The 69,967-nt window shown below is 36.3% G+C and overlaps 8 protein-coding genes and 1 long non-coding RNA gene across 12 annotated transcripts in view; 4 read left to right on the top strand and 5 right to left on the bottom strand.

Moving 5' to 3' along the window:
- LOC131026027 (uncharacterized) overlaps positions 1–931 on the bottom strand; it is a 1,212-nt gene extending 281 nt beyond the window's left edge. The window contains exon 1 of the mRNA XM_057955805.1: positions 19–931. Within this exon, the coding sequence (XP_057811788.1) occupies positions 19–931 (913 nt within the window). The remainder of the gene's footprint in view (positions 1–18) is intronic.
- Positions 932–7,454: 6,523 nt separating this feature from the next.
- LOC131026026 (uncharacterized) lies at positions 7,455–9,009 on the bottom strand. The gene is made up of 3 exons (XM_057955804.1): positions 8,497–9,009; positions 7,524–8,359; positions 7,455–7,482 (listed from the first exon to the last, which is right to left on the bottom strand). The coding sequence occupies exons 1-3, from the start codon at positions 9,007–9,009 to the stop codon at positions 7,455–7,457; spliced, it is 1,377 nt and encodes a 458-aa protein (XP_057811787.1).
- An 11,406-nt stretch (positions 9,010–20,415) lies between these two features.
- LOC131024605 (uncharacterized) lies at positions 20,416–21,228 on the bottom strand. Its single transcript, XM_057954115.1, has 2 exons — positions 21,122–21,228; positions 20,416–20,803 (listed from the first exon to the last, which is right to left on the bottom strand). Exons 1-2 carry the CDS (start codon positions 21,206–21,208, stop codon positions 20,480–20,482), a joined length of 411 nt encoding a protein of 136 aa, XP_057810098.1. The 5' UTR covers positions 21,209–21,228; the 3' UTR covers positions 20,416–20,479.
- Positions 21,229–24,165: 2,937 nt separating this feature from the next.
- Positions 24,166–30,963, top strand: LOC131024604 (DEAD-box ATP-dependent RNA helicase 5). The gene is made up of 13 exons (XM_057954114.1): positions 24,166–24,807; positions 24,898–25,022; positions 26,004–26,111; positions 26,535–26,615; positions 27,047–27,125; positions 27,398–27,483; positions 27,568–27,624; positions 27,744–27,811; positions 28,701–28,769; positions 28,879–28,972; positions 29,269–29,433; positions 29,533–29,625; positions 30,636–30,963. Exons 1-13 carry the CDS (start codon positions 24,321–24,323, stop codon positions 30,726–30,728), a joined length of 1,605 nt encoding a protein of 534 aa, XP_057810097.1. The 5' UTR covers positions 24,166–24,320; the 3' UTR covers positions 30,729–30,963.
- Positions 30,964–33,529: 2,566 nt separating this feature from the next.
- On the top strand, positions 33,530–36,554 carry LOC131024603 (uncharacterized). Of its 2 annotated transcripts, none has more exons than XM_057954111.1 (4): positions 33,530–33,811; positions 33,902–34,180; positions 34,826–35,011; positions 36,115–36,554. In XM_057954111.1, exons 2-4 carry the CDS (start codon positions 34,118–34,120, stop codon positions 36,331–36,333), a joined length of 468 nt encoding a protein of 155 aa, XP_057810094.1. In that variant the 5' UTR covers positions 33,530–33,811; positions 33,902–34,117; the 3' UTR covers positions 36,334–36,554. The 2 variants fall into 2 exon arrangements, with proteins under 2 accessions (XP_057810094.1, XP_057810095.1); XM_057954112.1 differs by having other exon boundaries at positions 33,537–33,712.
- Positions 36,555–43,094: 6,540 nt separating this feature from the next.
- LOC131024602 (26S proteasome non-ATPase regulatory subunit 13 homolog B) lies at positions 43,095–49,212 on the top strand. Its single transcript, XM_057954110.1, has 6 exons — positions 43,095–43,418; positions 45,572–46,018; positions 47,118–47,198; positions 48,069–48,265; positions 48,376–48,475; positions 48,770–49,212. Exons 1-6 carry the CDS (start codon positions 43,269–43,271, stop codon positions 48,953–48,955), a joined length of 1,161 nt encoding a protein of 386 aa, XP_057810093.1. The 5' UTR covers positions 43,095–43,268; the 3' UTR covers positions 48,956–49,212.
- A 792-nt stretch (positions 49,213–50,004) lies between these two features.
- Positions 50,005–56,103, bottom strand: LOC131024600 (uncharacterized). Of its 2 annotated transcripts, none has more exons than XM_057954109.1 (7): positions 55,923–56,103; positions 54,171–54,789; positions 53,415–53,587; positions 52,618–52,713; positions 51,480–51,736; positions 50,751–50,971; positions 50,005–50,610 (listed from the first exon to the last, which is right to left on the bottom strand). In XM_057954109.1, the coding sequence occupies exons 2-7, from the start codon at positions 54,474–54,476 to the stop codon at positions 50,233–50,235; spliced, it is 1,431 nt and encodes a 476-aa protein (XP_057810092.1). In that variant the 5' UTR covers positions 54,477–54,789; positions 55,923–56,103; the 3' UTR covers positions 50,005–50,232. The 2 variants fall into 2 exon arrangements, with proteins under 2 accessions (XP_057810092.1, XP_057810091.1); XM_057954108.1 differs by having other exon boundaries at positions 55,866–56,042.
- Positions 56,104–56,242: 139 nt separating this feature from the next.
- Positions 56,243–58,278, top strand: LOC131024599 (uncharacterized). Its single transcript, XR_009101947.1, has 2 exons — positions 56,243–56,966; positions 57,660–58,278. It is a non-coding gene; the product is annotated as an uncharacterized LOC131024599 (long non-coding RNA).
- Positions 58,279–65,384: 7,106 nt separating this feature from the next.
- Positions 65,385–68,980, bottom strand: LOC131024598 (protein FAR1-RELATED SEQUENCE 5-like). 2 transcript variants are annotated; one of them, XR_009101946.1, is made up of 2 exons: positions 68,468–68,980; positions 65,385–65,842 (listed from the first exon to the last, which is right to left on the bottom strand). XR_009101946.1 is itself a non-coding variant. In XM_057954107.1 (2 exons), exons 1-2 carry the CDS (start codon positions 68,489–68,491, stop codon positions 67,008–67,010), a joined length of 1,359 nt encoding a protein of 452 aa, XP_057810090.1. In that variant the 5' UTR covers positions 68,492–68,980; the 3' UTR covers positions 66,522–67,007. The 2 variants fall into 2 exon arrangements, 1 of the variants encoding a protein (XP_057810090.1); XM_057954107.1 differs by lacking the exon at positions 65,385–65,842 and adding an exon at positions 66,522–68,342.
- Positions 68,981–69,967: the final 987 nt, after the last annotated feature.

Genomic DNA, 69,967 nt, shown 5'->3' with positions numbered 1-69,967 from the left:
ACGGTCCCTTAATTATACCCCACCGAGCCTGAAGAACACCGAAAGCTCGTTCCACATCCTTCCTTGCAGCTTCTTGCATCACCTTGAACCCCCGCTTCTTCTCATCGTTAAGAAACTGGAAGCTCTTCACGAACACCGGCCAGTCCGGATAGATGCCGTCTGTTAAGTAGTATCCTCGAGTGTGGTGAGAATTGTTGGCGAGGAAGTGCACAGCCGCTGCATGCCCCGCTAAAACATCGTTGAATAGCGTGGACTGGTGGAGCACGTTGATGTCGTTGTTGGACCCAGCGACTCCAAAGAATGCATGCCAGATCCATAAATCTTGTGAAGCAACGGCCTCTAATATAATTGTTGGCTCGCCTTGATCCCCTCGAGTGTAGGCGCCGTGCCAAGCAACGGGGCAATTCTTCCATCCCCAATGCATGTAGTCTAGGCTCCCCAACATTCCCGGGAACCCATGGCGGGCTTCGTGCATTGCAGTGATGCGTTGCACATCGGCAGTTGTTGGCCGCCTCAAATACGTGCCGCCAAAGATACGAACGACGGCCTTGCAGAATTTCTTCAAGCATTCCAACGCCGTCGTCTCTCCTATACGGAGATATTCATCACAACAATCAGCAGAATTTCCGTATGCCAATTGTCGAATAGCGGCAGTGCACTTCTGGATCGGGGAGAAGCCCACCCGGCCAACAGCATCCGGACGTTGTTGGAAGTAAGGATCGACTTCTAGCGCATTGACAATGCGTAGAAACAACTCCCGGCTCATGCGAAATCGACGGCGAAAGAATTGTGGCCCATAAACAGGCTCGACGGCGAAATAATCGCGATGGAGGCGCTCGGCTCCACCTTCACGGTCACGACGAACCACTGCCCGCTTTTTCGCCGGGCGTTGTGGAGGTGGATCGAACCGATATGAACTTGCTACTTGCATAAAATTCACAGCACATCTCATAAAAAATAAATCGGGGGCTTGAGTAGGATCGGGAAGAGGAGGAAGTTGTGCGGGATCAACATGAACTTCTTCTTCGGATGAAGAATTTGAGGAAGAATTATTGTTGGAAGAATTGGTGGATGAAGACATTTTTTAGGAGTTGAAGAGAATTGTTGGATGAATTGTGTTTGTGATTGAAGGGGATATATATAGGTGAAAAAGAAAAAAAAACAAAAAAAAAAACAAAAAAAATCGGCCGAAGACCGTTGAAGGCAACGGTCATTTGACCGTTAAAATTAATTTTTTTTTTTTTTTAATTTCGGAAAGGGGCGCGTGTTTACACGCCCCCTCCTTCGCTCCCACATTCGTCGAGTGCGAACGCACGCCTCCCCTCCATCGCACCCGGGAGCGGCAATGGTGGTGGGTGCGATAGGCCGGGTTCGATCCGGCCATCGCACCCACCATTGTGGATGCTCTTATAAACTAATCTCGACTGTGATATGATCACATAATCTGGGTAAAGGCCTTAATTGGCTCCTTTTCTCACCAATCTTGGATTTTCCCACAGCCTTTGTCTTGCCTTTTAGGAGTTATGGCTTTCCTTTTGTATGGTGGTGGAAGACTAGTTGCTTTTTGAGATTCATGCTATAAGCTTTCAATGTAGTTGGATGACTTGGGATTCACTAGATGACTATAACAGCTTAATTTCTGCTCATCAGATTTTCATCCTGGAACACGTAGAACAAGTTGTCATTTACTGATGGTTAATTTCCATATTAGAATGACACATTTTTGAAATCTATCAGATGAAAATGTCTCCCCAAGTTTCCTTCAACGGACCACGCCTATTGAACGTCGTTGCTGAAGCCCAGCAGGAGAAAGCAATTGATCAGAGAACTACTTCGAGTTCGATGTGATAAAAGGAATAGTTGGAGCTCAACAAAGCAAATGTTAAGATACATACTTCTCATCTGAATGTGTCCAAAAGATTCTTTACAAAATCCGAGCGTGAGCATGTAGCTGTCCGAATGCCAAAAGATAGTCGGGATCGTTCGTTACAAGATTATTATGACAAAAGATATTGCCTTGCCTTTCCAAAAATATTCAATTACTACTCCCTCCGTTCCCAAAATAAGTTCCTCTTTGGGGACGGCACGTGTTTTAAGGAAAAGTGGTAAAGTATATTGATAGTGGAAAAAAAATATGTTATACTCCCTCCGTCCCATTAAAGTTGGCCACATTTCCTTTTTGGGCGTCCCACTAAAGTTGGCTACTTTCCTTTTTTGGTAAAAATTACACCAAATTAAACTCTATAATTAATCAACTAATCTACACCAAATTAAACCTATCTTCTAATTAAATCTAAATCATCTTTATTTAAAAACACACACAAAACACACACGCACACAGCCCCCCAGCGCCCCACTCCCTTCTCTCTTCTTCTCCGGCGGGTGCCACCCCCATGGTCGCCGCCGCCTCCTCTCGCCCCTCCGGCCGCCGTCGTCGTGGTCTTCGCCGCGACCACCGCCGACCCTTTCCCTCTCCCTGGCCTCTGCTCTCTCCCTCTCGCCCCACCTCTGACCTCCATGTCCCTCGTCTCAACTATCTCCCTCTCGCCACCCCCATGGCCGCCGGCGCCTAGATCTGAGGTGGTGTGGTTGACCGGCGGCGAGGCAGCCGTCGACCGGCCTCCATCTCCCAGACACTTCCGCCGCTTAACAACACAAACCAGATCTCACTCTCTCTCAGCCAAGTTCAGATCGGAAATCGCCCCCCCTCTTCTCATCCGGCCGCCGCGAACCGCCACCGGGTGCCGCCACCCTCGTCTCCCTCGAATTCCTCTGTTTCTGCTCTACCACCTGCACACAGCGGCGGCACTGCTCCCTCCATAGACAAGGGCCGCGAATGGAGGATCTAGGGCTCGGCGGCGGCGGTCTTCCGAGCGATTCTGGCTCGTTTCTTTGAAAATCTCTCAGATCTTCTTCTACCTAAGAAAGTCTCTCAGATCTTTCTTTGAATCTATGGTTCAGATCTGGTGTTAAGGTTGTTGGCAGAGATGGTGGTTTGTTGGAGACGGTGGTGGTGGTGGTGATTTCTGGTTTTTGAGTGGATTTATGGTTCAGACGGTGGATTGGGAGGGAGACGAGGGGGACAGAGGGAGACGAGGGTGGCGGCGACTTCGCTGGAGGAGGGGGTGGCTGACGCTGGCGACTTCGCCGGAGGAGGGGGTGACTGATGCCGGCGACTTCGCCGGAGGTGGGTGGATGAAGAAGAAAGTGAAAGGAGGAAAAAATTATTTTAATTAACTCAATAATTTTAATGGGCCCCACTCAATTAAAACATAACACTCCATTTCTTAATCTCCGTGCCGAAAAGAATGTAGACGACTTTAATGGGACGGAGGGAGTAATTAGTATTGAGATTGGTGAAAATGTGAAAAAGTGTTATAATTAGTATTGAGAGTGGTGAAAAAGTGAAAAGTAAGAATAAATAAAGTATTATTAGTGGTGGGGTAGTTGTCCAAAAATGGAATGAAAGAAAGATGAACTTATTTGAGGGACGTCCCAAAAAGGAAAAAGAAGAACTTATTTCAGGGACGGAGGGAGTATTATTTTTGAAACATTATCCCACAATAAAAGATTTTCTGAATTTTGGGATGTGTGATAGGCTACAAATTATTTAGGAATTATTGCCGGGAAATACTCATAGTTTGTCAATTTTTTGATTAATAATTTGACCGAAAATACACCAATTTTCAATTTAATCGCAATTATAATGTGACCTTATAATTTAGTATAATACAATATCAAAATTTAACATTAAATATTTTTTTCTTTTCTTTTCATCTCACAATATACTATATATATATATATATATATATATATATATATAGGAATGGGATCATATAGATCCCAATGCTTATAATAGATCCGTAGATCCAAATCTAGACCACACATTTATGACATGTGGCGCATCAAGATGCATAAAGGCATTTCAATGCAAAATATGGAGAGTAGTAAAATTGGAATGTAATTTTCGGATTTAATAATTAAAAAAAATATATATATTTTTTTAGATTTTCTCAAAATAGATATATTTTAGATGCATATAGTTTCCCACGAAGATGCATAAAGTTTTCACATGAAATGCATGACTTTGAACAGAAGAATGCATTTGATTTTTACAGTTTTGGTATTTTCACCACCCCACCCCACACCACCCCCCAACCCTCCCCATTAGTCATGTTTCACATGCATATAAAATCAAACAAAAGTGCATAAAGATTTTACATAAAAATGCATTAAATTAATCAAAAAATGCATTTAATTTTAATAAATCTGGTATTTTCGCCACCCCACCCCTGCCCCACCCCCACCCAATTTTTTTTTAAATGATTTTCTGACCACTGACCCCCCCCCCCCCCCCCCCCCCCCCAAAATTTTTTTTTTTTCAAAACTAATTTTCTGATTGTTGAGTCGATGACCCACCCACCCCCCCCCGGCACCCCCCACCCACCCACCCCCTCTCCAATTTTTTTTTTTAAAAAACTGATTTTCTGACCGCTAACCCCCCACCCACCCTCCAGCCCAAAAAAAATTATATTTTTTCAAAAAATGTAATGCATTTTTGTGTGAAAGTATATGCATTTCTGTGCGAAAGTATATGCATGTAAAACATGTAATTTTTTTATGCATGTAAAAATCAGTTTTTAAAAAAAAAAAACAATTTTGGGGGGTGGGGTGGGTGGGTGGGGGGTCAGTGGTCAGAAAATCAGTTTTTGAGAAAATAAAAAAAAAATTGGTGGGGGGTGGGTGGGTGGGTGGGGGTAGGGGTGGGTCAGTGGTCAGAAAATCAGTTTTTAAAAATAAAAAAAAAATTTGGGGGGGTGGGTGGATGGGTAGAGGTGGGTCCGTGGTCAGAAAATCAGTTTTTAAAAAAATAATTTTTTTTTTTGGGGGGTGGGGAGTAGGGGGTGGGTGGGGGTGGGGTTCAGGGGTGTGGGGGGTGGGGTTGGGGTGGGGTGAAATCTTATGCATTTTTATATGAAACTTTATGCATTTTTATATGAAAGTTCATGCATTCTCGTATGAAACTTTATGCATCTAAAATATACCTATTTTGAGAAAATCTAATTTTTTTTTTAATTTCGAAAATTACATTCCAATTTTACCCCTCTCCAGATTTTGCCTTGAAATGCCTTGCTACGTGTCACCATCTTGATGCGCCTAATGTCATAAATGTGTGGTCTAGATTTGGATCTACGGATCTATTATAAGCATAGGGATCCACATGAACCCAACCCTATATATATATATATATATATATATATATATATACATATACATATATTTGATGACATATATAGTTCAAAAAATCTAAGTTTCATATATATTTCATATATGTAAATAATATATAATGTTATTTACTTTTTAACATAGTTTCTATTACACGTGTACCTAAATAATATATTGGTCCTAATATTTTATAATTTCATAATTTAAATAGATAAATACTTATTATATATAATATATTAATAGAATATTAAAATCAAATTTATATATATGCATTTGTGTGCTAAAAACGTAGAAATATATGTATATAACTCAAGATACAAAGTACTCAAGTTAATATATAACTCTCACCCATAGTAAATCAAAGTGATACACGAATCAACATATATACCTGAAATCTTATTAGTATTAAGATTCTATTAAGTCACCGAAATCTTGATTCTTCACTAGATAGAAGAATACATCTCACTGTGATCCTATCAATACGTTATGACGTACCAGTATAGACAAATAGTCAAGACAAACTATTTCCATCTATACTGCAGCCTAGACCAACGACTCGTCCTAGAGTCATCTCGGCTTTGATCTATTTATATCTCTTAAGTTTATTCCAATTATATGACCTTCTGTGATCTGTTAATCACCATATAACCTACTTATATAGAGATAAAGGACATACATGCAATCATGAACACAATCAGATAGGAGATTAAATAGTGAACTTAGGAAACATTGTATACAAGCATAAAACGTTCTTTTTTTCAGTATACAAATCCAACATGGTAGTCCCCATAACAAGTGTCGGGTCCCAGAATTAAGACGATTGACTCTGACATGGTAAGTGCACTAGTAAAAAATTTAGGTAGAGCTGGGAAGACAGGGTTCCGATTACCTGACCCGAAAAAATCGGGTATAGGATACCCGATACCCGAAAAATTAGGGTTCGGGTTCGGGTATTTAGGGTATCAAAAAATCGGGTATCGGGTATACCCGAAATACCCGATTTTTAAATTGAATATATTTTAAATTATTTAATTAAATTTAATTAAATAAAACTATGAAACTAAAACTATTATTTTAAAATATTTTCATGTTTTGTTATTTGAAGTTTTTCATAAAGCTTGGCAGATTTATTAGGGTTAATTGCACCAAATATCACCAACTTTGCCCGAATTTCATTTTTCCCATAATTTTAAAAAATTCCATTTTTTATCACAGATTGAATTAGTTGTTCATTTGTCCCACGATTTTTTGCTCCTCTCAAATCGGAGATGACGTGGCGCTGATGTGGTTCGCCGGCACACGCCACACACGTTCCACTCCGGCGATTGAAAAAATTATATTTTTTTATTACACCAAATATCACGAACTTTGTCCGAATTCCATTTTTCCCTTACTTTTTTTTTTTTTTTTTTAATTCTTCCCAGAATTCCTCTCTGCTACCTTATTAAGTGTCTTTTTTCATTCTTCACCCACCCACGCACCCAAAATCCCATAACTCCATTCTTCAAAGTAAAATTATAAAAGAGCAATCATTTAAAAGCAATAAAATATCATCAAAACCTTGATATTAGAGTTTACAAAGTAGCTCAATCAAAAAGAGTATTATCAGTAGCTCAATCAAAAAATTTCATCCAAGCCTTAATTACATTAGTTTCTCCAATAACATTACTTCCACAACTACTTCGCTTGGCTTTCTTGAGTTGGTAACTCTTTTGTGGTTGATGCTTGATCACTTGTATTTCCAGACCTTCCAGCACCTCTACGCCCTCCACCTCTTGGTCTACCCCTTTGTTTAGGAGGCACAAAGTTCACCCTATTTGCATTACCTACATGAAATCCCTAAAACAAAACAAACAATTAAGGAATATGTTCAAAGTAGTTCAAAATCTTATTCAACCAAAGCATTGTATAGTACTCACATGCAAATATATGTTTCCAGTCACTTCACTTTGTAGTACACCAACTCCACTCCTAGCTAGTGATTTCTCCTTCCTTAACTGAGCTGTGGATGATAAAGATCCACCAACTGTTGCAACTGACCTTGTTGCTTCTGTTCTTTCAGATGAAGAAGTGATTGGATTTTTTCTCGGTCTCCCTCTCTTTCCCTATATAAATTCATATGAATAAGTGAGTGGATATCATTAGTTAAGAAATAAAGGCGTGGATGTGTTTGTAACATTATAAAAATTAGATCACTTACAGGAACCTTGTGTGGCTTCTCTACCGCTTCATTCTTGCAACTCCTTGCATTGTGGCCTACTTGGAAGCACTTACGACATGTCATTCTCACACCTAACTTCATCCCTTCAATCTCATCTCTATCCCTTTTCCTCTTTTTCTTTGGCCTTCCCGGCATAACTCGAACCTCAGGTGGCTTGACTGGCAATCCCACAGCTTTAGGCCACATCTTCTCACCATTTATGGGTTCCATCCCATAATTATATGCTCTCAAATACTTATCAATGCTATAACATTCATGAACATAAGCATCTGAATCTTCTTTCATGAAATTAATAGCTGACAAAGCATGAACACAAGGAATCCCAGTGATATCCCAGAGTCTACAACTGCATGACTTATCCCCCAATGTCACTATGAATCTATCATCAAAATGTTGGACCTCAAATTTACCACCTAGTCCAGGATGAGCACGACATAATCTAGAGTCATATTTGGCTTTCTCTAGTTTCTTCTTGATGTTCGGACACAATTTGTCCCCCACTTTCACATTCTTAACAGACTCTAAATTCTTGTATTGTCTCTCTCTCAATGCAACTCGTATGTCTTCTAACATATTAATAATGTGCTTTCCCCTTGCCTTTACAATATAACCATTAAATGTCTCACTCACATTATTATCCACCATATCACTATTGCAATGAGTAGATACAAATACCTTGCAGAATCTGTGGTGATCTTTCTCCATGAAGTCATCATATGCTGATTGATTTTCTTGCCTCATCTCCTCAACTGCTGCATCAAACTCATCTCTATAAGTACTTCTAACTGCCCTCCAAAAGATATTCTTTAATGTCGCACCCTTGAATTGCTTCTTCCAGTTGCAATACACATGCCGAGCACAATTTCTGTGCTCAGCAAATGGTGCCAACTCCTTTACTGCATTCTGCAACCCCTATACAAATACATAACACAAATCAAGGACAACAATCAATATTACAAAGTTAGGCAACATCTCAACTAAAAGAATAAAGAAACAATATTAGGCAACAAGAAGTAAACCTAAAATAAGTTCAAAAATTACAAAGTTACCTTTTGTTGATCAGAAATAAAAGTAACTCCTAGACCATCCTCAATTCCCAACTCTTCAAGCAATATCTTTAGAAACCATCTCCAACAGCTTTCATTTTCAACTTCTACCACAGCCCAAGCAATTGGAAACATTTGATTGTTCCCATCCTTGGCAATTGCACACAAAAGCTGCCCTCCTAGATGTGTCTTCAAGAAACAACCATCTAACCCAATTATTCTTCTACAACCCTCCATAAACCCCTTCTTTAAAGCACTAAATCCTATATATAATGCCTTAAAGATTCTGTCCTCAGTTAGTAGCTCATATCTTCCCTCTCTATCCACTCTCATCAATTCACTGATGTAAGATCTCAACATTCCATAATGATGAGTTACAGTCCCCCTCAACATGCGAAGTGCCTCCTCCTTGGCTCTATACAATCTCCCTTTAGATGGTTGAATTGCATACTTCAAATTAATGTCATCCTGCAGCTCAATCACATTCATTTGAGGCTTGAACCTGAACACGTTCATGTACTCTTTAGAAATCCACTTATAGTTGGCAAGTTTGTTCTTAATTGCAAAAGAACAACTATGTGGCTCAACTATCCTTTTGATTGCAAAAGTGAGGCGTTCTTTCACAATGCTCCCATAACACCTCCATTTACATGGAGGTTGACAAGATGCCTCAATTTGGTTTTTGCTACACCTCTTAAAGTGAATAGGATACCCTTTATAGATTGATCACTAATTTATTAGCAACAAAATACCGCAACTAACACGGTGCAATTGTAGCAAAAATTGGTAACCGAGTATCGTATCCACATGGACTGATAAACGAAATTACTCTAACTATTCCCTAAACAGACACTGACAGTAGACAGGCAAAGCAAATAAGACGATGAATCAAATACTCAACTTAATAAGATAAAATCTAAACAGCAGAAAAACAATGATAAATAAATCAAATATTAAAAGATTCTGACCCTAGGGATGTACATTTACTAATTAATTACATGCATTTAATCTATTGATTCAATTACCAATTTAATCCAACCCTGATGAGAGATCACCGAACTATTCACAAGCTTCTCTAACGAACACCTATGAAAGTAGATTAATTTACCCCCTTCACATTCAAGACTCCAAGGAATAAATTAACTCCCAAGCGTACACAAAGAATAGCTCCCTATAGTTTCACCTATCCCATTCAAGTGTCAAGGCTACTACTATAACATGCATTCCTGAATCGGCTGAACAATTATCGCATTCAAGTCTTCAAATCGAACAACTAGACATGTAAATTATTGGCCAAATAATTCACAAGAAATTAAGCACCAGGAATCATGAATCACAAGTTGGAGGGCAAATTGATATCAATAAATCATACACACATAACTAATCAGCTATATACAAACCCTAGGTTCAGATGAAAGAACTAGCTGGACATCATAAAATAAAATAAAAGCATAAATAAAAGAAATCAAGTGAAATAAATAAAATAGATAAAACCCGGAAGAAATTTTGGATGAACAGCTTGAATCTTGAATCTTGCAGGAAAAGAAATCTAATCTATGAAAGCATTAAAATCCTAAGTCTAAAACTGAAAAATATGAAAAGAGGTAAAGAGATGTGAAAATATGTGTCTATTAGGTCAGGAAAAGGACCTATATATAGGCACAGGAGATAAATACAGTGTAGAGCTCGAAAATACTGATAAAATCCGAAAATCCCGAAAAATCCCGAAAATTCGGAAATTCCCGTCGGGCACTATTCACTGTTGTGCGCAACTTTCTTGTTTCGGCCATATCTTCCTCGTCCGAACTCGGATTTGCGAACCGTTTGCGCCTACGAACTCGTATCGAGACGAACTACAACTTTCATTAAGATCAACAGTCCAAATTCGAACTCCATATTTCTGTAAAATTCATCAAAGTACGAGAAAGTAACATATTTCACAAGATAAAACAATTTAAGCACAAAACAATCATCCAACACTCAATTTCCTATAAAATTAACATCATAAGAACACTAAAAACCATGAAAACATGAGTGTTATCAACTCCCCCAAACTTAAGCCATTGTTCGTCCTCGAATAATGAGAAGAACACAATCAATATCACGAATGGGTAAGAAATCTAGCTCATCGATGCCTCCGTAAGAATAAGAATGATAGAATTCTCAAATCCTCAATAATTAAGCACAAAAATCACCAATAAACACAACTTATAGCAAAATCAACCTTGACATTCCAAACAATTGAATCTCACAAGGTATGTGTATCACTCAACTCTCAATTTGATGGAATATATAGGACGTGTATGCTCTCATCGAATTCAATGCAATGCAGATCTCTTACCATAGGCTTGCCAATCGTCTACAATCTCCATCGCTAAAAGTGTTCCAGGACTAAGATCAGAAAGGTCTTTTTCTTTGGGTTATAATGTAGGGACATTGGTTAAGGTAGGGAAATATAGGCTAAGTGACTCAAATAAATTAAGAACACCAACCTTATAACTTCACAAAGCAAGTATGGAATAAATTCCATCTTCCACCCAACTATATCACCATAATCAACACAACTCAAGGGATTTAATCATCACAAAACAGAACTAAACACTCTTTTATGCTCTCCATTTATTTCCAACAAGCAAAAAATCGATTTTCTAACAAATATCTCAAAGTACACTCGACTTCACACTTTTTTTTTTCTTTTTTTTTTCTTTTTTCTTTTTTTTTTCTTCCTCGACAATTTTTTTTCTCTTTTCTTTTCACAACTTTTCTAGAGCTCATAAGAGTAAATAGTATCATAATATCATCCCTTCTTTTTCATGAACCACTATGATATTCACCACACAAAGATCCTCATATACTTCATCACCCCCTATCATCCGGCTAAAGAATAAAAGCTAAATAGGCTCAAAGAGGGTAACAAAGGATAATTTTTTTTTTTCAAGGATAGTGTTTGGAAAAAATTGTGGCTAACAAAAGATGGCCTAAAATCATCTCATAATCCTGGGCACAACAGCAACCTCGACACAGAAATCATGACAAGTTCTAGAAGATCACCACATGCATGATAAAACTCACAACAAAGAATAAACTGTGTATGATAAACAGCTATGGCTCAAAATCTCACAGGTTTATTCAACGTCTAAAAGTCAAGGTCAAAATCACTCTAGAATTATGCAACTTAGTTCCAATTATGCTCAAATCATCAAAGAAAATCAAACTCCAAATTTTTTTCACAGAAATCATCATTGGCATCTTACCAGAAATCTAATGGAGCTAACAATCACACACCACCAACCAAGCAAGATAAAACAATAAAGCTAACAAAAGTAATAAAAGTGATACACATATCTACTCTCACCCCCTCCCCCAAACTTATTACAGAACATAAGTTAGAAAATAAGTTTGGAGGGATGATGATATGTGTGTCACTACTCACAGAAACACATGCTCCATGGTGGTGGTATGAACAAGGCGCGAGTTCCCGCATCTTCCAAGCTCAACACTGCACTCCCAACAAGTGCTTAATTTAACGTCTAGAGCTCGACGATACCTCATGGCTCATCCTATCCCCACACGGTGGAAAGCAATGAGAGGCATCAAAAGAAGATAAACTTTTAAATCCCATAACACCTCTGAAAAGGTAAGCCAACCAATCGCACAAGCAACAATAAAGTTATCGGGATCATCCTGCTTCAAAGAGATCTCCATGAATTTGGTCCTCTTTTCATCAGTATTTGGCTTGGCCAAGTAGCAGGTGAATGGAGCAACAAGCTTGTACTCGGGTCTGGGAGGAGCAGGAATAGAAACAAGCTCTATAGCAACAAAAATAGGAGGGATGCTAAAATCCTCCTTTGGAGTAGGGGGCTCATCAGCTGCTATTTTCTCAATCTCCTCATCTTTCTCCTCCGCATCCTGCAGCTTTGAAAAAGACTGATGTTGTGCAAGCCTGTCCGATTCTTCGAGCAGTCTTTCTAGATCTTCCACTATACGCCTACACTCTGAGGGACACATCAGTTCAAACAGCAGGAGCCATGAAAAAAATAAAAAATAAAATAAAAGCCTGAAATAATGCCTAAGTCTAGTCAGAAATATTAAAGTAAATTCTACACAGTCCCCGGCAACGGCGCCAAAAAGTTGATCACTAATTTATTAGCAACAAAATACCGCAACTAACACGGTGCAATTGTAGCAAAAATTGGTAACCGAGTATCGTATCCACATGGACTGATAAACGAAATTACTCTAACTATTCCCTAAACAGACACTGACAGTAGACAGGCAAAGCAAATAAGACGATGAATCAAATACTCAACTTAATAAGATAAAATCTAAACAGCAGAAAAACAATGATAAATAAATCAAATATTAAAAGATTCTGACCCTAGGGATGTACATTTACTAATTAATTACATGCATTTAATCTATTGATTCAATTACCAATTTAATCCAACCCTGATGAGAGATCACCGAACTATTCACAAGCTTCTCTAACGAACACCTATGAAAGTAGATTAATTTACCCCCCTTAACATTCAAGACTCCAAGGAATAAATTAACTCCCAAGCGTACACAAAGAATAGCTCCCTATAGTTTCACCTATCCCATTCAAGTGTCAAGGCTACTACTATAACATGCATTCCTGAATCGGCTGAACAATTATCGCATTCAAGTCTTCAAATCGAACAACTAGACATGTAAATTATTGGCCAAATAATTCACAAGAAATTAAGCACCAGGAATCATGAATCACAAGTTGGAGGGCAAATTGATATCAATAAATCATACACACATAACTAATCAGCTATATACAAACCCTAGGTTCAGATGAAAGAACTAGCTGGACATCATAAAATAAAATAAAAGCATAAATAAAAGAAATCAAGTGAAATAAATAAAATAGATAAAACCCGGAAGAAATTTTGGATGAACAGCTTGAATCTTGAATCTTGCAGGAAAAGAAATCTAATCTATGAAAGCATTAAAATCCTAAGTCTAAAACTGAAAAATATGAAAAGAGGTAAAGAGATGTGAAAATATGTGTCTATTAGGTCAGGAAAAGGACCTATATATAGGCACAGGAGATAAATACAGTGTAGAGCTCGAAAATACTGATAAAATCCGAAAATCCCGAAAAATCCCGAAAATTCGGAAATTCCCGTCGGGCACTATTCACTGTTGTGCGCAACTTTCTTGTTTCGGCCATATCTTCCTCGTCCGAACTCGGATTTGCGAACCGTTTGCGCCTACGAACTCGTATCGAGACGAACTACAACTTTCATTAAGATCAACAGTCCAAATTCGAACTCCATATTTCTGTAAAATTCATCAAAGTACGAGAAAGTAACATATTTCACAAGATAAAACAATTTAAGCACAAAACAATCATCCAACACTCAATTTCCTATAAAATTAACATCATAAGAACACTAAAAACCATGAAAACATGAGTGTTATCAATGCCCATGTTCTTAGTGCTTATCTACATTGATATCCATTGAGGAATCGCGTGCCTAACTTCAATTCCATCTCTTTATGATCACATTTGGGATCATAAATAAGCTTAGGCTTCCTCTTCCTAACACCATCGGTCTCCTCATCAGTGGAGTCAGAGCACACGTCTTCTGCACTGTCTACATAATCTGAATTCGCCCCCCCTCACCTTCAAGTCTGCCTTCTTCATCTATTTCATCTATAAGCGTTGGCTCAGCAAACTTATTCCACTCTACATCATCAATAACATCAAGACTCAATCTTCTATTCACCCTTGCTTCCTTATACTCATCATCATCTGACCCCAGCTCACTATCACCAAAGCTATCTTCTGTCTCATACATAACTTCCTCCTCTAACTCATAATCGGCATCTTCAGAATCACTATCACAGATTCCCTCATCTACAAGTTTCTCCTTCCCCATTTTAGAGTCTTTACCCTCATCAAGAGCTTTCTCTTTCCCCTTAACAGACTTGGTACCCTCCTCAAGAGCTTTCTCATTCCCCTTCACAGGTGCATCTATGTCATCCTCTTCAAAATACACCTCCTTGTTACCCTCATCGACAAAGATCTCTAAGAACTTACATTGAGGTGACAAATATTGCATAAAAAACATAACATCTTTATCATCAATAACAGGGTGGAAATCATGTGTTTTAGGTACCTTAAATTCCAAAGAACCCCAACTTTTATACCCTAACTTGAAGACTTCATCCTCTAAATCTAAGTAACCAAACTTGTCAGGATCAAACCCTGATAAAACAACAACCTCACCCCCAACATAGCAGCAAGTAGATTTTCCTAATTTCATAAACTTACCACCATGATGCAAGTATATTCCAAACATGTCACTGCAATGACAAATTACAAAACTTTAAGGAAATCATAAGAAAAAGATCGAACACATAACATACACAAAACATGAATAAGAAAATCAACTAAAAGACACAAAGACACGAGGTTTGTAGAACAGCTCAAACGCACCAATAAATTTCAGAATTTAAAGCCTGTTAAAATTCTTCCCAGAATCACACACACACACACGAGTATCAAACGCTATGCTCCTTCAAGCATCAACACTTTACAACAGTTACAAGAATAAGAAAATGACATACTTTAAGCCTACTTTAAAGGCACTGCAATCTCACGATTTTATCTCCTCTATGCTATCACTTATTCTCACTCATAGAGATGATAACAGAATATATGTTAGAAACTGAAAAATACAGATCATAATACATATTTCCCAACCAAATAATCCACTTTAATCATACCAAGTACAAATCATAATACATATTTCCCTCTATATGTGCTTATTTTGAATAAAACCGACATGAAAAGAGACGGTAGACAACAAGATGAAATTCCAATTAGTGTTCCAGATTTCTCGTATTTCAAAATCAGCAAAAAAAAGGTATATCACATAAAGCAATTTCAAAACCTGGCTCTCTTCTTCGAGCGGTTCTCGATCAAAGGCGCGGTGGTCTTGCCGTAGAGATGAGGGGTGGTGTGCAGCAGTTGGGGCGGCGACTGGCGATGCCGCGGCGTGGAGAAAAGGGGTGGCGTGCAGCGATTGGGCGGCGACTGGCGACGCCACGACGTGGAGAGAAGAGGGGAAGCGTGCAGCGGTTGGGGCGGCGACTGACAACGCCGCAGCGTGGAGAGAAGAGGGGTGGCGTGCAGCAGTTGGGGCGGCGACTGGCGACTGGCGACGTGGAGAAAAGGGGTGGCGTGCAGCGATTGGGGTGGCGACTGGCGACGCTGCGGCGTGGAGAGAAGAGGGGAAGCGTGCAGCGGTTGGGGCGGCGACTGGCGACGTCGCCGCGGCGTGGAGAAAAGATGGTGGCGTGCAGCGGATTTTGGTGAAGAAGGAGACAGCGTGAGTGATGTTTTTCTAATTGATATTAGGGCTTTTTTTATGTGATTTTGTTATTTGAGTAATTTTAAATTAATATATATTTCATATCAATATTATGTGTAAATTTTAAATTCACATCAGTGCCACGTCAATTTTCCGGTCATCGGAGCTAAAAATCGTGGGAAAATTGAACGACTAATTCAATCTGTGATAAAAAATGGAATTTTTTAAAATTATGGGAAAAATGAAATTTGGGCAAAGTTGGTGATATTTGGTGCAATTAACCCGATTTATTACGAATTTGCCATGATTTACGTAAATAATGTGTATATGAGAATATATATGTGTTTTTATGGGCTTAAATTCCAGAAAATGGAAGAATATGGTGGTGTGTTATGAGTATTCTTAATTGTGGTGTGTATGTATGTTTGTAATATTTACAATAGATGCGTGTGTTTTGTTCAAATGTTAAATTGTTCATATTGTAATATTTACAATAAATATGAAATGGGATGCGATTTAAAAAATAAACAACTTAGAAATTAATTAAGATATGACATGAGATATATGAATTTATTTGGTGTGCAAATTAAAAAAAATATGAATGAAAATATTGTTGTAGAAAAGAAAAAAGAATTCAAACAGTAGACTCAATTCAAAATGTTTGAATTTCCTCCGTAAAGGAATAGAAAATGGTGTATCACCGAATACAAATTGAAATATAAAATATCGTCAAAGGATTTGTTGTTATATATTACTTGTTAATACAGGAAACTGAAAATGTACACAATTATATAGGGCAAGGGCTGAAAATAGAGGCTATATTTTTTATTTTATTTTTAAAAATCGGGTATTAGGGTACCTGAATACCCTATTAAGTCAAATCGGGTAATTCGAGTACCCTAATACCCGATTTACCCGAATTCACAGTTTGACTTCGAAAATTATCATTTTGGCCGGGTAATTTAGGGTACCCGAATACACGACTCGGGTACCCGAGTCGGGTATTAGGGTACCCGATTAAGAAATCGGGTTCGTGATCGGGTATTGGTTTCTGACCTTATTTGGGGTCGGGTACCTGATTTTTTTGGATAGGGTACCCGATCCTGACCCGATTCCCAGCCCTAAATTTAGGTATGAGATTTGATTCGACTGGGTCTCCCATACCTAGCACCCAGCAAGTAACATCAAACGAGAAAGGTGCACAAAGTTAAAGGAGCTTCAGCCTTCAGCTCACAAGTATTTTGAAATTTATAGTAACTGTTTTTATAAAGTGTTGTTATATCTTCTGGCAGACATGCATTTCACTAAGCAAGGAAAACTCTTAAAACAAGTTTTAAAGAAAATGGGCATTAACTTCACTGAGTGCACACCAAAGTTTTAAAATCTTTTGCAGATTGAAGGAATCGGGCATAGTGGAGGGCAAGAGGTGGTGACGGTTTAGAGCAATATAAGAAGGTCGAGAATTCCCTTGACAAAGTCTTTTTCCCCAGAACTCATTAAACAAGCTCATTTATTTTGGTTATGTCATGCGTGACAATTAAGAACATGTTTACTTGCTTAAACAAATTGAACAATTGAGTTGCTTTCGGGCACTCAATTACTTTTACAATGAACTTCCCAGACTTGACCGAAGTCTTCATACTCAGTGTCAAACCAGATTCTTTTGAGCAATCGATCCGAGTATCGGTTAATTAATTTTTGCTAATTAACCAAGTTTTTAGCAAAGTTATAAAGATTAATTATTTTCGCTAATTAACCTAGTTTAGTTAAAGCATTCACAGTCCACGTCGGCCCCTCGATAAGTCGAGTCGTCACATATAATAACAAACATGTTTATATAAATAATTCATACATAAAATTAAATATATATATATATATATAAATATATATATATATATATAATATTTTAAATTCTAATATTAAGATGGAGTATAACTAATTTTTTATTTACAAATTCATATTAAAATTGATACTCACTTCGTCCCACTCCAAATGTCTCATTTTCTATTTTGGGTTGTCCCACTCCAAATGTCTCATTTCCTTTTTTCTATTTAAACAATTTCCAACAACCCACTTTATCTACTTTATACCCACTTTATCTACTTTATGCACATTTCTTAATTTTTGTGCCCAAAATAAATGAGACATTTGGAGCGGGACGGAGGGAGTATATTTTTTCTTCTCCTTAAATTTAAAATAATTATAATAACAATCATATAATTTTTTTGAAAGAAAAAAATATGACATCTACTTATTTTTTACCAATAAACGAAAAAAAAAATGAAAAAAAATGTGATATTGGACGTTAGAGATAAATGAAAGAGAACAAAAATTAATTTTGCCACTGTAATCGAGCATAACTTCTTCCACTACAAAATTCGTTGAAAATTGTTGGGAACCTTGTGGAATGTCCTAACCCTTGTTTTGATGATACCAAAATTCATAGGACTTATATGTAATAGACTAGAATCGTTTTGAACTCAAGTGTTAGAGTTCGTTTCTAGTTTAGTTGCGGTGTCGAAGACTGAAGACTGAAGAACAAAGACTTAAGACTGAAGACTGCAGATACCAACTGAAGTATCAGTTGAAGAATCAGTTGAAGACTGATTATTTAATGCGCGCAAAGGACTGATACTAAAGTCAAGTATCAGTTGAACATTCCTCCTAGGACTGATCTTCCAACGTTCAGAGGAAGCCACGTACGCACAAGTACAGCCGCATTAAATGCAGAGATCTCAGAATATCTTATCTCTGCAGAGGTCATTCCTATCTGGTGGTTACTTTTCAGAGATGTCACATCTCCTGTCCATCAAAGAGAGCCGTTTCCACACAGACAAGGAACCTCGAAGATTGAAGCCTCAGCCCAAATTCGAATTGCTCTCCAACGGAAGAAATCTTGAGGACGATTTACGCCAACGGATCTATTCAAGAGTTCTCCTACAAATAGCGCTCGAGGATCACTTCAACCTTCACCGATTCAACGACATAAGCTGAAGCTCTGCCGAAATTGCTACTCAGCCTAAAGCTTAACCGCCCCAAAGCTTGAATCGAATAAGAGAATTCCAAAGCCAAAATCAGTCACTGCTGATTACATACATTCTCTTAGACCCTAGGCATATATCTGTTTACCCAGAAGCCAAAGGTCAAACTTGCTTCAAAGAACTTGTTATTTGTAAGTATAGTTGGCACTCGTTCAAACCTCCCCCCCATAAGAGTGTTTGAGTGGTTCGGAGTTCAGGAAGGTACTCTGAACTATGAGTGAAAAGTCTGAGCACGAGGTGTGCTTAGCAGGGAAATCCTACGCGAGGTGTGTGGGTGCTGAAGAAGGGTTTTCTTCAGTTTACGGTTGTGTGCACCAGGCAAGCACACGGGTACGGTTTGCAGTGCACCAGTAAAGCACTTGCGGAGTGGATTGTTGGTCTGATCAACCAGCCGTGGATGTAGGAAAGGGTTTTTCCGAACCACGTAAAAGTCTCTGTGTTATTTACAGTTTCAGTTTTACATTCTTACTTGTGCTTTTCTATTGATAAAACTGAACACTGACTAACAGCAAAGAGAAACCTTAATCCAATAATCTGCTCCACCGAGGCTATTACGAAACTAAGTTTAATTTTCGCTGCGTATGATATCAATCTGACTGAACTATCCTCTGATAGTAAGGAAGAGTGATATCATCTCTATCTTTGCAAACACGACTGAAGCCCTTACTTGGATCAGTTAAGTTCCAGTAACTTAACTGATAACTCATTACTGAAGAGCTTTCAGTATCAGTCGTCAACCATGTTGGTCAAAATTGATTTCAGTAAAACAAGAGTCCTTGTTTGCGTGCAAAGTTTCGTTTTGATCTCTGACTGAGATCCCTCTGATTGAGGTCAGTAGATTAAGTCAAAAATAGCCTATAGGTGTATTCTCCCCCCCCATACACCTATTCGAGACCCTCAGGACCTAACAAAAATAGCTACGGAAATTTCCGTAGCTAAAAACACTAATTTCGTAGCTAAATAGTTTTACCTACGGATCGAAGACGTAGTCCGATGGTATATCGCTCGTCGCTAAATATTAGCTATGGAAATCCGATCCCTCGCTAAGGTTAGCTACGGAAATATCCCTCGCCGGAGTGTGTCGCCGTAATCGTCGCCTAACGGTCACCAACGGATTTAGCTACGGAAAAGTCCGTAGCTGGTCCGCCACTAGACCAATCCGGCGATCAGAGTTTTTTCACCAGCTATTTGGATTTAGCTACAGAAAAATCCGTAGCTAATCCATAGCTAAGTTGCTAAAAATTTGAATTTTTTATTTTAATTTTTGTTTACCTAGTTACAACCTGTTATATACTCTATTTCAAGCAGAACTAGGAACAATTAATATTATTTCAACATCTAACACACATACTCATTATCCCAAAATAGTCAATATATATCAAAGTCATAAACCAAAATAGTTTAGAAGTCACATATCTAACAAGTATTTTAAAACCAAACAACTAGAAAATAGTAGTCATAAACCACAAAAATAGTTTAGAAATCACATCTCTAACAAGTACTTCAAAACCAAACACCTAGAGATAGTCGATATCAAAATCAAAACACATGTATGATCATGGAACATGTGATGGTGGATTTGGATGGCTAGTGACGCTACTTGATTGCCCTTGCAACTACATGATAATCTCCATTGCAACTTTGACTTGTTCCTCTAATTGAGATGTTCTTTCTCGCTCCGCTTGAAGCTACATCTCCTAGGCGAGTGGCATACTGCTCTTTGTCGATGTCGGACACAGCTGAAGTACTACTCTCTCCCGATATACCGGTCTTCAAGGTCGATGCGAGGCTATCTGTGCCCAACAATCTTTGCTTTTTATCTAAACCGCCTCCCAAGACATCTAGATAAATCTTGTTCATATCCACGGGCGTATCGGGATGAGATTGGCCCATCTCTGCAGCAATTTCTTGTACCTCCACCTAATTGATAAAAATATTGTATAAAACATATTAAAATATATATTAAAAAATAATGCCAATCATATCTCTACCATTATCTCTAATTGTTTCCAACCAACCTACAACCAACAAATTTCATAAGCTACACTTAAATGATTGAAGTCTTGCCTGCCTAAGTGTATCATCATTCAATTCAAATGGGTATCCTCCTAATAAATATGTATGCATATATATTTGCAGGCAGTCAGTAAGGTTTTCTCTCTTGACACAGATGCATATCCTCTTTAAACGGTCTTGCTAATTAAAGCAAGAGTAAGAATGCACATTTAAATAACTTACATCGATTCTTTCAGACTTCTTATCGGTGTAAGTCCCATCTTTCTTCACGTGTAAAGCTCGAAAAGAGTCATATATCACACTCGACATTGGGACTCCCTTCGCCGCAACCTGTTTATGAAGATATAAATAAACATTGATATACGTTAAATAATATAACAATGATAATAATAATAATAATAATGATATTAACTTTAGGTACTCACCAACTCTTGAGCGATAACCTCAACAGATTTTGACCCACCCTTATGTTTGACAATCCCGGTGCCCGGTCCATCAGGTTCAGATAACCTACATTGTCTTTCCTTTTCCGACTTTGCTTTGACACTTTCGGTATCCCAATATTCACAAAGGTCCTTCCATGCATCCTCGTCAATGTATCTAGGCATACCTCCTCCCTCAACTGTATCATCCCTCTTTAACTTCATGTTGTGCACGAATAAGATGAGTCATTCTTGCATTTCCTAATTAAATAGTAGTTTATAAAACAAGAAATAGGAAGGAATGAACTACATTACCTGTTATGATGTGAAGAGGAGGCAAGGCACTGAATCTGGTCAGTTAATCACCACTGCAACCGGTGAAATATCAAATATATCCCCTAAAATTTCAAGAATTGTGTGAAATATATTTAGCAAAAAAACATATAAATAAAGCCACAGATTTATTTTCATCATACCATTAGTAAATTTTGATTGCCTCATTCAATAATAACCATTCATATGCACAAGTTCTTCTATCTTCTTTGAGAAACTACTGTCTAAGATATTAAAATTTATGTTTATGATACAATTATTAGACAGCAGATTGACAAAATTTGTTTCTGCTTGAACTCGTTTCCAAGACTTCAAAAAAGGAGATGTGATTGTAAATAAAGAAGTTGAAGATGACATTAAGCTCCCACCTTATAGGTAGAGAGTTTGTTCCAACCATGAATTAGGAGCAAAAAGATCAAACCAATTCAATATCTATAATCTACTGCCAAGGGCAGGGGCAGAAAAAAGTTAATGAGACTGAAGCATGAGAGATAACAAACCAAATCCTATTAATGAATGCAAACTGTTTGCCTCATCTCAAAACTTTATGAGTTGAGACAAAATCAAACAAAAAAAATCGATATATAGAATGCCGAAGTTTTGGCTGAACTAACCGAACAGAGAACTACGACAATAAACCATAAAATTTGGCAAATCAATTCCGCAACATTCAAATCGAAATAGCCGACTGAATGATTTGGAGAATCGAATTACCTTATTGCTGGAAGCAATGGAGAAGGCAGCTGGAACAGTGGTGATTGGGGCTTGGCGAGTAGAATATGAATCTGAGCTTAGGTTTTAGCGCGTGCGCCGTGGCGGCGGATTAGGGTTGTGGAGGGGATGATGGTGAGCGAGCACGGTTGCGGCGCCTGTGAAAGAGAATGAGATGGTGAGAGATATAGAGATCGACGATACTGAATGTGATGTGAATGTCATGATCTGTACCTACCGACGACTTTGAGAGAAATGGCGGAGCAACCGTGGCGACGGCGAGGATGAACGGCGCCGGAAGAGTGAGAAACGCTAGGGTTTGCAATTAGGGGAAAATGAGAAGAAGAAAAATAGCGGCTGCAATTTAGATTTAAAATTTGGTCTTAGCTACGGATGTTGCTACAGACAATTCCGTAGCTAATAAGTCACAATATCCCGCAACGGACAGAGTCCGTAACTACGAATTAAATTTTAGCTTAGCTACGGATTCAGCTACGGTTATTCCGTAGCTAATTTTTTTTAACAATAATTAGTAATTTTTTTTACTTTAATGACGGAACACATCCGTAGCGAAAGTATTGCTACGGAAATCCGTCGTTAAATCCGTTGGTAAATTCAACAAATTATTTCCGTAGCTAATCCATTGTAATTCCGTCACAGAATAGCTACAGAATTTATTTCCGTAGCTAAATCTAGCGTTTTTTTGTAGTGTTCCTTTCAAATTCATATTTCATAAGTTTTACATTGAATTACAGATCTTCTAGTGATCTTTAGTTTAACATTTATATTGAATATTTTTTTATTATTAATCAAAGTTAACACTTTTAAATAAGAATTAAAAGAAAAAAAGAAGATAAATAAAATTTGGTGGAAAAATTGAGTGGAGAAAGAAAAATTTGACGATAAAAAACTACTCCATCCATTCCATTTGAAATGTCTCAAAAAAATGGGTACGATTCGTAAGGAGATTAAGAATAGTGGTAACCAAATAACTAATTTATTAAGGGTCAGTTTGATAGGGTATATTAGATGTGATAATTAGTATTTCTATGGTTTTTCGTGTGTTTGATAGGAATGTTTAGTAGTGGCTTTGACCCATAGAAAAGTCAAGGCCCGCACCTAATTCACTGTTCCTTTTAGATATTAGATCCCGCAGTCCCCCAAGTTGAGTTATCTTCATTTGTATAGTAACAAGTAATAATTTTCACTTTGCCAAAATTATCCCCCAACCCAACTTCAAAAACGAAAAGCATCATAAACTCTTGCGCTGGAAGAGAATTGTGTTCTTCACAACTGGGGTAAAATGGAACAGTTTCCACCCACCACAACACTAATTGTTGGTATGGAGCAATGATAATAGTCGGATTGGACATGGCGGTGGCGTGATTGTGGCGGTGGGGTATAAATTTGAGGAAGAAAGGGATGAAGGCTGCGTTTTTTTTTTTTTGTTGCAGACGGGGGGCGTAACTTTGAGGAAGAAAAGGGTGGAATAGAAGGGGGTGGGGTAGAAGGGGAGGGGGGTATCTGCACAATTTGGGTTAATCAAATTTGAAAATTTATTATAATTTTAAACCAAATTTACCCTAATTTTTATAGCAAAAAATTGTACACGCTAAGATTCAGACATTCTAAGTTAATTTTAATTTGAGAAAAAATGAAAAATAAGTAAAGAAAAAATTGAATAAATTTTAAAATTCATGCTAAATATAAAAAAGTGAGTAAAAAGTTCATGCATTTATACACCAATTATCCTATTTAAAATGATCAATTTAAGTATTTTGGAATCTAACCAATTAAATCGTCTGTTGAATTAAACGAAAAATAGAAAAAATGGAGCCTTAAAAAGCTCTTGGCAGCTCTCCACCCAATTTGCCGCCACACCCAAAACCTACAACCCGTAACTGCTCCTTTCCTCTCTAGGGTTTTGGGGGTCATATTCATCAATCATCAAAGTCATGGCTGGCCCAAAGAAGCAGCAAACTGAAGCAGGCATCATGCAAAATAGCGAAACCAAGCTCCACAAGAAGCACAAGAACAAGCAGAAGAGAAAAATTGAGGAGATTGATGCGGAAGATGTGGAAATTGAGCAAAAGTTAGAAGAGGAGATTTTGGATGCTGGGTCCACGGAAATCTCGAAAAAGAAGAAGAAGAAGAAGAAGAAGGACAAGGAGGGAGATGGTGTGAGTGAGAAGGAGGCAAGTGAGAGGAAAGTTGCAGAGACTGCAGAAGAGGAGGTGATAGAAAGTATTGGCGTCGTGGTGTCTGGGAAGAATGTCAATGAATCGAAATACAAGGCTCTGAATTCGTTTGTTGAGTCGGGGCTTCCTGAAGAGGTCTTGGAATGCTGCAAGGCGTTCGATAAGCCATCGCCGATTCAATCACATTCGTGGCCGTTTCTGCTCGATGGCCGCGATCTTATTGGAATTGCTGCCACCGGGTCCGGTATGCTTTTCATAGTTTGTTCATTGTGAACTTGTTTCATGTTTGGCTTAGCTGCGTGCAGTGTTTTGAAAGGTGTGTTTATGGTGTCAGGTAAAACGCTCGCATTTGGAATCCCTGCTATTAGGCACGTCTTGAACAAGCGAAAGAGTAATACCTCTAAGAAAGTGAACCCGCGCTGTCTTGTTCTATCACCTACAAGGGAGCTAGCTCAACAAGTATGTTCTCGATTTGTTTATTGCATGCCTATGTTGTGATATGTGCTCTAGTCTTTGTTTAACTTTACATGATTTAATTTCTTGTGTAACATTTTTCATTTGATTAAGTACGAGCATCTGCTGTTTTCACCTTGCATTGTGGATTTTACCTCGTTGTTTGAGTCATGTGTGTCTCTGTGTATTGTATTCATATGTACAAGTTACAATGACCTCCTTGAAGAAACAAAAGTGTAGTGTAAAAAGCATGCCACCCTGTCTCAGAAAGGGAAGGTGGAAACTCTGCTCTTGAAGTTTTGAACAAATAGTTCTGTCAAGTTAGAGTGTGGATTTGCTTGTTTTATTTGATTATTATTATAATCGTCTTAGGGCGTGTTCTCTTTGATGGATAAATTTATCATGGGAAAAGGAAGGATAACAACAATTTAGGCCTTTAAATGTCTCCTTTCTTTTCCCTCATTTTCTACAATAGAAAAGTTCACTATTTTTCATTCCTTCTCTTCACTTCAAGGAGGGATAATATATCACACCAAAAATGAAGTGATAATATTATCTCTCCTTGAAGTGAAAAGAATGAATGAAAATTGGTGAATTTCTCTTTTGTAGAAAATGAGGGAAAAGAAAGGAAATATTTAAAGGCATAAATTTTTGTCATTCCTCCTTTTCCCATGATAAATTTGTCCATCAAAGAGAACACACCCTAAAGAGCATATGGGAAAATGATTTGGTTTTAGAGCTGAATGCACATATAGCGATTAATGTTCAGAGGAGTAGTGTTCTCTTAAAGTTTGTATTCAACTATGTAATCAAACTTAATTGATATGGAGTAATCTATCTAGATGATGGACTATATGTATATGCTTCTAGGATCTTATTTGTCACCAGTTGCATTTTCATTTCCAAAAGAACCCATATTTAGAATCTTACATGCCACATAAAGTTGTATGAATGATACTGATGATCATGACTCATATATGTGGTTAGATTTCAGATGTTTTATGTGATGCTGGAAAGCCTAGTGGAGTGAAGTCAGTTTGCATATATGGAGGAACTTCCAAAGGACCCCAGATATCTTCTCTGAAAGCTGGTGTTGTAAGTTCTCATAATCCCAATCTCCGAGTAAATATGAACTTGGATTCTATTGTGAGTCTTATGGTAATATGTGGATGGAGAAAAAGACAGCCATTGCATTGTTATAAGATCAGCTAAATTTTATTGGTTTTATTTATTTCCTAACTTGTATCACGCCATCCACTCTTTATCTTTTATTCATTGTATTACAATTAAAAATACTGCATCTGTACACTGGTACAAATATCACGAAAACCTTTGGAATAGATTCACATTATAGTGTTATCGCAATAAAGTCTTGTTACCTTCTTCTGTAAATTGAATTGTTTTTACTTTTTAGTTCTTATAATTTATAGATTCTACAAAGTATGGGGTTATATCATAATGTTTGTTCAAGTATGTAATTGACACCTCAAGCCTCCCTTTTCATATGGTTTTATGCAGGACATTGTTATCGGGACACCTGGCCGTTTGAAAGACTTGATTGAAATGGGAGTGTGCCGCCTGAATGAGGTTTCTTTTGTGGTGAGTGGATATTCTCTTGATTCTGTTTGGTAAGCAATTACTGATTTTCTTAGATGAGCTATTTGTCATTCTCTTTCATTTGTAGGGTTTTGCATTGTTGAGTTGTTTGTTTTAGATGAGCCGGTCTTTGTTGAAGCAGAAGTCATCTAGCTTATAGAATTCAGCAATTGTTGGTGGATTAGAACTCTTGGACTGGTGCATGTGATTAGTTAAAGAATATGTGATGTTTCATGGAAATGCTTCTTATGGTGCCACCTCTTGAGTAAGGCTGTATGATGAGAATGTAATGTGGGCTCTATATGTAGTTTTATGGACTAATGACTCATTTGCCTGATATTTGATATGAATGCAGATATTTGTGCCATGTGCATTCTTGTATTATGCAACTGATTGACATTAATTGATGATACACTGTTTATGACTATGTATAGGTTCTAGATGAAGCTGACCGGATGCTTGACATGGGATTTGAACCTGAGGTTCGCTCGATTTTAAGTCAAACATGCTCTGGTATGATGTGGACCTTTGTTGGTATTTGAGTTTAAGCACGTTCATCTATTCTTTTGTACTTTCACCTAAATAAGAACTTGGAATGGAAGTGTTAGCCTTCATCTACATTAGTTTGTTCTTTGTTATCTATTCAAAAGACAGCTGCTGCATCTTGCATGATAATTTCTCTTTAGAAATCCAGTATCTCCATTTTCCCTACTTCTGAGTTATGGTTTTGATGCATCTGTTGATGTTCACGATGTGTATGTAATGCCAATTGACATGATGTTCAGTTCGCCAGATGGTAATGTTTAGTGCAACATGGCCTCCACCTGTGCATCAATTAGCTCAGGAATTCATGGACCCAAACCCAGTTAAGGTGTGGATTATATATGAGAATTTCCTCTACTACCTACCCCACCTTTATTTCTTTTTATGTGAAATGAAACTAAATATCTATCAGGTGGTGGTGGGTTCGGAAGATTTAGCTGCCAATCATGATGTCATGCAAATAGTGGAGGTATTGTTAGTAGTTGATATTAATGATGAAATACCTTGAAGTGGTATTTTCGAATATTAGTGATATTTAATTGTGTCAGTAATCTAGTACTAAAGTGTTCATTTTCTCTTTCATCATAGGTGTTGGATGAGCGAGCACGTGACGAGCGCCTGCAGACTTTGCTAGAGAAATATCACAAATCTAGAAAGTATGTGTTCCTTGTGCAAGTTATGCACTCAGGTTTTGAATGTCACATAGTTTTGGCATAAAATGAAATTTATGATTCCCATAGTGAACATATTAGGCAAAAAAGCAGTTCAGCTCTTTTGTAAAGTGCTAACTTTACTGACTGCTTGGTTTTATATAGTAAAATTAAGGCCAAATACCATATTATAACATGCCCTTTAGGAACATTTTAAAAAATGTCCCGATCTATACAACATAACAATTTAGTACTTTGCCTTTTTGACTTATTACAAATCTAACATTGGATCAAATTCCAGTACCTGGAAAATGGTGTATGAGTGCCAGATATGCAGTGTGAGCATGCAAAGGGATATATAGATAACCTATGGCATTACATTATATATACTAGGAATATGATCCAATGGTCAGAAATTTGATTCGATGTTAGGTTTGTAATAAGTCAAGTAGGTAAGGTACTAAATTGTTGATTTGAAAATGGTCCCAAAACTCAAGTTAAAATATGGTATTTACCCATATAATAATGAAATTTGACCTCAAGGATTTACATCTACTTCTCTTTGGAATGCTTCATCAACTGTTTCTTACAAATCTGTTGACAGTTTGAGTTCCATGAATCTTTAGGAGATCGTAGTTTACACAAGAATCTTCGTTTTTTTTTTTTTTTTTAAAAATTGCCCATGCTGCTTCTGATTCTGGGAGCATAGTTTACATTATTATATAATTCAGAGGATCATTTTTGTCTTTAACAGTTCCAACCTTTTTCTGGGACCTCTATTGCTCTTAATAGTTGGCATAGTTCAACACGACTTTGCAGCTTTGAAATTATTCCTTTTTTCAGAATGTTTTCTGTTTCTTAATTCCTTATCTGTTGGAATTATACTCTTTTTCAGAAACAGAGTATTGGTTTTTGTTTTATACAAGAAAGAAGCATCTCGGGTGGAGAGTATGCTTAACAGAAGGTAATTTCTCAATATGATCTCTATGGCAAGTGAGATACGCTATTTTGAACTTTTGCTACCACATTTCTAGTTATTAGTTTATCATTGTTGTTTACTTTGTCATTCCTAGGGGTTGGAAAGCTGTTTCTATTAGTGGGGACAAAGCGCAGACTGCAAGAACACAAGCCTTGTCGCAGTTTAAGGAGGGAACTTGTCCTCTATTGGTAGGCTCGTAGTCTTTTTGTCATTTTAAAATATGCCACACTTACCAGGCTCATATAGACTCCATGCATTTGAACCTCTTTTCTTGTGCCAATTTTTAGTTCTCTTTTAGTTGCTACACACTATGATTGCCTGCATTCCCCGGAAAAAAGTAGTTGATGTTGCATTTACTGCTGTTATAGGCACCCCATTGATACTCTAGATTTAAACTAATGTGTAGATATATAAGTATTGCATTAAGCAAATGACTGGCAACTTCTGCAGTTACTTATTTTATTTGTATAAAATGTTGCTGCAGATTGCAACTGATGTTGCTGCTCGAGGATTGGATATTCCTGATGTTGAAGTCGTTATCAATTATAGTTTTCCGCTCACGACGGAGGATTATGTGCACAGAATTGGTCGAACTGGAAGAGCTGGTAAGAAGGGAGTGGCTCATACATTCTTTACAAAGGAAAATAAGGTATGCTTCAATTTTAGCGGTCAATATTAACCAGTCTACACTCATTCAGTTGTTAACTTGTAATATATGATAGCTAACTAATAAATGTGATGGTACCAGGGGCTTTCTGGGGAGCTGGTAAATGTTCTCAGGGAAGCCAAGCAAGTTGTACCTGAAGATCTACTGAAATTCGGGACTCATGTCAAGAAAAAGGTTAGACATACCTTTTTGATGTATAATATGTTCTTAAGAGTTTGAGATTGGTTTGTATGTACATTTGGCATGCCATTTTATAAGTAACCTTACCATCATCCTTTGATTGTGGTAACATGATAGCATTTTCTCAGTTGGGAACTAATGTCCATTAGAATTAGTTGGTTTTTTAATCTTTATTCCGGGTAACGTTACATCTATGATTTTCAGAAAAGAAGGGTCCTAATTAACTCTTAATGTCTCTCTTCTTCTTCTAAAAATCTGTAGTTAAAACTTATAAAGTTGAATTTTTAATTTTTGTATCTAGAACTATTTAGAAAATGTAAACCGATGTGTGTGTTTTAGGTGGAGGTGATGACTTTTTCTATTGCAATTTTTCACATAACATTGACTTGAGACTTTTTTGCTATTAAGATGTTTTTTGATTATTAAAAAAATGCTAAGCCAGTCGAGGAGGCCTAGCCCAAGCGGCAAAGCTGAGGCACCAAAGACTCTCTCTTCTAAGAGGTCATTGGATTTGGTTCAAGTCCCACTGGTGGCATGTGGGTTGTATTTTGGTTGGATATTGGGTTTGTTTGGGTATTTGATCTAGTTTGTAATAGCATGATTGCTATTTGATTAATTCATTGATGCAATGTACAATTTCATGACATATTATGTATCAGTATCTTAAAAAAGAAAAGAAAATGTTAAGCCAAATTTGTAATAGCATGATTGTTATTTGATTAATTCATTGATGTAAGATACAATTTCATGAGATATTATGTATCTTGTATCTCAAAAAAAGAAAAGAAAATGCTAAGCCAAATCACTTTTCCAAGGGATGCAGTTTGACAGTATCTGTTATATAATCCTACATAATTATGTATCAAAACTACAGGAAGTAACATATGTGAAAAACCTTTGAGAACTCATATCTGTGTCATCTGCCAACAGGTGTCAAATTGAGACCTATTTTGAAGTTGGATTATGACTTTGCTGAATAATATCATGGAATATAATCTGTGCAGGAATCAAAGCTATATGGTGCCCATTTTAGAGAAATTGATGCCAATGCTCCCAAAGCTACCAAGATAACCTTCGATGATTCTGATGAGGATTGATTTCAAGAATTTTCAGGGAAGCAATTCTGGAATTTACTCTATTTTGTTCTTCCAACTTAAATCTTATGATATTGACATATTGTTGCTTTTGTGATAGTATATCTAGTAAAGACAGATATTTTTTTTTTTTCATTTTTTTTGTTACTAGTGGTGGTTTTCAATTTTTCATCATATAAATGTATAAACAGTTCTTATTTAATCAAGAGTTGGAGGATAGTAAAATTCTGTTTCTGAAGTCTGATGATTTGTATTTTATGTACTAATATTTGGCTGTTTTTCAGCATCTGTGTTTATGATCTGGTACTCTGCTGTAAGCGTATCACTTGGATTCCTCTAGTCTATACAAATCACATTTTATTTTATTATGAATGTCACAAATTCAAGGATTGTGTGGATACTTTACATTTTATGCGTGTTAAAACGTGTTTGTTTTAAACCTCGCTAGTTGATTTTTGTGTGAATATTCACATTTGTAAATGATTGGTTGAAAATCGAAATATGTTAATGGATATATGAATGAAAATTCAAAAATATCATACCTTTCACTCTTCATTATGCTGAAAGAATGAAGAATTATTTCATTTATGATTTTTGCACTTTATAATCTTATAGAAAAAGTATTTACATCTATAGATTGTTGCACTTTATAATCTGAAGTATATGTTCACAATTTTTGCTTAAACTCGATGGTTTTGTAGTTGTACTTTTACATAAAGTTTATTCTAGATTCCGGAATTATACAGATGGGCAATGGTAATTAATTAATGTTTTAATATTACAGCATATCAAAAAGGCTTTTTTGGGGGGTTATTTTAATTACATGTTTTATGAGTTGGATATTTAAAAGTAAATCTTTATGCATATACATGTCTCTTCGTTATAATGAATGTGATCTGAATTTCACAACTATTATCAATGTGATCTCAATTCCAAACTATTATCAATGTATATCTTTGACGTAACTCAAGGTTTAGGCATTTCAGAACTAAGGAAATTTCATTAATTATTGATTTCTTGAGATATTGATTCGGAGATTAGATAATTACTCAAATAATTTCAACTGCATCAGTACGGCAAATTTTCCATTAAGACATGCAAAATTATGTAGTATTCGATGAAGTATAGTACTAGTAAATTTGACATACTAATACAGTTGAAGATTTGCTAGAGCTAAATTTGACCATTGTATTTTTATTTTCTTAAACCATTGCATTTTTTTTAAAAGCGTTCTATCATTACACTTCAAAAGTTAATCTTCCCACATTTTGATAAACCTTTTAATAACGATGATGACACATGCTAAAGAAAAACTCTTAAACCTTTTCACCCAATTGTGTTCGAAATAATTTTTCATCCACGTACTTTTTACGTTAGAGAAAACTGATGTTACAGTTGAACAACTATTGAGATAGACAGCTATTATATAGTATTTTTTCTTTCATCATTTATAATTGAGGGAATTTGAATAATATATGTATCGTTACTTGAGAAGTGCATTTGGCAAATCGGACTCATGTTCAATAAGTTCTAACTTAAATAAATTTTGTTAAATTTCCCGAAGTTGTAAAGTCAAACACTTGCAACTTGGGAAGTCGCTATTCGCAGGTCAATAACAATAGGTAAAAATAAGTGTCCTTATCAAAAGTCGTCTTCACTTCTAACCTAATTTGCATTCTTAAATTATTCATTGTCAACATCACATGCAACTGATTTCTTTATTTATTACAACATTCATGGTTTTATCGTAAATAAATATGAAATCGTGGTCGTAATTTGAATCCAATTATTCTTTTAATTTGGAAAAAAAATCTTATTTTAAATCGTTTTATTAAAAAATGGATCATATTCAATGAAATATTTATAAAGTATTACTCCCTCCGGCCTCCGTCCACGAAATAAGTTTCCACTTGCTTCTAAATTTTTGTCCACAAAATAAGTTCACATTCTTCTTTTTGGACATATGTACCCTTTTTTACTTTTAAAATTACTACACTTTACCTATTGGGCCCACCTTATTCCACCATTACTTATGTAATTAGTCTCCCATAAACTAATTATTATTATTATTATTATTATTATTATTATTATTATTATTATTATTATTATTATTATTGTTGTTGTTGTTGTTGTTGTTGTTGTTATTATTATTATTATTGTTAGTGTTATTGTTAGTATATAAAAAGTGCATTCCCTAGAGAGGAAAATAATGGAAATATTTTTTAAGCTGATAAACCATAAAGGCTTTCTCTCTCCTCTCCTTCATCAAGAGTGAGGATTCTTGTGTACGTGTGTTGGCTAAGCGGTAAGGGGTTAATGCCTAAGGCCAAAGGTCTTGGGTTCAAGTCCCCTGTGGTGCGGCCATTTAATTTCTTTATCTAATATTGTAAATTTATCAAAAAAAAAAAAGAGTGATGATTCTTGTGTGCGTGTGTTGGCTAAGCATTAAGAGGTTAATGCCTAAGAGCATCAACAACCGTGCACCTATTGCACCCAATATATTTAGTTATCCTTTTTTTTTTTGCTTGAAAAGGGGCGCGTGTTGCCACCCCCTTGCACGGGTGCGGCAACGGTGGCGGGTGCGATAGGCCGAGTTTGATCCCGCCGTTGTTGATGCTCTAAGGTCAAAGGTCTTAGGTTCAAGTTGGCTAAGCAGTAAGGGATTAATGCCTAAGGTCAAAGGTCTTAGGTTCAAGTCCTCTGTGGTGCGGTCATTTAATTTCTTTGTCTAATATTATAAATTTATATAAAAAAAAAAAGATTGAGGATTCAAGGAAATATGTTCGACATTAATTATATGAAACTCAGAATAACTTTTTCTCTTTAAAGGACGAAACTCAGAATATTTAAACAATATAAAAAATGTGTCTTTCTTCTCCACCATGAACGCTTTTGAGGTTTTGAGTGGAGCAAAATTATAATCAAGATAAGTTGGGAGGAAATCTAGTACTAGCATAAATCAAGTGGCCCAATTTCCCCTTTTAATTGTAATATCCTTTCCCCAATGATGATTCTCTCAAAACCGGCCATTTTGTTCCTACCCTGTGTTTTCTTCGTGTCTATCTTCATCAACACTAATAATATAAGTAGATATCCAAACTTCATAAACAATTACGATAATTCTGCGCCACCTATTAAACTTATTATTCAATTTACATAATTTATTTGCTGTGTAGAATTCAAGTATGTCGATCGTCATGTAGCGTGGAGGAGACAGATGGAATCCCAGCAGAAAACCCAAACTACAAGCCAAGATTTAAGCTTTTCATATTCCCCACATATAAGTCAGCTCGCTTTCTCTCTCTGAGTTCTTAGAGGGAGAAACTGGAATATTTCGTTTTGAACTTTGGCTGACGGATTGAGATCTCAAACTCTTTTTTGTGAGCTGAAAAATGGTGGGGATTTTCTCAAGATTTTCTGGCAGGGGTAGCCATCGCCGCACTCAAAGTGCTCTTGTGAGCTCTCTCTCTCCTCTCTCTTCTGGTTATTTTATCTTAAAGTTTGTTTTTTTCGCTACCTAGTTTGTTATGTAATTTGATTATGTTAGTGTTTTTTTCAGTTGTTTGAGCAAGTTTCTCCTAGTTGAATCAAGAATGAGTTTGGGACTTTTGAATTTCTAGTGGGATTTTCATGATTCTTGCTCCCTTTAAAACTATAGTCAATTAGATCATCATTTTGATTCAAATCATACCAATCTTTAAGAGAAAAATGATAGTTTCCCCCTAATTTAAGTAAAGAGCCCTTATTGAACTACTTTCTTGGATGATTTCTCTATCTGTTTGGACTGAATTATTACATTTTTTATTATGGTCAAGGATTTGCTAGAATTGGATTCTTTTCCTCTCTTCATGCTCTCCTTTTGTAAGATCACTTCTTTCAGCTGTCTGTTTGCTATTGATATTGAACTACTGATTGTCCAATCATTCTGTCAACGGTTTCTACTCATTGATTACATATATTGTAATGATCTCTTGTTTGTGTATAGTCAACTGGCTGGCCCTTTATTCACCATTCCAGGATATAGTCATTTTCCTTTTCTGAACTTCGATTTAGGCGTTTGCGTTTTATTGCTTATGGTGAGTTTTTTTCTTGATGCACAGGATGAAATGGGAGTATTGCCTTCTAGCTCAGATGCTACAACCAGTGCTATTTTGTCGACAGCTACGTCTGCTGTCCCTCATGGGATTGAACTAGCGTTTGAGTTTAAACCCGTTGAACATCCAAGTGAGCCTCTTGACAGTGATCAACCTATCCTGTGTCCACAACCCGAGCCTTCAATTCTTAATGTAAGTTTGATATCTAACATGACAAGTAAAACATAGCATCTCATTTTTCAATTGCAGGAAAGCTTCTTGAATGATTTGCTGAGCCTCGCAGGAGGATGCTAGCTTGCACGCCTTTTTTATATGATATATGAAAATAAATTTACTTGCTTAAAGTATTATATTTATATAGACTCATTTGAAATACTATCTTGAGGTATATGAGCATGACCAAGTTTTTTAATATGATAGTGTATCTCTTGTAATTATTGTCAAACTTTCGGATATGAATATTTTGAAACTACGTTAATTTCCCCATATTACCAGACCTTTAGCTTGAGTTGTGAATGAGCTTGGCTTATTGTTTCTGGTCACAATTGTCTTTGATTTTTTTATTGAAAGAAGAGCAGTTACGATTGTCTTTTACTTGGTGTATGATGAATACTCCTTTTGAAGGGGAAAGCTAAGGTCGTTTCTCAGATGACAGCACCAATTATTTCCTTGCTTGAGATAGGAACGTGTAGTACGAGATCAATCTTCATTTGGATCATGATCCTATGGATTTATTCATAGTGAAATTGATGATTTTGGCAATCAGAAAATTGACTACTGTTTTCATACCTTAGCATTCTTTTACTCACCACTTATCAAGTCATGATACATATGGCTGATATTCATAGGTGTCGCGTATTTTCCATTCTCAACTAGGAATCGAGGTTTTCTAAGTAGTCAAGTATTTTTCTTGTTGCTGGCAATGTTCTTTGAAGCCTAGAGAGTTTCAAAATCATTAGGCATTTTCACTCATTTCCCCCTGCATCTCTTCTTGTTGTATGAAGCTTTTTCTCCATCTCTATCCCGTGCGAAGCCATACACGCCCTCCAATGATCTTTTCCATCACCACATGGCAACCTTAAACACGAGTTCTTATCATGTTGTTTAATACTCCTCTAGTTTTTGTTTATTTCCTGCAACTGTGTTTGGTTTTGTTTGTTTCATGGTTGGTTAAACTCTTGGAAGAATCCACAAGTTGCCATCTAGAATTCTGCTTTTAGCTGTGAGAATCATTGATTCAAAAAATTATGATACATAATCAAGAAAGATCTGATGTATGTTTCTGTGATGATCAGGATGGAAGAATCTGGAAAGAAAGAGCGTCGTCAGGCTCGGGCGTATCCCGGAGGGCGGAGACGCCGGTTTTGCAGGAACAGATCTCCATTGAACCCGAGATTCCGAGAACGAAACCTCGGCCTCCTCGACGCATTCTGCCCTCGATGAGTGCCCCGGAACACAACATTCTCAAACTGCTCGAAGAGTGTAATGCATCTGGAATAAGCTTCAATACCTGATCACCACTAAGACTTCTTGTTGGCTCTCTTTTTCTCTCTGTTTTTTTGAAAGCCCTCACCTTGTTGTTCTACCTTCTCAAACCTCATAATAGATAATATTGCTACTGGTTTGATAGATTCATTAGATGGTAAATTTGGACAGTGTGCTTGTGTAACTCTGTATTTGGCTCCCTTATTTTTGCTTTTTAAGCACTTCAGAATTTTGAGTACTATTTGATAAACCATGATGAGTTCGTCGTTTCCAAAAAAACCCAAAAAAAATTATGATGAATTCATTACAAAACCTTTAGAGGTCGTTAAGAGGTTAAGAGGATGTTTGGCTGAGCTTATAAGTTCTTCAAAACAGCTTTTAAGCTCATTCAAAGTGTTCGGCAAAATAAGTATTAAAATAACTTATAAGTTTCAAAAATAAACTTCAAGAGTTTATAATTTTTTTAAAAAATAAGTCCTTCTACCTTACTTATTTTTTTATAATTTTATATGTAACAATCATTTTTCAAATGTTTTTCAATTATTATTTTTATCATTAATCATTCAAGTTCATTTTTTTTCGATTTTCTCTCTCTAAAAACATATTTTCTCTCTCTAACAAAAAAATTCTCTATAACTTATAATCTCAATAATCTAAGCACTTTGATAACTTATAAGTTCTTAAAAAATTATAATTTATAAGTTTTGAAATATCTTATAAGCTGTTGGAGCTCGTAAACTCTTTAAAATAAGCTGAGCGAAACACACTCTTAAATCTACGTTGACCATTGTGCTTATTTTGTTTGCCCACTTAAAAATTTAAACAAAAAAAAAAACATCTAGATTTGACCATTGGAAATTCAATTTTAATTATATTTCGTATATTATTGCTATAATACGTATAAACATAAAATATATGCGACGGCGAGATAGCTTGGAAGGTCGGAAATATAAACGACTGTATTAGTTTATTTCATACCTTTCTCTACTAAGCGCGGAGAAATTAAAATACTAATTGAGTAACAATGATCCTCAATAATAAAACTGTAAATCATAAACACATAAATCAGGGATTTAATTAACATATACAATTAGCGATCAAACAGCTACAAGAAGAGAGCAAAATCACCAGATTTAGAGACTAAATAGGCAATTTAGGAAGTCGAAACGGGTGCTCCATGGTTGGATTTACGAGGCGATCGCGGGGCCCGCGGAAGCTTCCGTGGTTCATCCATGGCTTCCTCTGCCACCTCGCCGCCGCGGAGGCGCCGGAAGCGATGATCAGAAAGAAGAGGAGGAATGCTCGAAAGTTGAACATTTTGGGATTGTTTAGGTTGAGTTGGGAAATTTGGAAGGATTAATAGGGAAGGAATAGCAGGTTTGCTTAGTTTAGAAGTCAACCTGAACACGCACTCTAATATTGATATTGTGATTGCTATTATGTTTTGCTTTGGTGGGTGGTGGAGTTGGGTGTGCGTGTGATGATTCTGATTGGAGTTGGGTAGGGAAATGGATTAGGCGTGAAATGAAATGAATCTCATCCAATTCAAATTGGTGACACGCCGCTCACAAATTATCACAGTCCATGAGAGTGTTTTTTATTTATTTATTTATTATTTTGGTGGTAAGTTCTATGCTACTCAGAAGTTATCCGCACTCTTTGAATAGATATGCGACACATATCTGAAGCCCATTTATCACTTTATTTAAATTTAAATTGTTAAAAGTTAACTTTTGTCTTTGTAATTATTAAGGCAATCGCATGGCCAACAATTTTTGTTCGACAAAAATATTTTTAAATATAAATATATAACTGAATTTATAATTATGAAAAATATTGATTTTAGAAGTATGTGTATTGGGTGAAATTAATATCTGCAAGTTTAATTGAATAAATTTCATTATTTTAAAAGAATTTAAATTTAGGGTTGGTGTTCCTCATTCATCATTTTCCACTATGTTGGTAATGAGATTTGGTACATTTTTTATGACTGACAATAACTATTTTTATTAGGCATATATTAAATTAAAAGGTTAATTATATGTAAATTCAAAAGGTTTTGAATTTTTTACGACTTTCGCACGACCTTTCAATCTGGTGTTGGAATCCATAAACTGTAATAATTTTCTTAATGTTCCCAAAATTAGAAAATTCCCCCAATTTTAAGCTGACATGGACACCGGAATATCCAACGTGGCGATACCGGCCGACTAGAGAAACGAGTCGTTTTGTTTTAACATATACGAAGCCGTTTTGATTTCCAACTACAATTAAAAAATAAATAAATAAATTCCAGGACATGCACTCCCACTGCTCTGTCGTCGCCCTCATTTTTCGGCGATGGCGGAGCCGCCATTGGCAGCAAATCGCGGCCTCCCTCCCTGAATCGTGCCCTAGGCCCCAAATTGCGGCCTTCTTCCTTGAACGCTGTGCAGACTGCGACTGTCTTCATCTCGTGCGCGGCCGCCCTCCCAGGTCGCACAACGTGGCCTCTTCTTCACGACCTTAGATCTGTGGCGCGACGGCCCTAGGGCTTTGATTTGGGGCTAGAGGAGGGAGGGAGGGAGCCCTAGGGTTTCGATTTGGGCGGTGACGTTAGAGATTTGGGGTAGTGGTTGAAGGGAATGATAATGGTGGTGGTTGACGGCGACAGAAATCGCCTGATGAAGTCGCGGTGGCGAGGAGGTTAATCCTCCTTCGATTTGGCGTTACACCGGCACGGGCTTGGAAGCCGGAGCAACCGGTGAACGTTGGAGTGGAAGCAACCTCCGGAATGGCTTGGAAGCCGGAGCGACCGGCGATAGATTCAGGGTGGTGGCAGATGGGTTTGAGAGGTAGTGGTCGAGGGGTTTGGGGGTGGGGGGGAGGTTCAGGGTGTTTGGGGTAGGGATAGGTGATTTTTAATTTTTTTGTAAATTAATTTAGTAACAAATAAGATTGTTAAAAAAATAAAATAATGACATGTCATAGTTAATTGACATATAATTGACATGTCATAGGTGTTTGCCATCCCATGTAATGTCGCCGGATTTTCTAATTTTGGGAACATTAAAAAAAATCCGTTTATTGATTCTTACGTCAAATTGAAAGGTCGTGAGACAGTCGCAAAAAATCCGAAACCTTTTGAATTTACATTAAATTAAATTTAAATATGTATTTTAACTTATTATTGTGTGAAATAGTAATTTTAGATTATTTCTAGTATGTGAAATTAATGTCGGCACATTTTTATTCAATAATTTTCATTATATTTAAAAAACTAAATTTATATATTTTTTTCAAATTTGAAAATACAAACGATTTTTTTAAAGGAAATAGGAACACTTTATTTGATTCAGGCATTTCGTTTTATTTTGACTCTCACTTTTCATTGTTTCTTCTTCTTCTTCTTCCGCATCGTATGGCTTTTGTTCTTCATTTTTCCGTGGCCAGAAAAGGGTAAACTCAGCATTTCGTTTAATATTTCGGTGTATTATCTGAAATCACGGTTCTATTGGTCTTTCGCTTGGGTTCAACATCTTTTATCCTTGAGTTTATTGTTCAATTTTGATATTTTAATTTGTAGTATTTGTGTAATTGTTGTTATGTTTGATTATTTAATTTTTTTTTCCCAGTGAAATAATAATGAAAAGGGTAAAAACTAAGAAAAAGAATATGAAGGACAATGTATCATGTTTGTTAGTACTTAGTAGAATGTAGGCTTGAGTTTTCTATTTTGAATATGTTTTGGTGTTTTATATACACATACATTGCCTTTTTATGTTTTGTTGGCTTATTTGAAATTGTTAGTTCGTTTCTGCTAAACACGGACTGAGTTTGTGGCCTTCAGTCTATCATAGTTGGTGGTGGTGGTTTGGATATGGTTTGAGTGCAACATAAGAGAGTGTAGAGTATTTAGTAATTTTAGATTTTGATTTAATTTTCGTTTACTGATAATATATGGTTTGGGGATGATTTGCTTGTAAATAATTCATTATTTATTTTTGTTTAGGTGTCTCCGTCTCTGGGCGTTGACAAGCGAATTATATTAATGCTATTGAGGAACAATTAGATGTTGAGAATCTTGTTTCGGTCATTTTTTGTGGTTGCTTAACATGCAATTTCAAGGTCAGTTGTTGTTACATTCTGTATAGTAATATCGAGTCGGGTTGTTTAGTACAAGTTGAATACTTTGCGATAAGTGGTTTGAGTTTTTTCGGTTGGTATAAACCTCCGACAGAATCTAATTTTCATAATACTATTTTTGGTGGTCAACGTGTATGTATTTCATTGACATGCTAAGTCAATGGGGGAGAGTGAGTAGCTTTGAAGATAGGTATGCTGGTGGTTTTGTATGGTATGTTGTTGGTTCGTCATACAACGCATAAAAGAATAAAAATACAATATATTCATATTATTGATGACTTAGAATGGTTCGATCGGTTTCCTTGGAGGCTTGTGAGCTATCAATTTTTGGTGACTGTTTCACATAACACGAAAAGGATAGTTCATGAGAAACTTGCCAAAAATGAGAGATGCGCCTTTGATGCATCTGGCTTCACATATGTTCTGCAAGTGTTTGGTTATGAAATCTATCACAGGCTTGCTGTTTTGTGTACCACAAGACCAGAAAATGCTCTAAGTTTGTATCCTTGGATATTGAGATGGTCATCCAATACTTTCTATAAGCATAAGGTTCTAGTGGCCTATTTCAAACCGGAACTTAGAGTTGAATTTGTAAGTAATTTTTGTATTTGAAGTTTGTTTATTTACTTTTTATTTCAACATAAGAAGTAAAAGTATTTTTTTGTTTAAAAAATATGTGCAACATCTGTTGGTGTACGATCAGTTTGAGATGGGAGTTATAGATGCCAGTGGAATAGACTCGGCTGTTGGATGTCTTCACTACAAGAAAATCGATGACAGTAGCTACGTGACAAGCTTAAGTCGATGGAAAGAAGTCAAGGCGCACTGCCTGTCACCGGTGGCAAATATAACTGTTGACGACAACGCGCTATCCTTCACGCTACCACCACAAAGTTTGAAGTTTAAAGAAGAAAAGCTAGAATTCAAGCTTGAAGCTTGAAGAAGAAGAGTTGACGGAAATTGAAGTGCAATGGCAAGGGTAAATTTGTTTTTTTTTTAATTACAAAAAGTGGTTAATTTTTAAGTTTTTTTTATATTAATGAACAATTTTTATTTTTACTACATGAGAATGGATATTTTGATATATACATTGACTCTATTTTCTATCCTTAATTTATCAACCTATTTACAATTTTAACACACATGGTCCACTACAAATTTCTTATTTTATCTTACTATCATAACACTATGATAAAAGTGGACCATGTTTTCCACTCATAATACACTTATTTAACACTTATTAAAACTCGTGACACCAACAATCATGCACACTTTTATAGGAGAGAATGAATATTTTCTTTTGAATTACACTATTAATTCACAACCGCGGTCCAATATATGTATTGGTAAATTATTTCATGTGCAATAATAATTAGCAAATTACATAGGAAAGGGAAATTATATTTTAAAAAATTGATTAGTCTAACTAACTCGACTTAAAAAAATATGTGAAATGACTATTATCAATACTGACAATACATGCATATCGACAATATGGTATACATGGTGGTAAAATTGACTAATTTTTTCTGATTGTTTATGATGAAATTTGATTGTAAGTTGCGATGTGATGCTTATACTTCGTCGTCTTCTTCTTCTAATTGTATATATAGTAGCTCTATATGGGACATGATTCATATATATCTACATCCATTCATTTCAATTCGATAGTTTTCTATATTTAATCACCATAATATTGATAATAGTATATAGGTTATAAAATATAAAATGAAAATGATAAAAAACAAAATCTAGAACAAAACATATAGGACAATAATTCTCTTTTACTATAACTCTTTTCTTCTCATTTAGTGCATCATTATCACAAGTTTAAGCACTATTTATATGTAAAGGTAACTTTTTAATCATTAATGATTACATTCATTAGAGAAGTATTAGGGAATGTAGAGTAAATTATAAACATGGACAGATTCACACATTATCATTCATAACATTTAATCATTTATTAGTTGTCTAAATGTAACTTTTAGGCTGATGATGAGTAAAATGTGGGATTACTAATATTGTGACATGTATATTGTCAGCGTTGAAAATAAGGGCGGGAGCTGACAACGCTGAGGGCTATAAGGTAGTTTCCACCATGGAAAAGGAGACGCGCAACTTTACAGAATTATTCTTATCCACCTCTGAACGGACTCATCGTTGGCAGAAACGACAAAAGGGGGCTGATAACCATTTATGATTACTGATACATGGGTCCCCGCGAGTTATTGGCTAGTACATGAGGGACGTATGTTTAGTATAGGAAAAGACAGAAATACCCTTGATCTAGCCTTCTATATATATGTCATTCCCTTGTATTTCAAAGTTTACGCACTCATCATCAATACAATAGCCTACTTTTCTCTTTCGGATATTTGAAAACAGACGAATATCTTGATTCCGAACCATAGGATTTGAGTCTATTATTCTTTAACTCATCATAGGCTATTCTACAATTACAATATGACTTATAAGTATGGCATTCGAAAAGTGAAAAAATGGTTGCAATAGTATTGAGCTATAGTAAATAATAATAATTATTTTGGACCTCGCCATTACTGGGCCCAATATATCAATTAGATCGGGCCTGAGAAGATATATGGGCTGTTCCATTTCGGCCCGTATAAAAGCCCAAGATAGCATTCGAAAACCCATTTAATTCGTTTCTTTGGGAAAAAGAAAAGAGAGGAAAATAAATCAAAATTAAGGAACATTTAAATTTCCATATACACTCTACATATAAATCTCCTCCTCCTTCATTTTCTCCTTCTCTCTCTAGAGTTTGATACCGGCGAAGCACCACTGTTTCGCGTAGATTGGACGGCGTAACGAATCGATGGCGGCTCTACAGTATCTGGAATCCCTGCGTAATGCGCACCCGGAGCTGACCGAGTGGTACAACACGCTTTCAGATCTGTACCAGAGGAAGCTCTGGCACCAGCTCACGCTCAAGCTCGAGCAATTCGTCACGCTCGCCGTGTTTCAGGTGCCGGAGCAGTTACCTGCATGCAAATTGAGCTTTATTAATAAGAATTGTTGCTACTTTTTCATTTTAATTGTGTTATTTGGGTGGTTGTTTTGCGTTGATTTGGTTTCTGTTTTCTTCCGTATAATGAAATACTGAACCGTACTTTTCATTTGTGTTGGAGAAATTATATTGAGTTTTGTGATGTGGGGACAGGGTTTTGGTGTTAGGGTTTTGCTATTCGTGATGTTTTTAAGGGGATCGATATTTTTGATTGGGTTGATTTCACTCATCTCCTGTCATGGATGTAGTATTTGTATAAAAAGTTTGTATACAATAAACTTGTAAAAAAAATCTGAAAGTTTATCAAAAACCTAGGGAAATTGGCACAATATTAGGGCTACGTATGGAATTGATTTGGTATTCATGTATGTTGACTTAGTGGCTCTACATTTTTGAAATCCCTTCCTTGTATTTCATTCACATAGTCTAAATCCGTTGAGTGAAAAAAATCCTTTTAGCGCGCGTCATTAAATGGATAGTTTTGAACCTAGACTCGATTCAGTAAGACAAGTTGAATCATTATGAATATATTATGTACTTGTTTAAGAGAGTCAATTGGCGAATCTCTGTCCACTGACTTTTATCATTTCCGACTTAGAGAAGCGCTGTCTGACAGCATGGTATTTGCTCCCACTGACTAAATTGGAACTAAGTCAAATAAATTATAGTATCAAGTTTCAAGAGTTCTCTTTTAAGTTCCCAAGAATTCCATTTATGTGTTTCTTGCTTGTCCACTGCTTTGCATGCTATTTCGTTACCAAAGGCTGATGATGGAGTCCTGATACTGCCAAGAGCTCTAAAAGGAAACTGCATGTGTTTTTCCTCACTCTTTTTCTACTTGGTAATGATATAGTTATAGAGTAGAGGTGATTTCGCTAAATACTGAAAGTGCTCGTGAGCTCATGATATGGAAAAAAAATGTGCTTTTGAGTGGTCTTCAGGTGGAGTTGTTCCATGTGCAGTAAATCTTCTTAAATGATAAGATATTTTGAAAGTTCAGATGTTTATTTTACCTAGACAAATCCCAACACTCTTCATTTCTGTGATTGGGTCCCTATATTGTAAAGGTATAGTTTGATATTACAATAAAGGTGTTTTCCTGACATACACGGTATGTGCTTGTGAACTTTGTTGATGGACATGAAATGCATATGCAAGTAGTTGTGTACTTCCATGTACAATCAATTCTTGTAAGCATCAAATTAATCAAAATGTTTTGAAGTCAATTCTTTTATTTGGTCAAAACCCATTTGCTATTTCTATAATTCTCTATTTGGAGACAATTTTTTGGTTTTCCTGTAATATATAATGGTATTTACAAGACACAATATTCCTTTATATAATATTGACACTCGTTTTTAGCTTTATTATATTGCGTAATGTGGCTAAGCATTTCCTATTATTACATAGATTAACTGTTCATTATCATACTTTCCATATAAATGTCATACTAATGGCATGCATAAAAAGGTAGTCAATAGTCCACACTGTAGGAATTTTTTCCTGGGGTAGTCAAGGTTTAAAAAAAGGACAAGTAAAGCTAGGTACATTACTATTTACTCATGTTTCAACTTAATTGAGTTTACAAAAAATGGCACTTGAACTTGGTTTTTTCACTAGTCATGGCTTCAAGCTTTAATTGAGTCTAGTACTTGTTGACTTTGAGTTTCTTGATGCTTTTTTATTTTGATTGATAATACGTTATGAACTATGCTCTAACAAGCATCTAGTTATCCTGATCCAAGCATCAAGTTATGTGATTTCTGCCTCATTGAAATCCATCAGTCTTCTTTGCCTTAGTTAACATGAATCAAACGTTACTAGTCATAGAAATCATATCTGGAAGGGATATCATCCAGAGTTACCTCAGTGTCAGAAGAACTTAATTTATTTTGCTTATGCAGTTATTGTACTGACTGCTTCTCAATTTTTTTTTTCTTCCTGCCTGCACATGGATTTACATGCATTTTGAGTGGATAACTATTCATTCATCTCTTCAAAATTCTTCTTTCGCTTTGTTTTTTATTTTATTTTAATGCCTTTTCTGAAATCCCTGTCATATCTACTTGTGATTTGTATCTAACCCTTCCCTTTCTTTTGCCCTAATTCAGGCTGGGGATTCCCTAATTCAACTGTACCAAAACTTTATAACTGATTTTGAGACAAAGATCAATCTACTCAAGCTTGCCCATTTTGCTGTCATAGTTTCTCGGCAGTATTCAGAGAAAGATGCTGCCATATCATATCTTGAAGGAGTGATAGAGAAGCTCCGTAATACCAGTAAAGTACGGATAGAGGAGCCGATACTTTATATCAATATGCAGATTGGTTTATTGAAGCTTGAGCAGGGAGACCAAAAAGAATGCAAGAAACTTTTAGAAGAGGGAAAGAGCACACTTGACAGCATGACTGACATTGATCCATCTGTGTATGCTAGCTACTATTGGATTTCATCACAATATCATAAAGCTCGTCAAGAATTTGCTGAGTTCTACAGAAGTGCTCTTCTTTATTTAGCTTACACTTCAGTAGAGACGTTGTCAGAATCATTTAAGCTGGTATGTTATTGTTTATTATGTTGGTGTTTGATAATTCATAACATATTCTGATTATGAGCAAGTCTGGCATTATGTTATGGTGGTTGTGCAATTCCAGTTGACATGATAGCCCAAGAATCTTCCATATTAATGTAATTGATGTTGTAGACTATCAATGATTGTTTATAGTGATTTTACTTTTATTGGTTTGATTTTGGTAGCCTGGCTTATACGTAGCCTAAAATGATGTCAAACTATTCATGTTATTGCATGAAGTTGAGTCCATGTTGAGCTTTGAGGGAATATTAGATAGAGCATTTGACATTGGGGGTAGATGGTAGTGGCAGAGTGTGTTGAACATTTGAGGTAGTAAAGACTACTTCAGGGCAGGGATCTTCGTGGGCTGCATGTAGGTTGTCAACTTTGCTTTTCATTGTTGCAACAATTTATATCAACCCCTTCTAAGTTGTTTCATTGAAGTTAAGTGAGGCATGTAGTGGAAATTAATTAATTTCTTTATTTATTTGACATTATATGTTGCTTTGGTGGTTGGGACTAGGAGTTAGGTTCAGTTTTAGTGAAGCTATGTCTTCTGAATTGCTTGAAGAAATTCTGTCGTCTCTATCAGGCATTTTTGCTCACCTTTTAAAGTAAGTAGTTTCAAATCAATATATTCTCTCAACATATTAATTAAAAAACTATATAAGTGATACCTTTCAGGAGATGCATTTATCTGTTTTTAACTAGTGCAATTCCTCTCATGCTTTTGTTGTCCTTTCTTTAATGGGCTTGCCTTGCTCTGTAAGGAGACAATCACTTGCTTTACGTAGATGAGGCTGGTATGTTATGCTTACATGGTCACTGAAAATTCACTTGTACTTTCATTTATGTTTGTTTATTAATTATCAGATTGTGATCATCAGTAATGCATTTCACAGTTTGTATTGTAATTGATGGTCATGTTGTCTTCTCTACTTATTTTATTATAAACACTGTCAATCATAACTAGAATCACATGGAAATACATGCATTTCCTGGTGTTTTCTAATAGTATGTTAGTTGGATGTTCCTACTAATGATGACATTGCTGTTGAATTAACTGTCTTTTTTTGTTTATTAGGATTTGGCATTTGACTTATCTCTATCAGCCTTGTTGGGGGAGAACATCTACAACTTCGGTGAACTTCTTGCTCATCCAATTGTAAGTAATTTGTCAGTCCCGGTTCTGAATTTTTTTTATCAAAGTTTATTTTTTCTGAACATTAGAGGTCATATAAATACATACTTCTAGGAGTCTAGACAATTTTGTGTATATCTAAGTAGCAGTCTAACCGTTTGCTGCTAGGATGTATCCCAATACGCCTGCTGATATTGTTGTGAGTAATTATATGAAGTTTGAGATGAAGTAACATTGGTTAACTAAAAAGATATAGTTGATTATTCTGACATTTGAGATTAATTCTAATTGAAGGAAGAAAGAAAGGAGTTATTACTAATTATGAATTACAATTAGCATATCTTGTGAAGATTTGGTACTGTGATAAAAGTATTTCTAGTTGTTCAATCGTTATGTTCCTTATTCTACTTCTAGCACAAAATACTGCAACAAAACTGCATTCTTTCTAAAAAAATGACTTTTCAAGGTAGATATTTAGCTGGAGAATTCTGCTTTATAATGTATAATCAATTTATGATCTATCTTTTGCTTGATGTTTGGGTTTGGCCATTGAACCAAATCTGAGAGAAAGTACCATGTCTAAGCAGTCTAAATCATCTTCCATTGCATGCACTGCTATGATTATGTGCATTTGCTTCATGCTTTATGATGTATGATGACTTTGGAAACTATTCTAGTTGAATTGCACCTTATTCAGGCTTTATTTGCTTACTTTAAAAGAGGCAGTTCTAAAAGAGAGATCATGTCCTGTTATCTAATTCAGTTATGTTCCAAAATCCAAACATTATGTTAATGAAAAAGACTGGAAAGATCTGAGCATGTGCCATTTTGTCATTTCTTTTCTTGGCACCTGTTTATAAGCTGATAATCTTTCTACTTCCACAATTTCTGCAGATAAAAAGTCTTATGGGGACTAAAGTGGAGTGGCTTTACTATATTCTCGAAGCATTTAACTCTGGTGATTTAGTGCGTTATCAAGAACTGTGTCGTGTACATGGAGCCGCTCTGAGTAGCCAACCAGCATTAGTCCAGAATGAGAAAAAGCTTCTTGAGAAGATCAACATTCTTTGCTTGATGGAGATCATATTCAGGTGAATTTCTTTCTTTATGCCTGTGTGTGCTGCAAAGGTTGCTGGTAGTAATAAGTTACCTTGCATCATACTCTTTTCCTCTAAAGTTAAAGAACACCTTCTACTTGCAGCCGGCCATCAGAAGATAGAACTATCCCGTTGAGTGCTATTGCTGAACGAACAAAACTTACAGTTGAAGATGTGGAGTATCTTCTTATGAAGAGCCTTTCAGTAAGTGGATTCAAATATAAACTTTTTTTATTTCTTATGCTGAACGTCAGTGATGTGATCATAAAGCAGAATAGAATTGTTTGTTATCTGAGATAAGATTTCTGTCCTCACTGTTCAGTCAATAAAAATATTGTATGAGTATATTTGTGAATTATCGTGAGCCTGATAGAGTATCTGTCTTATCCCATCACCCGAGGACAGAACTTTTGTTGCAGATGTCACATCCGAATCCCGGACCATTTCAAAAAATCTTGAGGCCTAGAGAGAGTAATTACTTGTCTAATCTCATTGCAGGTGCATCTGATCGAAGGAATTATCGACCAAGTAGAGGGAACAGTTTATGTGTCGTGGGTGCAACCCAGAGTCTTAGGGATCCCTCAAATCAGGTCGTTGCGTGACCGGCTGGACAATTGGGTGGACAAAGTACACACTGCTTTGTTATCCGTTGAGGCTGAGACACCTGATCTAGTTGCAGCATGATCTTCTTAACTCTTATTCCTTGGATTTCTTCTGACAATGCTTTTAGTAGGTCAAATCTGTTGCTTCCACCGGAAACAAATCAGTTGTTGGCCGCTGTGTACGGTTGTCTTGCAATGCCTGTATTTCTTTTCCCTTTTAAGGCAGATCTCTTCCTTGATGCGACTGAATATCTGTTTCCATGCCAGAACACCATACTTGTAATACTCATATTACTTTTTGCTAAATCCTTCTATTGAACAGGATCATTGAAATTTTTATCTGCTCGTTATATTCATCGTTATTGTTGATTCATGATATTCCAGCACAAGATACATAGGCACCATTTCCGGCATCATTGTGCAGTAATTAAACGTGCATGACTTGTCTGGCCTAACGATAGACTCCGGCCAATGTGTGTGTTATGGTTAGAAAGCTATTTTATGAATTTTTTAGTAGTTTCTTGAATTCGATGGTGATTTTTTTGTGCCTAGAGTTTTTATGCGTTGATATCTATTCAGAATTCTGATGCTGAAATTAAAGAAGAGATTTTTTAGTAGTGATTACAGTTTTGTTTGGTCGACGAAGGTAGATGGTAGTAGAATTCAGCTTCGAATAGCATCACAAATTTTGATGCAAGGAATGGTATGATATACTGTTGTATCGCCGGTGTTGATTTTATGAAAATGCTTAAAATTTTATCTTGAGACCACATTGGAATTGAATTCACTGGGGCACAAAGGTCAAATTGAAAAATGTTCTTTAGTTATTTATTGAGAGCATGAAATTGTAATTTAGTACATTACTTGAAATGTAAATTATTTACGTTATTTTACATTTTAGGCTCAATTCAATTGCAGCATTAGCACCACGACCAATTTCAACATCCAAGCCACCAATAAAAATTTGTTGGATGAATGTGTGACGATTGACAGAAGCTTTCCAGATATCCATAGCAATTGTTAGTAACGAAGTTAGGGATTCATTTGCACCATTTAAAAGCTATTTTAGATGGAAACAATAGAGTATGTTTCTCTTCTTTTTGTGAGCAGATAAGAAGTTATGCCAAAATATTGAACCATCGATATCAATATATTTTATACCTATAATATGCCCAACTTCGGCAAGCACCACATTATTTCACTATAAGAACTTCACTCGCCACATATCTATCTTCCACCACTAATTCTACACGAACCAAATAAAAGACATAACTATGAACTTCGTCACAACACCAATCATACACCTATACTTTGTAAAAATTGCATCACTTCGCCACCTGTTATAGAAGAAGACATGCATCAGATGGGCAGTACTGGGCGGCTTTCAGCGTTGTATATTCCCTCAATCAAGGCGATAAACACCCAGATTATGAGAATGCCTATAACAGCAGTCCGTATTGTTTGACTGCAGTTATTTTCCATCATCATATCATACCGAGCAGTTGGTTCCACTAAAGGCAACTCCTCACTGTAGACAACATCTGAAACCGGCTCTGTGGTGCTTGTCCGCCTCTCTGTAATTTGGCATAAAACGCCGGCCCCTTGAAGCTTAGCACATCTCGTGCAAGTGCATTGTCCGCCAAGATATGAAGGAACACTTTGAAAACGTTCAGAGAGAACCTTCTGATAAGAATCCCCTTCGATACTCAGTTTCTGCTTAGTTGTCGGTTTGAGAACCTGATGTAAGGGCATACGAGGTTTAGGATAAACGAAATCAAATGCTGGAGTTTGTCAATACTAGTATGATGATTGCACCAGAATATATACATTATATATGAAGTATGATGATAGTTATGAAGTTTGGTTCAGTAGCTTACTTGTATGAATGTTTGGGCAATAACACGGACGACTGAAGGAAGCCGGATGACAACTAAAACACCCAAAACATTAGGAAAGTGATCTTGCAAAATGTTGCAGCAGTGTTTCAGTATTTTCACGGGAATCCTCAGTGGTGACAGCCCTTGACAATCCACTAGAACAGTAATTTGACGATTTTCTCCATCCACCAAGTGCAGGACACCATGCTCCACCTGAGATACTTCATTTACAACACCCCGTGAGTTGAGCATGCTTTATAGCCTATAGGAGCAGCTGCTTTAAGCATGTACTCACTCAAAACATATTATATATAATACGATAGATATAAGTTGAATAAATTAACAATTGTGTTACATAAATCACATAGACAATCCTCATCAATAGAACTAAAGTTCAAATGTCCATGAAAGATTATATTTTACAGTTATTAATGGCAACATGTGTAGTATTCTTGTCGTGTTCACATGCATTCCTCTTCAGTTGGTTACAAGATTCTTCTGCTAATTATCATAGAGCTACACCTTGCAATATTAGATGATTGCAAAAAATCTCAAGTGCTCCTAGAATTTACTGAACGAATCAAGTGGGAAGACAAAGTCAAAAAGAAATTCAAGCATTGTGCCATAGTGTTTCTTCGACTTTCCCACCACAAAGGACATGATCCTGACATGAGAACTTCAACAAAAACAAAAATGTGCACAACTTAGACTAGATGCAGAAGAGCTTACCAAGAGCCTGGATAAAGCGAGGTCTATCATGAGATGGCAATCGGACACAAGCAAGGCCAAGTCGGACAACGAGACATGGTCTATGATTCACATCTAGTCCATGCCAGAAGATCAAATTTGACCACAACTCAAGTTCCTCTCCAGAGAGAATTCTGTAAGTCTCCCTCCATTTTATCGTCTTCTTTATAGATGATAGCAAGGTCGAGAAATCACCATCTGCAGCTACATAAAATCTCTGCAGTTCCTCTAGGTTGATTCTGTACAGACATGTATATGTGATATGTCATGCTCCAAAGGGCAGAATAATATAAAAAAGCATAAATGTATTGGATGGTTTATGTGGAAACAAAGAAAAGGACGTTTATTGTGTTAGAATTTAGATAACCGATCACATTTTCCCAGTGATTTCAGTTTCTTCGCAAATACTGCTGCACTTGAAGGACTAGAAGTTAGAACACCAAATCTTATTATATCAGATGCAAGTAGGATCATCTAACTAGCAGAAATTCATTAACAGAATCTGAGTGAATTATTTGGTAACCTAAAAACCAAAAGGACTAGAAGGAACCCATTTGTTCTTTTCTTCTTCTTCTTCTTTTTTCCCCTTCTTTTAGATAAGAACCAAAAATAAAAAATAAAAATAGTATAGATGGTGTGCTGCTGTAATTAAAGGACCGAGTCATCCCTTAAAATTAAAGATAATTAAGATACAACTCTGGTCTCTAATTAAGTCCGATACCAAAATGGATTTAAATTCTGTATGATGCGAAACCCACTGTCTACCCTAAACTTTATTCCAGTCCCAGACAACACGTTCCTACAGGTCTCAAAGGTCCATCTATTCCTTTCAGTCCAGTTAGACCAACATGAAGCCAGGCCATTAACCCCCTATAGCACTTGCCTTTCTGCTGATAAGCCTCCAAGATTAGATAAAAACAAATCAGTAACCGACCACGGCAAGTTTCTGTACTCTCAAGCATTTAATGCTATGAAAACAAGCAGAGTGTGAGAGAAAGAGAAACATGGATGTGAAAACACTGAATTTGAGGTATCAGAGGAAGAGCCATAAATTTGAAATAGACTTTCAATTAATTTCTTTCTACAGCTCCTCACTATATAATTCATAACTAAAATTCACCTTTCAGGCAAAGTAATACCCTGAGTTTCAAGCTCGTGGCAAAGGTGGTTAGCCCAGTCTGTAGACAAAAGGCCTTCACGATTTTCACCACCAATTCTGTAAGTGGAAGAAAGAGATGGAGAAAGTGACCAAAAAGAAAAAATAACAAAGAAAACATAAGTAACATATATCTGATTTTTCCAAAAAAACTTAATAGAAACTCCCCATGACTGTACTTTAAGGCCTAGAAAGCCAGTGTGACTGTGTAAGAAGTCAAGACCATACAATATTTCTACTGTGCACTCATTCTATATTGAGAACATATTAAAAAGGCTAGTGGAGACTCCTTAACAAAGGATTCACTATTACAAGAGAAAAACTCATAAAAGTGAAAGTCAAACAACCTAGTTAGCCTAGGGAGCAGATAGCAGCCAAGATAGTATAAAAGGAGACTGACACATGAAATGAAGGCCAAAAGAAGTTTATACACATCAAATTCAGAAGAAACGTGATAAGCATGAGTATGATAAGCATACAATCTAAGCCAAATCGAAGGAGAATAACCTGAAAGCAGAACACAGGGATATCTTTATCTTATGAGACTAAAGACAAGACAAAGGTATAACATCATTCAAGAAATGTGCTATGTTTTGCTGGAACCATTTCAGTTATCTTCCTAGAAAGCTAGAACCAATTTCCGTCTTTCATTTCTTTTAGAACAATTATCTCATGTATCTTCTCCAGGCAAACTAAAAGAAACTATCACATTATTTTTAGCAAAATAGATGTAAATACGAGCCATAAACTATAGCATGTACCTCATGTTCTGATTACACTCTAAAGATGGGGGTCCTGAAAGATTTTCTGAACCTAATTGAGAATCATCATGGCTAGGAGAATTTTCAGCATCGTCCAAGTCCAAAGTGCTGCACTCTGAATGGTCGTATAGAGCATTTGCAATAGAGAGAACCAATAATGGCCGTGATATCATCTAAAGGCCCAGATACGTTCCAACATGTGAAGTAAGTAAATACCGAAATTAGGAACTGTATATAAAAATTTCAAAACATACACAACTCCAATGCTTGGCTAAGCATATAGCAAGTAAGCTAATATCACTACCTTACTCATTGATCCTAACTTGTCTAAAAACTAAAATTTTCATATTTAGCATAAATTGTCACTAAAAGGGACTGTTGTAGGGGTTGGGGTGGTGATGATGCAAAACAAATTTGTATTATAAGAAATACTAATGGAATTGAAGGAATGCAATTAACATGATAATAAAACTGAGGAGAAGATGTTTAAGACCTTTCTACTGAAGGATGACCTGAAAGAAACCCTTGAACGATTTTTCTAGCAGAAATTTGAACATGGACAAGCAGGCTTAAATTGGATTTTATAAAGGACTCCTATATTTGTAGAGACGACGGATGCTTCTCCAGGTGTAGCACCAAGTCCATACATATCTAGTTAAGTTGAACATGTATGGGTCAACACCTTGAGTCAGTTAATATTTGCCAGTTTGGTTCAAACATTGAACATTAGACCACACCTTTCAGTTGAGGACCTACCTGCATTCCATGGACCAAGAAGCCAAAAGGTTTCCAGCGCTGAACCCATTTGAATGGGGGACAACAAAGTACTTGTAACCCTTGCAGTCCAGTCCAGAGAACTGGGCATTTGGCCCTCGATAACCTCCGCACAGTCTCTAATGCAATCGTTTTAGCAAGAAAAGTTGCCACCTGAACACCAGTTCCCTTTCCAATTTCCCACTTATGTGATGTTATTGGTCTTAAAGACTGATTTAAAACGGATTTAGGGCCAGAAGCAATCGAAGGCCTTCGTGACACATTTTTATTATTGACAACATTGGCCATGCTAGACAACCTCTGCGAGCCAATATTGTCACTGTACTCACTAATTAAAATAACTGGATGGAACAAACTCTTTCAGATCAAACAAGAAATTGCAGAGATGCTTTTGTCTTGTGGGGATAAGAACAAGAGCAGATAACAATCAGAATTATTTGAGAGCTTGAATATCACATCTTCAGGTGATGACAATCTTGTAACGGAAACAAGAAAACTTTATGGATCCAAATCTTAGGATTTCAAAACATAGTTGCTCAATCCTGTCGATGAAGCTCCTCTTGGAGTCAAATTGGAATAAGAATAAATAAGAAGATAGAACCTGCAAGAGTGAGCAAACTAGCCGTGAACCACTTTACAAATATGACAGAAAACATCATTCATACAGATTTATCCAAGTTCCATTAACAGGCTGAGCAAAATAATTTCAAACCAAGAGAATTCTGACCTCCAAATATAAGAAAAACGGAAAAGCAAGAAGCACAAATATAATTATTATACTGATAAAGAATACTATTATGACCCAATAGATAAAGAAGGTGGTATGGCAACAGAAAGATTAAGTAAAAGTATTTTAAATTATTGATTCATAACCACTCAGTACGAACTGCAATAGCGTTGTCTATATAATCACGATGAAAAAGAAAAAAATACCATGATGCCGACATATGCAGATGAAAGAACTAGTTGACATCTGCATTCATGGAGAGGCACAATGGAAATGTTAATCCTATGTTACACTACAACACATGATGGAGTTGCCCAAAAATAAACCTATAAAAATTTCTTTGGAATAGTTGAACTTTCTTGGAAAGAAGAATGCATGAACCACCAATCATGAGATGTCATGATAATACCAACAAGGACCAACCTGCAAGATGACTACTGAAAATTTATGGCCTAAATAAACTGGTGAATTTTGAGCTGATCAAATACTTCCATGCAGAAATTCTGAAACAAACTATCTGATTGCAATGGCAAGCTCATAAGACACTGCTAGAATCTTATTTAACAAAGGTAAGACTTAAAATATGATAGCCAAAAGATCTTCCTTTTACTCAGCAATACTATCCACCAGAAGAATTTATCCTAATAATGGCGATTACCCCAGCTCAAGCACTATGTGCTTGCAAATCATACCACTTACTTGCTTACCAATTTCAGATTTAGATCATAAATTGAAAAACCAGACAACCCAAAGCTCGAACAGAAAATGATCAGGCAGTAGGACCAGTTGCAAAATCCTTAAATAGTAAAATTCAGTAAACACACAGAAACACCACGCGAACAAATATCAAGACATCCAATTGAGACCGAGGATCGTTCCAAATACACACACACATCACCCAATTACCAAAAGGAATTCTCAAATTCTGCAAAGCAATTAAGATCACATACGATGGCAAGAAATTAACAAAGAAGCACCGGAAAAGAGAGAATGAATGCAAAGCTTACACATGGGAAAGCGGAGAAAAATCAATGAAAGAGGAATAGAGAGAGAAGGCGAAGAAAGTAGAAACGCAGAAGGTTTCAGAATTGTTGAGGACGGTGGGGTGGGGTGGGGTGGGGTGGGGTGAGGTTGGTTACAGTTGGGAAGCTGCTACTTATTTCGGCGCAGTTCCGTCACGTGCGACTTAACAATTTCGCGTATATTATGGAGTAAATTATATTTTCGGAGTGAAATACTATGTATTTTGATTTATAGTATTCAATTATGTTTAATGGAAAATTGATTCTATGCATCTCATAGGTTTGTGTCCTAATATTAGGGTCGTTCTATCGCGCGGAAGTTTCAATACAACTCCCCGTTAAGATCTTGCCACGTTGCAAGCATTTTTTATTCGAGTAAAACTTTTTTTTAATGCAGAAAATAGCTAAACCTTGGTTGCTTTTTCCAACCATTGTTATACGCTTATCGAGAGCCGATTTTCTCTCATTGCATTTTACATTTCCACCCCTCCTTCTATTGGTTTTTTAAGGCTACATGGGTTGGCTTTGAGGGGGCTGGAGGGGTCGTTTGTGAGGGGTTTTTTAAAACTACATAAAGCGTGTGAATGGTTTTCACGATTTCATATTCTAGCCGATTTAATTGCATTTTACTTTTCTACCCCTCCTTTTTTTTTAACAATAATGGCCGAAGGGGTCGGCTTTGAGGGGGTTGAAGGGGTTGGCTTTGAGGGTTTTTTAATACTACATAAAGCGTGTGAATGGTTTTGACGATTTCACATTCTACACGATTTAATGCTCCCCGTCTTCTTCATTTAGAGCCGACCGTGAATTTTCTCTGCAACATGGTGCCCGTCATAATTTTGGTCTTGGCCGGCCACATGTTCCCGTCCATTTTTCCAGTCGGTCACGCCTCAGTGGCTCACAGCACCTCTTAAAATTTTTTCTGGACTATTTAATGAAGCAGTTTAAGTAGCTCTCGTATTTCTGTGTTGACCTTTAATTGTTCTTCCTCCTTCCGATGACACCAACCGAAGCACTCATGCAGTAATGGTATTTGAGAAGAAACCATTAACTCTTTAGAATTATTATTTACCATATCAATAATGCAATTTGGACAAAATTTGGCCGGACAAAATATAGTTAAATACTTTATAAAATAAATTTATTTATAAATTTTGGTTCAAAATAAAATAGGATTTTGCTAGTTTTATTGTTTTCTTTATATTAATATTTTTTTGTAATATTTTAACAATCTTTTTAATTATTTATAAAGTACATGCACAAACTACAAATAAAATAACAAAAAAGAAAAAAAATGTTAAAAAATTACGAAAAAACTAAAATATGGAGAAAATAATAAAACTAACTAAATCCTTTTAAACTTGAATCAAAATTTATAAACTCATCAATTTTTTTTTTTAAATTAAACTTAATTTTGTCCGGACAAATTTTGTCCAAATAGCACTTTCAATTAATGGACGCCTTTTTCCGATTTTACGATACGGTACATTCAATATATGACGCGTCTTTTGTAACGTGTGAGTTAATTAAATCAATAATGCTATTTGGAAATTATGTCGAATGTATGGACGCGTTTTTTAAAATAATCGATCAATTAATTTATGTCCATTAGTGGGGTCGCATAGGTGCATAACCCTCTGAGTCTGAGAAGATGTGCCTATTTAATAGCCTATCAGCAGAACTATTTTATTACTTCTCTATCTTAACACACCGTCTATCTAGTAATGGCGATGCAAAATGGAAGAGCATGGACCAAGCACGAAGAAGAAGAGTTGTTAAGTATACTCCACTATGTTGCAACAGATTACGACCCAAATATGGGGAATCCCTCTTTCATGAGCGGTGTCATTGATGAAATCGAACATGCAATTGGCTGGTTGGTTCAACAGCGTCTGCGAGCAACTCGGGCGGATATCATCTCTAAGGTGCGATTCCACATAGAACGATGGACCAGCTTCCAAAGGTACCTTGCCCGTGAGGACATCCTTAGATACGACAAAGAAAGCAACGAAGTCATTGTGTGCCCAATGAAATTCACGATGGAAACTGTAAGTAATGTTATTGTCATATTAGTGCTGATATTTTCTTATTATTGAAATGTATTATTATTTGTTTGTATATACAGGAGACGGAGGAGGAAGCAAGTTTCAGGCTGAATGGGTTTCCGGACTATGCATGCATGGAGCAGATCATGGAAGCTCATGGAATCGAATCTGTGCCATGGGACCTAGTGGTTTGAAGGACTGTTATTCGTAGTTTATGAACTATTTATGTTTTTCTCTAAATGATGGACAATTTATGTTATATTCTTGAATACTTTATGTATGTATTAATTAAAATAGTCGTATTGTAATATATTCCCTCCTATTCAAATTGTTGGGAACCTTAACATTTTTATCAACGTATTCTCTTCTATTCCATGCCTATAGCTCCCTTGTACTATCAACTCAAATTAATTTTCCTCCAACTCAAATTTAATATTAGATGAGAAAGAAAAGAGTTTAAAATTATTTAAGGCCATTATCTTAGGTCTATTTGCAAAAAATAGGCCACTATTTTTCGGACTTGCAAAAATAGGCCAATTATTTTAATTTTTAGCATTTTTAGGCCACATTTGAGCTCAATTCAGCATTTATAGGCCATTTTTTGGGGTCAAAATGTGGTCCAAAATAGCCTGATTGGGTACACATGTGGCCTAAAAATACCAAAAACTAAAATAATTGGCCTATTTTTGCAAGTCCGAAAAATAGTGATCTATTTTTGCAAATAGCCCTAAGATAATGGCCTTAAATAAATTTAAACTCGAAAGAAAATGTACTAGCATTTAAACATCCAACTACTACACAACCGTGCTTAACCCTCCCACGACATCCCACAATACTAAAAACAAAATGAAACTCCATCCCACAAAAGTATACGATTACTTCACCACATCCCGACCAAGAAGATCACTGATCAAGGGCACACTGCGCTATGAGCAAGTGGAAATTGGCGGCTGCAATCTCCCGGTTAAAAAATAGCTCCGCCATCTTACAATAATTTGTAAGGGGAAAGTAACGCATAAATCTGATGTTCGGAGGCTCCTGCGAAAACTCAGAAAACAATAGGAATCAATGGTTCAGTAATTACAAAACTTCAAAAAGTACGTAAAAACCCTAATTCATTACCATCCTGACATTCCTGAATAGGAAATACGAAAGGCTGGCTTTAATGGTGTGATTATGCATGTCATACTTTATTTCGGGAGCATGGATCAACCACCGGAACTTCTCGCACCTACAACCAAGTCGAAGATCTTGTTGACGACTTCGCTCCGGGTTTTGGGTAGGGAATTGGGGATGCCAATGTGGATAAGTGGGCATATATCCATTACAAACTTAAAGAGCAAGTGGGTATCAATCCTTATGACATATTTGGCTTTTTCGTTGAGAAGATTGACTAGATGAAATTCTTCTGCAAAAGACCACAGATTCGTAGCAAGGATTGTCGGGTATCTTGGAATGGGGATGTCGGGGTAATTGGCACGGATGATCGGGTATTTTGGAATGGGGATGTCTTCCATCGTTCTGAGATTGGGAAGAAGATGAAAAGGTTTAGAGAAGAGATTGGAGAGAAGAAGAAAAGGTTTGTTGTGAATACATGCATAACTAAACGGTATAAATAGCGGGAAAAATAATGAGATCAATGATTCCTTATTTGGTATGCTAAAAAAAAAAGATTATTCCTTATTTGGCATTTAAGTCTTAGTATTAAATTAACAAGTTTGCATGTAGAGTTTATTGTATGCATTTAAATCGACTTGTCTTTTATTTTCTTTTTTCTGTATGATCCTTATTTGGTATGATAAAAAAAAAGATTATTCCTGTTTTGGCATTTAAGTATTTGTATTAAATTAACAAGTTTGCATGTACATTTTGTTGTATGCATTTAAATCGACTTGTCTGTTATTTTCTTTTTTCTTTATGATCCTTATTTGGTATGCTAAAAAAAAATGATTCCTTATTTCGCATTTAAGTATGTGTATTAATTTAACAACTTGTCTTCTATTTTCTTTTTTGTTTATGACTATATATAAGCTTCTTTTGTACTATCATACTTATTTTTGGTTGGATGAAGAATACATTTTTTTTTGTGCGCTACTAGAATCACATCTGAATTACGTACTTTTTTTTATTTATATATGATTATGGGTACACCCGGGTGTATACCGTACAACCGAGTTACACATTTACTTTAACTTTGTTCTGCATCCTAATTTGAACTAATATTTTGACCCAACCCATATAAATACGATACACCTTCCTGTACCCAAGATTTTGTGTACATGAAGTCGACATCTGCATCTCTTCTTCCACCAAATTTATGAATAGGCCGGTTGGATGAAGTTATTCAACATTAAGCGCATAGGGTTGGGCGTGCACTTATTAACACACAATCTTGGATAGAACTAGGTGTACGGTAGTTCTTGAGTTGACCCGCACCAAAAATATTATTATTTATGTGTGAGTTGGGTAACGATATTGATTAAAATTAGGATACGAGTCAAAGTTTAAGTGAAGGTGTAATCCGCTAGCTTGTATACTACGGGCCAAAGTTTAAGTGAAGGTGTATCCCGCTAACTTGTATACTTTTGTGATGACTTCAGTGTACCATGCAAACATCCGAAGTATTTTTACTTTTGTGATGCCATGCCAACATCCGTATTAATATTTTTCGTCAATACTATGTACCATGCAAACATCTGTAGTATTTTTCGTCAATATTATTTCTAAAATTATTAATTACTGGGGATTGGTAATTGAAGTTTCGAATTACAAGAGTTTTGCAATTATTTTTAATTATTAAAGCACAAGATTTTTCGGATACGAACATAATACTTAGATGCAATCCCCCTAATAAAACATTACATTTAAAACTAAATTACTTCCCAACAACAAAACATTACATCAAAAACTTAAACAAAAAATTAATAGTGCCATCCATATTCAATGATTTTCACCGGCCACGGTCTGCGACTTGGCCGTGTACATGGTTCGCCAATCCATCGTCGATCCATGTCGGAGAGGGCTGAAAGCACCCACTCAAAATCAAGACTTTCTAAACCTCTGACATATAAAATCTCATATAGCAATACAAAATGAGCAAAACCCACACGCCTAAATTTCTTATTCCTATCGCTTTCCTGTGACAAAAAATTAAAAAGGCCAAAATTAATTAGAATGAACAAACAACTGCAATTACTAAAACAAAAGCTATCACAAAAAAAAATTTCTGACCTCTGTCTGAAGCCCCTCGAAATATTCATGGGTCACCGTAATTTTATTTTGTCGATACGTCATACTCGACCCCGGATGATTGGGCAAAGAAATTGAAAGCATCAAAATCGTCCGCCAAGTCGTGTAATTTCAATAGTATATCAGACGTAGCTATTTCAGCACCATAATAACGAGCAAAATCCGAAGATAACTTCCTTACCAAATTTATCATATAATATGCATTCGACAAGTCTGTTTCCTTCACTTTCGTGTGTAGCCAAGTAACGAGGTATTTCACCTCGCCGGAACTCCATTCTTTACGACGAATGTCATCGTACGGACTCTTCATTGGAAAGTACACCATTTTAATTTAGTACTCCTCGATCGATCTTATTGTTTTTCTTAATATAAATTTCCTCATTTGAGCACTTTCTTAATATAAATTTATGAATCCTCTATTTGCATTTTCATCGATGCTTACGATGACAAGATGCATGCCGAAAGGTGTATTAAATTTACCATGACGTCTCTGAATCAAATTATGAGGTCTAGTTATAGCCAACTAAGCAAATATATTTAGGTCATCTTTTTTAGCACTTCACTCAAGATTGCATGGTGGAGCACTTAAGTGTGTATTAATTTGGGAAGATTGCATGCAATCTTCTCAACTACCATGGTTCCAACTTCCAAGTGAATGCGGATCACTTTATTTAATGTACAAGATTGCTTGCAGAATATTCATTCATTTTCGTATACATACATTCCTAAAAGTCCAAGACTCATTTAGAATTTAGCCGACCGTGTGTCTGGCGCAGCAGAGCGGAGAACCCGTGTGTAATTTATTCATTCTTTTCAATATATTTCTTCAATAAATACCAAGAATAATATTAGAAATTTTGGAATATTATATTCTGTTATATAATAATATTTGCGAAGTCATTTTTATGTCTTCTGGAATAATTTTTTTGTTTAAAGAACAATTTTTTATATATTTAATTAAAAAAAAGGAACATATTCCTTTTTTTCAAAAAAAAGGAATATAGTATGTAGTATTTATGCTTATATCTATTATTTTAAAAATATTTTTTATAAAAATAAAATTTATTATAATACTATGAATTAGGTATATTGAAGTTTTATTTCAAAAGATTAAAATTTTTAAAAAGTATATATCATGACTTTGAATTTATCAACCAATTATTAGCCAATAAAAATGAAATTAAATGATAAAAAATAATTATATACCCTAAATTGATGGAATAAACCCTAGTTAATAATCACAAAATTAAACTAAAGCATATAAAGTTGAAATTGAAGAAAATATACATAAGAAATTAAATAAAATTGAAAATGGAACACAAAGTGAGACATAAAGTGTGGTACATTGAATCTCATTCCCCAAAAAAAATAACTGAAGATTAATTAGTAACGAATTCCACGTTAAAATGGTCCACAGAAAATTCAGAGAGGTGTTGTAAGCGTAACCGACCGGAAAAGTTGACGGGAATATGTGCCCGAGCATCACGCCAAATTAATGACCGGCACCATGTTGCAGATAAAATTCACGGTCGGCTAAATTCTAACTGAGTTCTAAAGGTTTAGGATAGTAATTCGACACACTTTAATATCAATAATGCTATTTGGACAAAATTTGTCCGGACAAAATATGATGAAATACTTTATAAAATAAATTTAATTTGGAACAAATCTTGTACATTAATTAAAGTGATCGACATTCACTTGGAACCTTGGTAGTTGAGGTCTTATATCAATTTTGAAGTAGATGCCGAATCTTGCATGCAATCTTGTCATGAATTTAAAACACAATTAAATGCTCCACCGTCCAATCTAAATTACAGTGCTACAAAATGATGACCTAAATCTTTTGCGTAGTTGGATATAACTACAACTCATAATTTGATTCAGAGACGTCAATCAAAAATAAAGTAAGGGAATTGTCACTTTATCTTCCTCTGCTTCGAAACTACAACTCTTCACAGGTGACATGGAAATTGGAATCAAATGTATCCAGATAATGGAGTTTACTTTATTGCACGAAAAAATGGTTACTTCTATACCTGATGGTTTGCATTTATTTCTTTTATTATGTTTGGATTGTCACTAATTTACGTTTGTTTGTATTGGTTTACGTCTAATTGCGCACATAAGCTGCCATCACCATATTGTAAGAAGCTAAAACAAGAGAAATCGATAGAGGCAGTGTTGATAACCCCTAAAGGGAGGTGGGGAGTTAAGGTGCGTAGAGACGATGATGGTGACATCTTTTTTGAAGATGGATGGCCACGATTCGCCCACGACCACGCCTTGACCGACCGCTCTTTGCTGATGTTCAAACACATGGGCAATCTGTACTTCGATGTAGTCGTCTTCAATGGCATATCCGCCTGTAAGAATGATTAATTAGTGGATCGGAGTTGGCTGAGCGCAATATCAAGATGAATGGTGGGAGGTGGTTTAATTTCTGCAATGTTAACATGTTTTTTTGTTATGGGTGTTACTTTAATTATGTTCTCGTCTTTGTAATAGGATTAGCATATGAAAGAAGATGTTACGTCATAATTTGACTCAACTTTAAGTCATATGCAATAAACATTCCTTTCACTTACCGCATATATCCCTGCATCTTCCAAACTCCACACTATGTGTTATGAAGTAGATATTCCACACTTCAATCATTTACTCTATTGCAATATATAGCTAATATGTTTATTTTTCATCGATATTAGCACAAACACGTTAGTTAAGATCGACGAAACGCTTCGTATCATTAAAAATAATGAGATAAATAGCAAAATCGAAGATTGTTCTTCACTACTCGATGGCGTTCCCCATCGAGTACTCGACCGAGTAGTGAAGAACAATGGTGATTTTTTTAGTAACTACTCGATGAGTAGATATAATGTAAATAAAACGTTGATTTTGAATTGTTTTATTTGTATATAACGTTTAAATAAAAACAGAATATAAAATATAAAATAAAAGTATTGAAAAGTCAAAGGGCACTCTAATCTTTTAACTTAAAAAGGGTTGTCTAACTTATGATTTATAAAGTGGGGCTATATAACTCATGTTTTTATGAAAAATTGCTAAAAGTGATAATTCCCACATATAATAGATTGTTAGTTAACTGGATTAAGATATATCAAGTTTCATTATTTAACAATGTAATACATAATTTTCGATATAAAATGTTTTGTATTAAACTGTGATTAACTCTCTATAGTGTATTTATACTTTTATTTTAATGCTCTAAATTTCTCTACCACTATCAACTTAACACAAACGATGCGTCGTGTCCTCTACCACAATCAACTTAACCTCCAACTCTCTAATCCCTCAATCTACCACATTTACGTTATTACGTCTAGAGCTGTGCATTGGTCGGTTCGGCCCACCGACCGACCCAAAAAACACAAACCGATTGACCGACGGTTTGAATGATTTATGGACCGAACCAGCCGAAGTTTTAAGATCAGCCGGCCGAAAACCGAGCCGTCGAAATATTCAATTTTCAACTGACCGAACCAAGCCGAAAAGCTGGAGGCTGCACAGTGGTGAAGAAGAGCGGGTTATAGGTGAGGCGACGGCGCAAGGGAGGCTGGAGGCCGCGCGGCAGAGAAGGAGGGCGGGTTACAGGTGGGCGGCGACGCAAGGGAGGCTGGAGGCCACGCGACGGTGAAGAAGGGTAGGTACAGGTGGTTGCGGGTGGAGAGAGGAACTGCGGCTTGGAGCACGTCTCGTCGGAAGTCTCGCCAATCTGATATTGGCTTCGGGGTATGGAGGGAGGCGAGCTCTGATTTTTGGGGTGGGGAGGCGCCGCATGAGAGTAAGAGAAGTGAGATGATTAGGTTTTGGGGTAGGGATTGGGGAGGCGCCGCATGGAATATGATTAGGAATTAGGTTTTGGGGTGGGGGCTGGGGAGGCGCCGCATGGAATAGGCTTAGGAATTAGGAACTTAGGTTTAGGAATATATATATTATCGATCGGTTCGATTTTCGACCGACCAAAATCAAGAAAACCGAACCGACCGAAAAAACTAAAATTTCTATAAAAAATTGTCCGAACCGACCGACTATAGCAAAAAAACCGACCGAAAACCGATCGGTTCGACCTATTTTTGGTCGGTTTTTTCGGTCGGCTCGGTTTTTGCTCACCCCTCATTACGTCACCTTTAATGACGTCTAGAGTTTGGAAGGAACCAAATTCAAAAACATTAGAGGACAATTGAAGCTCAATTAAAGCTTTGTAGGGATACAATCATAAGGGGACGAACTCCAATCGTGAAGATAAGCAAGAGAAGAAGACTCGCACTGAGATTGAAACATAATACAATTGGCATTTTCTCCGGCTGTAACACTCCGCTTTTGATCGAGTTATCATTTATTGGTATTCTGCCTTGCAACGCTTTCCATGTGAACGCTAAAATACTCAGGTAAGCACCAATCATCTTCGTCTTCTTCCACGCGGTTCTTCAAATGCCATTAGATATACAACACTTCATCATCAAAGGCCAGCATTCACCATCTATTCCTCGGCTGAATCAACTTCATCAATGTTCATGAAATTGATCATGGTGTTCGTCCCCCGTTGTGTTCGTTTAGGTTTTGTACTTGTTATTCCCTCAACACCTGCACAAACGAAATTAATCAATACAATGATAAAAACAAAAATGCACACTCATGACCCTTTTTTAAAATCCTACCACCCACTGTCCCCTGTTTTTTGCGGCCTTCAGGTTGCCAATGTTTATTCTTTACATAAACTCGTTCTCTAATCTTCCTTGGATTCTGTATTTTATTGGAAACTTTTCCACTCGTGGGCTCTGGTCCATCGCACGGCTTTATAGGATTACCAACAATCTTTGATACCTCCAATCGTAGGTTAGCTAATTGCTCTAGTATCGCTGAACAAGCCACTTCTAAATCCTTACTTGATGTGGCCATCTCATACACATCACATGTGCACTTATTCACAAATAACATATAGTTCATTGTGCCACCGTGTAGGCAATCATTGAGCGGAAAAGATTCACCAAATTTGGTCGTCTTCGTCCATCGCTTCAAGATGAGATCATCTGGAATTTGGAAAACGTTTTTCAAGTAAAATACTCCCTCCGTCCCAGCTTTTTGTATCCACTTTTAGTTGTAAATACAACTAAAAGTGGATACCAAAAGCTGGGACGGAGGGAGTACTTTGACAATATGCCTGCACAAAATTCCTTCCGATTCCTACATCCTACAACTACAGGTGGCATGGGAACTATGTCGGTTAAATTGAATCACCCTCAAACGTGAGTGGAAACCAGTTGAAGTAGCGTTAAACCACATGCATTGACCAACTTCTTCCAGAAATTCTCCAAGAATAACATTGAAGGAAGCCTTGATCTTCCTCAAATGCTTTGTAGAGTGCACGTGTGTACACACTAGCTGCATGAGTCAGAAGTTAATTGTTTTCTAAATATTGGCCATGTAACCATCTACAGTTCATGTCCTCTTCACGTTCTCTACGTCGCCATTTTTGGAGTATGACGTCATACTTATTTACAAGGTCAAATAACGACGTGCTCGAACGACAAATCTCCTTCATCACTTTGTTGGCGGACTCGCTGCGAGACGTTGCCAATAGCCCAACAGAGAAGATATCTCTTGTGAAAACCGATGCCCACCGTTTACGTAGCAAATACATATCAGAAAACCATCGAACTTTATGGGCTGAATAGGTTTCCATCATGTGCCTCCATGTCTCCTCCCACTCCGTCTCAGTATCAACCCCGTTCATGCATTTATACCACAATTATTTGAACTCCTTGTTGCTATTCAAGTTTCCAAAATGCCCAGGTGCATTCTGATTGATATGCCATTGGCACAAGCGATGCTTCGCACTCGTAAAAGTTTCATCAATGGCCTTTATCTGAGCCAATGCCTGATCAATGTATATTAACCCAAGATCTTTGTCATGCATAGACTCAAGACAGGTCTGCAACAACCAATTCAATGTATCCGTGGTTTCATCAGAGAGAAAGGCCATTTCGAACATCACATTTTGAGAGTGATGATTTATGCCGACAAAAGGAGCACAAATCAGATTATACCGATTCGTGCCATATGTAGTGTTTAAAGATAAAACATCACCAAATGATTCATAGTCTAAAGCACTTCTAGAAACCCGGAAAAAGAAATTCATCAATCTTCCATCCTCATCACATTCGTGCTTCCAGAAGAAAAAAGGCTCTGCATTAGATTTACTGGCGAAGTATTTAAGCACATCCGAAGCATCCTCATTTGCCAATTTGGATAACCGCTTCACACGATCAATGTGATTATATGCATCATTCCTTGTGAAACCAACATTAGGTACACCACCACTTTCCTTTTCCATGAACTTGCAAGCAACACTAATGCCAATACTAGCCTCTTTCATAGCTTGCAGAACAGACTGATGACCAATGTTCAGATTGCGGTTTGATCTGAGCATGTACGACATGTCAGTTGCCATCAATTCATGGTTATGCACTGTTTCGAAAATGGACACAACGAATGGCCCTTCATCCTTTCTTGATACCACCAATTTTGCTTCACAATCGGTTCTAGTAACCATTTTTTTATAAACCCCCAAACTTATCTTCTGACGCTTACAATCCGTCAAACCACTGCTGGAACAAACGAATTGTTTTAATCGGATCTCACCTCTTGCACCAAGCCTTTTCTGATACCCCCTCCGAACACTGAAACCTTTTTTATGTGAATATTGAAGATAATCTCCGTAAATGTGGACCAGATTTTTACCTAGTGTAGATCCCACAGCCAACATTTCCTCCCATTCGGGAACGGATAAATTATCATGAGCTTCATCACTACAAAACCAATTCCCATTCTTATTCCCCAAATTTTCCATATTCTCTTTACCAGCACGTTCATCCTTTTCACCAGAAACACCATCTTCACCATGCTTATCAAAAAAATTTCCCATATCCCCATTCTCGTCACATTCATGTACATCAGAGTGAAACTCTACATTTTCTTTAGCCGCATCAGACGGATCTTTTGGATCATTTTTTTGTACGCTTGGGACCTCGTCGTCACTATCTTCGAAACCCAGTACTTGATTCAAATCAATGCTTTCCCTAGACTAAAAATTTAGAAAACTTTCATCATTACAAATTTTGCAAAACAATTGACATTTACACTCGTCAATTGAGAAATTAAAAAATAAAAACATGAAATTTACACAATAGGGAAAGTAGTCGGGATTACCAACTTCTTTTGCTCCTCGGCCATAGCTCCAATTGCTCCAAACTTTTTCGAATAATAAGGTCCCGTAACTTATAAGCCCTTTTCCCAACACACGAAGCCCTTCAAAAGCTCCAATTGCTCCAAATTTTTTCGAATGATAAAAAGGAGTTTTCCCCAACAGACGAAGCCCTTCAAAAATAAATTTTTTGATAAGCTCCCGTTAAAACAACAACAGATGACGAGGGCATTTCAGACAAAAATTTAAAATTCAAATATGAATGCAAAATCTTTGTAATATTTAAATTAAATTTTGTAAAGTTTGAAACTCCTTGATGAACATTCAAGCTTCACCAAAAATTGCAGGCACTTTTGTATACGCCATCGTTCTTGAATCTGAAGACATTTTCGGATTCGGAGTTAAATTTTCCGTTGAAAAATGTTACTCTTGGCCAAACCCTCTCAACAAATTTTGGGCACCGATCGGTTTCTTCTTCGGGCGGAACTCTCTGCAATTTTTTTCCTCGGGCACCGAGCCCAACCATGGTAACATGCTTTTTTCCTTTTTTACACATTATTTTTAAACAATAACCCTTGCCACGTGTCACAATCCTAACGGGTCAGCTGTATTGAAACATCTGCACTATAGAATTTTCCCTAATATTATGGATCTCTCAATATGTATTCACCATTTATGATAATGATATATAGTGGCGAAATCGAAAAGTTTCATTGGAAACCTGATCTAGTATGGGTTTCGGGACAGTAGCTCTCGAGCCAAATTTTTTGAACATTCCATATAATTCACTTTTTTCTTACTTAAAATAATAATAATAATAATAATAATAATAATAATAATAATAATAATAATAATAATAATAATAATAATAATAATAATGAACAATATTTCTTCGTTCAATTCCTTATAAAAAAAAGTACGGTCTCCCTAGCCCCTGACTGACTCCGCCATTGATGATATAATCACATGTCTAGAAGATAAATGAGTACCTACTTTTTTTTTTTGAGAAAATATGAGATCAATGATTTAGAACTTGCTAATCTTATATGCATATTGTAGTTTTTTCTTAACTAGCGTCGAACCCGTCGAAATTCGACGAGAATCATTTTATGTCATCATTTATAATTATTTTATATTATTTTTGTTAATATAGTATATGAAATAGTTTATATATAAATTATTTCTTTAATTAATTTGATATAATCAAATTAAATTAGTAATACAATATTTGAAATAATATTAATCTTAATCACTTTCGCCAATTAAATGTAGGTTGTGATAATAGAAATATATTTTTATATAAATAACAATTTGAAAAAGTTTATAAAAAGTTGATGTGGGATTGAAGATTTTAGAAGAAAAAAATATGTAAATTTAAAGTATGATATGATGTACGATTGATGTGTCGCATCTGCTGTTAATCGTATATCGATAATATTTACTCTATCCGTCCCTCAAACATTTTTTTTTCTATTTTGGTTCGTCCCCAAAACATTTTTCTAACC

This window comes from Salvia miltiorrhiza, chromosome 5 (genome assembly GCF_028751815.1).
Source record: "Salvia miltiorrhiza cultivar Shanhuang (shh) chromosome 5, IMPLAD_Smil_shh, whole genome shotgun sequence".
NCBI lineage: Eukaryota > Viridiplantae > Streptophyta > Magnoliopsida > Lamiales > Lamiaceae > Salvia > Salvia miltiorrhiza.
Note: the sequence above shows the minus strand (reverse complement) of the source record. Positions and strands in the feature narration are given on the sequence as shown.

What these genes read in the sequence shown, in the direction of transcription:
- LOC131024603 (XM_057954111.1), top strand. Translation starts at nt 34,118, where the DNA reads ATGGTGGGGATTTTCTCAAGATTTTCTGGCAGGGGTAGCCATCGCCGC. An exon ending in GCCGCACTCAAAGTGCTCTT is followed by an intron (nt 34,181 to 34,825) that starts GTGAGCTCTCTC and finishes CTTGATGCACAG; the next exon opens with GATGAAATGGGAGTATTGCC. An exon ending in CCGAGCCTTCAATTCTTAAT is followed by an intron (nt 35,012 to 36,114) that starts GTAAGTTTGATA and finishes TGTGATGATCAG; the next exon opens with GATGGAAGAATCTGGAAAGA.
- LOC131024598 (XM_057954107.1), bottom strand. Translation starts at nt 68,491, where the DNA reads ATGGCCGAGGAGCAAAAGAAGTTG. An exon ending in CCGAGGAGCAAAAGAAGTTG is followed by an intron (nt 68,343 to 68,467) that starts GTAATCCCGACT and finishes CTAAATTTTTAG; the next exon opens with TCTAGGGAAAGCATTGATTT.
- LOC131024602 (XM_057954110.1), top strand. Translation starts at nt 43,269, where the DNA reads ATGGCGGCTCTACAGTATCTGGAATCCCTGCGTAATGCGCACCCGGAG. An exon ending in AACTTCTTGCTCATCCAATT is followed by an intron (nt 47,199 to 48,068) that starts GTAAGTAATTTG and finishes CAATTTCTGCAG; the next exon opens with ATAAAAAGTCTTATGGGGAC. An exon ending in TTGATGGAGATCATATTCAG is followed by an intron (nt 48,266 to 48,375) that starts GTGAATTTCTTT and finishes TTCTACTTGCAG; the next exon opens with CCGGCCATCAGAAGATAGAA.
- LOC131026026 (XM_057955804.1), bottom strand. Translation starts at nt 9,009, where the DNA reads ATGAACGTGTTCAGGTTCAAGCCTCAAATGAATGTGATTGAGCTGCAG. An exon ending in TTATTTCTGATCAACAAAAG is followed by an intron (nt 8,360 to 8,496) that starts GTAACTTTGTAA and finishes GTATTTGTATAG; the next exon opens with GGGTTGCAGAATGCAGTAAA. An exon ending in GATGAGATTGAAGGGATGAA is followed by an intron (nt 7,483 to 7,523) that starts GTTAGGTGTGAG and finishes GCTTCCAAGTAG; the next exon opens with GCCACAATGCAAGGAGTTGC.
- LOC131024604 (XM_057954114.1), top strand. Translation starts at nt 24,321, where the DNA reads ATGGCTGGCCCAAAGAAGCAGCAAACTGAAGCAGGCATCATGCAAAAT. An exon ending in AGGGAACTTGTCCTCTATTG is followed by an intron (nt 28,973 to 29,268) that starts GTAGGCTCGTAG and finishes ATGTTGCTGCAG; the next exon opens with ATTGCAACTGATGTTGCTGC. An exon ending in GGACTCATGTCAAGAAAAAG is followed by an intron (nt 29,626 to 30,635) that starts GTTAGACATACC and finishes TAATCTGTGCAG; the next exon opens with GAATCAAAGCTATATGGTGC.
- LOC131024600 (XM_057954109.1), bottom strand. Translation starts at nt 54,476, where the DNA reads ATGGCCAATGTTGTCAATAATAAAAATGTGTCACGAAGGCCTTCGATT. An exon ending in GAGTGTAATCAGAACATGAG is followed by an intron (nt 52,714 to 53,414) that starts GTACATGCTATA and finishes TTCCACTTACAG; the next exon opens with AATTGGTGGTGAAAATCGTG. An exon ending in TCGCTTTATCCAGGCTCTTG is followed by an intron (nt 50,972 to 51,479) that starts GTAAGCTCTTCT and finishes TTGTAAATGAAG; the next exon opens with TATCTCAGGTGGAGCATGGT.
- LOC131024605 (XM_057954115.1), bottom strand. Translation starts at nt 21,208, where the DNA reads ATGTCGAGTGTGATATATGACTCTTTTCGAGCTTTACACGTGAAGAAA. An exon ending in AGAAGTCTGAAAGAATCGAT is followed by an intron (nt 20,804 to 21,121) that starts GTAAGTTATTTA and finishes TTTATCAATTAG; the next exon opens with GTGGAGGTACAAGAAATTGC.